Consider the following 62500-nt stretch of genomic DNA (forward strand, 5'->3'; position numbering starts at 1 on the left):
GGTCCTCTTAGTAGCTCAATGGATTCAAGTTGAAGATCAGTTTTTTGTGTTGATTTGAAATGTTCAAATTGACAAGAGGTAATTCGATTATATATGATATGATCGGTATGGTGTATGAGATACATCAAGTAGAGGATTAATGTGAATGAGATTTACATTAAGTGCCATGGAATAGAAAAAAAGTTATGGTTTATATGTTTCATAAGATGAAATATTAAAACTATAGGTTATAAATATATTATGTTAAGTTAGCTATCATTTATATTTATATAATATTAATTATTAGATATTTATTTCTTTTTCTCTAATAACCAATTGAATGGGAGGTTATTGGTGGTTTCACGGTAACCGTGAGATAAAAGAAAAATGTTTTCCTAATTTTTGTAAGAAGTTAATTTGAGAATTTTGTTATCAGAACTATCTCACGGAGAAGTTGTCAAGTAAATAAGATTTACTAAGTGATAGCTTAGAGTTCGCTAAACGATCGTGGAGTGCCAGTATACGATAGCCACTTAGCTAAGCGATAAGCTAAACGATCGCATAGCTTTTGCTAGACGATCGCATACTTTTTCCTAAACGATTGGGCATCGACCTATACGATAGGTTTTTCCATCCCTCACTTGCTCAATCACACATGATTGTAGTTCCTTAGGTTTTCTGTCTCAAACCAAGTCCACACAGAGCCCACCCTTTGGATTCTCACACCAAGAATACCAAGGTAGCCTTCTTGGTGGTATCATACTCAACTCGACACTGTCAAGGTTCTGTGGAGGCCGTTCATGTTATTCGGGGTGTTCGTGAGCTTGGTGATCACTGAGTTCGAGTGCACGGTGTTCATGCAGTGTAGCGGTCATGTTGGACGAGCGTTCGTGTGTTACTATGTTGCTGTGATCGAGCGTTCATGATTAAGGAACTAGAAGATGAGTCTGCAAAGGTTTGTTATTTCTTGTCCTTGATCTTTTGTAAAGCATGTTGTAATTTCTGTATTTCGCATAATCGCATGTTTCTGTTTGTGATTGTAATTATAAAGTTCATATACGATTGAAATTTGGAATGATCCTTCCACTGCTCATGGAAATCCTCGTGTTCGATTTCCTTCAATTTTCTCTCCGCATAACAACAATTTTGAACTAATTTTAAATAATGTGGAGTTGTAATCACTTACTGATTTGAAATCTTGTAGCCTCAAGTGCATCTACTCATAACGAGCTTTAGGAAGAATAACTGTTTTTTTATGATCATACCTCTCTTTCAAATTTTTTCACAAGATACGGAGATCTTTTATTGTAAGATACTCCATTTTCAATTCCTCGTGAAGATCATGACGAAGGAAAACCATAGCTTTTATTTTGTCCTGACTGGATGTCGTATTTCCTTCTTTAATTGTTTCTCCCAAGTTCATAACATCCAGGTGAATTTCGGCATCGAGTACCCATGACAAATAATTATCGTCATTAACATCAAAGGCTGAGATTTCTAATTTTGTAAGATTTGTCATGGCAACACTATCACAAAATATTATATTTATATTAGAAATTTAATATGTACTAAATTTGTAAAATAACATTTAATTAATTAATTATAACGAAGAGGGAAATACTGACATACATTTAGGACCTACCTTTAGCAGAGAAAATGACAGGAGTTTATGCTGATAACGTGTTGTGAATTTGAGAAGTATAACAGGAACACAGATATAAAGAAAATATAATATAATAATATATTTATATAATAATATTTAATATATAAAATAAAATAACTAATATTATAAAATTGGATAACATGAAAATTAGTTGAATTTTGAAGTGGAATTCAAACCATTGTGTGATTTTAAAATCCACGAAATGTCACTATTTATAGGCAAAGTGGCAAGTAAGATATAAACTTACATAGACACCAAACATGAATAATTACAAGGCACATGAATAATTCGAAGGATGGCACGTAGTTTTGAGACACTAAGCAATAAGAATCTATTTATTATTATAATATTCATAATATATATTAATTAATTGATGATGAAAAACATTGAAAGAAAAGGTGTGTAATGTCATTAATGACCTCATGATATCATGAGACAGTGACTAGTGAGAGGGACTTTGTAATTTCATGAAAGCCATTGCTTATTATTTTGGTTGATGAAGTAAGCAATCTTAGATGGATAGCATTGTTTTCGAGACCCACAATGAGGATTCTGTAACATCAACAATAAGGATGTGAATTCATTTAAATTTTAATTTAGTCTACTTTTAGTTTTGTAATAATTTAATCTTTGAATTTTAATAAGTAACAATTTAGTTCTTGTACTTTTAAATTCATAACAATTTAGTCTCTAATGTAAACAAATTTATCAAAATTAGATGTCAATTTTTATTATTTTATGATGTAAACTTTATATTTTATGAAAATATTGAGTCTCTAATTAGTTTAGAATTTATTTATTGCAATAAATCTCATTAATCTTAACACTAATTTCTACCGTAGGGACTAAATTTTTACAAAATTAAAAGTACAATGATTAAATTGTAGTAAAGTTCAGGAACTAAATTATTATAAAGTTGAAAGTTCAGGGACTAGGTCATAATAAAAAGCTTAAATCATATGTTTAGTTCATGAACTTTCACATTTATGTTTGAGAGGTCTCCAAAATTTAAAAATATTTGATAGTTTTTCAAACTATCAACTGTGTCTAGAAATCTCTTATATGTTTAATAGAACCATACCTTTTCAATTTTTGTTTCCTATTTAATAAATACGTGAATTTGAAAAACGTCAAATTTTTCAATAGCCTATTAAATACAAAATCAAACTTTTAATGAGCTCGTTGCCTTGAAAGTAAAAGGTTGAGAATCTATTTAATATTTTTTTAAAGTTTAGAAATCAAATAAATACAAACCAAAAAGTGCATGAACTTAGTAGACATTTAAAAAAAGAAAAAAAATTAAAGACCACAAAAACACAAAAAAGTCCAAGCCCTAACCTTGTGATTTTACCTAATAAAGGTGTAAATGAAAACATATAGATAAAATAACATTTTTTATATATACCATCGATCAAGAGATTAGAAGTTCAAATTCTCCATCTATCTTTGTGTATTGTTAGACTAAAAAAAGTGTTTTTTTTTTTTTCTGCATAGATTAAGTTATAGGAACTTCACTCAAGACTGTTGCAATCCACCCTTATGATTTAAAAATAAACATACAAGAAAATTTTGCACTTTTACTCCATAAGCAAATAAATAACATGAAATATACGAAAACCAACAATTGATCTGTTGGTTTTACTTGGATGATCGAGTTTATTGGTTCTAGTCAGGCTGTAAATTCAATTTTCACCCTCATAGTGGGAGCATTTTACAACTGTAAAAAGGTAAATTTTGTGTATTGAGAAGAAAGATGCTTCAGAATTCCAATCCTTGTTTATACTTTTCAGTTTCACAAACATGATAATGGAGGCTCTTTTTCCCCAAAAGATTAGAATAGTTATGCGTAGAATGCAAATGTCTGCAGCCATAAAGAATAGGCAAGCAATACAAGATAAGAATAACAAAAAAGATATAAAAATCAAAATGAGGGCAGTTCTGAAAAAATACGAGTTAGTCAAGGGAGCTGATTATATCTACAAAACTGAAAACCAGCCAGTCAGCTTTTGCAGCGACATTTTCTCGAAGTTGAACGCCAGCATAGCATATAAACAAGTCAGCGCCTCCTGGTTTACAGGCCTAAACCGAAAGAATAAAGAATGTGCATTAGAAGTACAGTAATGAACAAGCTGCAACTTGCTTGCAAATATAAGGGGTTGTCCGGCCCCTAACTTCAAAATGAGTGGAGTGAGCTATTATAGCCTACTTCATGTTTGGGAATCCAATTATATAATAGTTGGTGTTTTCAATATTTTAACTACGATATTACTATTTCAAATCCCTCTTTGTCACATTGTTTATTATTTCCTTCTCCTCTTTGTTACAATGTTTATTATTTCCCACTTAGACTAAAATAGTCTACATCCCAAACACGTACTATTATAACCTATAGACTATAATTTCATTAAAAGAAACCCATAGCCTATAATAACCACTTACTCTAGTAACCAATTCATCGCTCCAAACTCCCCCAAGTGGTTAACAAAACCAGGCTCAACTTGTTTGCACATTCAGCTCAATTGGCTCTAGGAGTTTTCAAATTAGTTGGAATATAAACATCTCAAATCAATTAAAACCACGAAGAAACAAAATGTAAGCATCAAGCCATAATTATGAAGCTAGGAGTGGAAGTCATTTATTTGCCTATGAAGGTTTAGCTAGGAATAGGTACCACTGTTTAGCATTTTAGGATATTTCAGAAGAAAATTGCCGCAATTTACAGTTCGAGGATCGAATGTCTCCTCTCACCTCAAGATCAGTTGCACCGTCCCCAGTCATGACCAATGTCTTGTATCCACGAGCCTGTAAAATCAACCCGAATTAAAACTTGTATGTGAAAAATCAACAGAATGTCTTACCAAAAGCAATTATTCTACCTTCCTCAATTGTTGTACTGCAATTGCTTTTCCCCCACTCCTTGAAGTAGGCTCATTCTTGTCAAACCCCATAAATTCACCATTGCTTCCAAAAAGCAATTGGTTGGCAAAAATATTCTCATGTGGAATCCCAAGAATTGATGCAACAGGCTTCACATAAAGTAGCTCGTTGATTAATAATAATGAACATCAATGCCTCATTAATTTTCCTATAACTGATATCAGAAATTGATTTAGTCCTTGATGAAATGAATGTAACATAACAAACATGAGGGCCTCACTACAAGTAGCCATAAACTTACATTGATCATTTGACGAAAGCCTCCCGAAATCAGATATACATCAATGTTGTTAGCTTTTAGCTTTTTAACTAGTTCATCAATACCTGGAGAAAGCCTACAGAGTAACAATCAGCACTATGAAAAATAGGACTAGAAAACTTTTAACGGGATAAGCTGGAGGAATAACAAAAAGAGCCAAAAAAACATCTCTCTGCTCTTTAATCCTACCTTTAATGAGTCAGCTGGAAGATTTTGAAGCACAGATGGTCTTATACTGTTTTCAGATATACATTTTACAGCAAATGCAAAGTCTTGTTTGAAGAATTACCACTTAAAATACTTCACATTCAATGAAAAGTTTTCATGTCCATTCTTTTGTGGAGGTTTGGTCAGTCTGGTTGTTATAATAATGCATCTTCCCAGAGTAAGTAATTCAGACATCCTATAAAGTTTGCTCTGAAGACTTATTTACAATCGAAATGGAACAGGCGGCTGTTAAAGTAAAAATATTGAGACAAACAAACTTGCAGCTGTTAATATCAGAAACAATATCTGAGTGCCCTTGGAGTTGAATGGTCCCATATTAATAACATTAGTGGTCTAAAGATTCAGCTATCTACAAGATAGAAAAGTAAAATAACCATCTCGCATTATGTTAAGAACAAGACAGAAAGGAAGATGATAACACCAACATCATTTGATCTAGCCAGACGATCCAAGTATGTGTATCTTTTGCAACCTTTTTAAGTCTTAGAAACAGAAAGCACCAAGTCTCTATCAGAATACACAAATGTTCTGTAGTCATGGACTCATGTATGCCTTGCCCATAATCCCCCCAACCCTTTTTTGGTATACTTCCATGGTTAATGGATAACTTTAATGCACGTGGACATAGCTCCATACCTTGGAGGTCTCTTAGCAAGAAATTCCTCAACTTGTGAAAGAGAAGGGTTAAACAAAGATAGTCTAGCAGCCAAGGCATCCTCAAATGGAACAGAACCACCCATTGCCCTGGACCAGACTTAAAAATTTCAGTTAATGAAAATTCATGGATGCCAATTAAATCATGCAAAAAAACAAGCAAATCAAACCTAGCAGTCCATTCTGCAACCGCCTCTCCGGATCCACAGAAATCTGCTAATTCATCAATGCCCTCGTCTACACAAACTGTGCTATCAACATCGAAGCATACTGCATTTGCACCTCTCCACAGTTCCAACACCTCTGATATTTTGAGAGTAAAATTTAAGACCACTAACCAACAAAGAGATATCAAAGAATATATAACAAGATTGAGTTAAGGAACTCAGTAACAAGAAATTTTGATCATTGGGTAAAATAACTCAGCTGTGGCCACCATTAACTCATTTGAAAATGTCCATAAAGCTCAGGCCCAATTATTTCACTGATTGCCGAAAAAATCACATTTCCATTTTTTCCCCTTCATAGTACAATTAACCTCAAACACCCCCCCCCCCCCCCCCCCCCCCCCCCCCAAAAAAAGAAGCTAGAGATAATCTCCCTTCCACCTGTATTTGCAAACCACCGACTCTACACTATGTAGGGTGCTACCAAAAAGATATTATCATGTTGATGAGATTCCATCCCCACATAGTAGATAGACGGTACAGACACTGAAGAGGACAATATATTCAAGAAATTTGTAGTGACCTTTGGATGGTGATGTGTTGTTGAATTGAGAAAGTTTATCTATTGGCTGAACTGATGCGGCAAATGGATTGAATGACGTACGACATTTCCCCATCTCCATATGACATTTATCCAATCTTCTAGAAAATTGCAAGAACAACTTAGGACGAAATAAGGAATGAATTTTTCTACAATGAGTAGGTAATGGTTTGATTCGTGCACTCAACAAACTTTCCATCAATTATCTGTCATGAACATAAATAAAGTATCCAAATCAGTGAACCTGGTCGACACATACACTCCAACACTAACCCAGTTCATAATTAAATCAAAGAAAATCCATCAAAAGAAGTCTCTAAATCAATAATCAACACGATAATATATGATATTTATGTAATATAGTACAATTTAAGGAATTTAGATCTACATGAACTCAGAAAATACAAAAGAAAACATAAATTTGTCATAAAAATCCAAAACAAAATCACAAATAACAATAAGAAAAGGAGTAGGAAGATAAATTTCAAACCAGCTGCAGAAATTGAACAACACTCAATACTAAGCTTCACTTTCCAGGGGTTTTCACACATCTTCCCCCATAAACAATTTCCAAGAGGAAACTAAAACGTATGTGAGTGAAAAATGAACAAAGAACAAAGGAAAATGGAAGGCCGATTATGGGATATGCAAAGCACGACGGATTAAGATTGATTAGAGAAAGAAAAATGTGGAATACAGAGACAAAGGATCAGAAAATTTACCGTTGTGTGTTCTCTCTTCTCTAGATCTGTGTTCTTTTTGTCCGCGAAACTAATGCTCCACCTTCGACTGTGAAATTCGTACGGATGGCCCTATTTAGGGGAAATTTTAAAAAACCTTTGAAATTTGGCTTTTGCTTATACTAGTAGCATGTGAAAGTACTATTTTGACCCTATAATGCATGTGAGGTCAGACGCAATCCAAATTTTTTACTCCTTCCTCTCATTCCTCTAGCTCCTTCATCTTGTTCCGCAATTCACGTTGCCCTCTTTCATTTTTGTCTTGATTTTCCCTATTCTTTTGAATTCTTTCTCTCATTTCTTCTTCTAGCTTCTTCCTCGTCAATTTTATAGTTTTTTCCTTCATTTGAATTCTCACTCTCGTTTCTTTCTCTCGTTCTGATTAACGCTTCAACTTACATATTTGATTCGAGAAGAAGAAGATGTCGATATAAACAAAAGAAATCACCGGAAAAAGAAGGAAACTAAAAGAAAAGAGGGTGGGAAGAAAATCTCATCGAAAAAGGAAAAAAAAAAGGGGTGACATAAACATAACTTGTAGAAAAAATGGAAAACACAAAAAAAAGGAGAAAAATTCTGCAAAAGAGAGAAGGAAGAAGGAATAATAGTTAAAGTGGTAAATTCATAAGGTGACGACGTTAGTAGAAGGCCAAAAATCAAGTAAATTGAAAAAGAGGCCAAATTTCGAGAGGCTCCAAACATGGCCATCGACACCGGATTCTCTTCGACGTTGCCCTTTGATGAATTTTACCCTCGAGGGAATGGTTGTAACTTGTAACTTGTAAACCACGCCAAAAATGTTAGAAATGGATTTAATGTAATTTTCTTACAGTAATATTGATATTGAATAATTAATTTTGAAGTTATTGTTTAACTTTAAACATTTTAGGCCACGTTTATCGAACAAAAATAAAAATTGAAGAATAATAATATTACTTTTGATCGAATTTACTTAAAATTATGAATTTTGTCACGTTTACCATTACTATTATCATTACTGTTACATCTAAGGATAAACGGTAACGGTAACAGTAATTGTGTCAAACTTCATAATTTTTCTCTAGAAGAGTAATAATAATAGTAATAGTAACAATATGACGTAATTTTCAAGCATAATTGGATTGAGCACGCTTCCCTCGTCTATCTGTTTACGATTTTTTTTACTAAAGATTTGGAAGTGTACAAATGTAGAACACAAATAAACAACACCACAGATAATCAAATGGGACCCACTTTTCACATTATCATTGATATATTACGTTTTCACCGTGGGAAAGGTAGCCTTAATGTAATCTACCAACAAAAAAAAAAGGGTCACGTTTACCAAACCGTAATGAAAATTGATGTAATTGTAATGAAATTTCATTGATGAATCAATTGTAATGAGCTTGAATCGCAAACGTAGTTGGATTGATTTTGATCGCATTTACTCAAAATTATGAATTTTGTCAAATTTACTATTCTTGTTAACTCTACCTCTATATCTGAGAGTCAAGAGGTAACAGTAACGGTAACAGTAACAGTAAATATGACAAAATTGATAATTTTTCAACTGTAATAGTAACAATAATGGTAGCTTAACGGTAACGATTACGACAGAACGTAATTCTCAGGCGCAATTAGATTGAGTATTCTTTATTCATCAATCAAATTGCGTTATTTCATTACAGATTTGGATGTTGGGCTCATGTGTTAGTATAAATGCAGAACACAAGTAAACAATATCGAAAGTAATCATTTTTTTTATTCCTATTGATCTATTACGCTTTCATGGGATAAACGTGATCTTAATTTTTGGAATTATTTTAAATGTGACTACAATAATTTTATCTATTTTAAAAATAATGTGAAACATGAGTCCATGATATTAATAGGATTGCTACGGTTAAAAATATCTTTACCCTTATGTCTATGACATGACATGAGAACTTACTATTATTATTTTTCAAGTTTCACACCTTATGACATAGACATGTCAACCTATGTATAAATCAATTGACATAAGTTTTGTATCATTGACTTTAAAGTTAATTTCATTTTTTTATTCTACATGATGGAAAAAAAAATCTGAATATAACTCAACTGATTAATGCATAAGCTTTTGACTAATAGATTAGAGGTACGAATTTTTTTTTAGAAAAAAAAATAAAAATAATACCATTAACATATGAATGGAGAAATTCAAACATTTAATCTCTTAACCAAAGAGCACATATTTTAACTAATTGAGTTACAAAACATATTATTTTAATTATCAAAGTAATTTTTCAATTAAGCATAGTTTAAAGTATTTTACCAATATGACTAGAAATTTATATGTCGGTAAGTTAGACGCTTATACTATTTTAATTGTATTGTATTTTAGTATCAAATCGCAATTGTTGGAAAAAAAAAATGTAAAATTATTTTGATGAGTATGTACTTTTAAGATGAGTTGGATTTAAATAGATGATTTTTTTTTTCATTGAGTTAGTTGTTTTGTTCGATAGATTCACCAAAAATTAATTGAATTGAATTAAACAACTTTGAACTTATCTTTCACTTTAAATATATACCTTCATTATCGACAAATATACATAGCTATTTTCATTTTATTTTTATCAAATACGTTTTTTTGGATGATTTATTCCCCACAAAATTTTTTAAATAAAATTATGAATATTTCGAGTGCAGAATTTTGTAATATAAATTGAAATAAATTATTAGTATTAATTCAAGGCTTGAATATAAGTAAATAAATATTTAAGAAATTAAAAATTTACCTAATTCTTTGTCTAACAAATTTTTTAATAAATTCGCTACAAAAATAATTCAAACATTTAAATCTCGTTTGATAATCACTTGATTTTTTGTTTTTGTTTTTAAAAATTAAGTCTATAACACTATTTTTCCCTCCAAGTTTCTTCCTTTGTTATATATTTTTTACCAATGGTTTAAAAGTCAAATTTTAAAAATTTAAAAATATAGTTTTAAAAAACTTGTTCTTGTTTTTGGAATTTGACTAATAATTCAACCATTATACCTAAAAAATGTAAACCATTGTAAGAAATGAGGAGTAAATATGCTTAATTTTCAAAAACAAAAAACAAAAAATGAAATGGTTATCAAACGCAGCCTTAATAATTGTGCTCGATATAGTTCGTTATTAATTTTTATATTGTTTAGAATTCAAAATATTGTACCTAATAATCATTTTATCATTGGTTTTCGAGAATTAAGTTTATAAACATATCTTCTATTCATAAACTTATGTTCTGTTGTTTAGATTTTAGGAATGTCTTCAAAAATAAAAAAAACTAAATTTTGAAAACTAAAAAAAAAAAGTACTTTTCAAAAAGTGATTATTAATCTAAAAAAAATACCCGAAATGATTAATATTGAAAATCTTGTGTTGAGGCAAACCAAGTAATTAATAAAGTATGAAAATGACAATCTCATATCGAGTCTAAAAAGTTTCCCACCCGGGTATTGTTAAGCGATAATATGGCAGGTTTAATTAATTTGAGTTTAACTATGTCGAGTCCAGTAGGTGTTGCTCTTATTTTATTTACAAAGTCGTCCCTTACCGATGTCCATACGAAATTTAATTTAATTTCCAAACCATAAACACTTCAATTCTTCTTTTTTAATCAAATCAAGCATTGGTTTAAAAAATTGCAATGTCTAAAGAAATATGCAAATTAAGAAACTGAAATAAAAATAAGTTATATATATAAAAAAATAGTAGGGATAGGAACGATTCAGTTCGGTTCAATTTTTAGAAACGATCTGGTTTGATAGTATGAATACTATGTCAGTTGAGCTACACTCTTGTTGGCAAAACGATCTGGTTTTTGCGATTTGAATGGCCACCCCTAATAAATAGTTATAAAATAGAGTCTAATTTACCTTCGTATGTCAAATTTAAAAAGTTTCTTAATTGATTATAGTTTAGTATTAACGTGTTTGATTTATATTGGGTTGAACTATGTCGAAGGTAGGTGTACATCTCATTTCATCTATAGACTCGAACTTTATTAATGGTTGCACAAAAATTAATTTGGTTTTCAAGCCATTTCTTTTTTCAAATATGTAAGGTAGAGTACCTAACCTCTAACTTTGATCTTAATAGTACAAACGCTATATCATTTGAGTTTTCATTTTGACAATAACTATAATGAAAAATTTACATCAAAATTTTGGTAGGGAAATTTCGTATTCCCCCATTTTGACAAAATTTTGGGGAATTTCGATAATATTTCGAGAATATCTCAAGAAAATTTTGGTTTTCTTAGGAATTGACTCATTTAAGTTTTTTCAATTTTATGGGCCCGATTACATGCAATTATATAGTTTTACAAATCACACGGCAATATATAATTTCATATGCTAATGTCATTCATATTGGTTTTTCATGGTAACCGTGAATTAAAAGAAAAATTGTTTTCCTAATTTTAGTAAGTTTCTTACAAAAGGTTGATTTTTTTTTTTGAGTTTTTCGCTCTCGCAAAAAGAAAAGCTTGTCAAGTAAATATCAATTTACTAAGTGATAACGTGTTTTAGTAAACAATCGAGTAGTGTTTTGTAGGCGACAAACACCGAGCTAAACGATCGCTTAGCTTTTGCTAGACGATTGCATAGGTTCCTGTCATCTCCCACTTGCCCAATCGTATATACGATTGTTCTTTCCTTCTTCGTCTGCCTCATTCCAAGTCCGAACAGAGCCCACCTTCTGGATTCTCACACTGAGAATACCAAGGTAACCTTCTTGGTGGTGTCATACTCAACTCGACACCATCGAGGTTCTGTGGAGGCCGTTCATGTTGCTGAGGAGTTTGTGACCAAGGCGATTGGTGAGGACGAGCGCGAAGTGTTCGTGCAGTGTTGCGGTCGTATTGTTCGAGCGTTTGAGGTTACTGTGTTCGAGCGTTCGTGAGCAAGGAGCGTGGAGACAAGTCTACAAATGTTCGTAGAGTTTTCTCCTTGTTCATTTGTAGTTGTTCATGTTGTTTTCTGTATTGATTGTATAACCGTATGTTTTGTGTACGACTGTAAATATAATGTTCATTCATGATTGTAATTTGGAATGATCTTATTTCCGCTGCTCATGGAAATCTCGAGTTCGATTTCCTTCAATTAGGACGAAGGATGAAACTTTGTCAATGTGCTATTTTTTCTTTTAATTTCCAACTTTTCTCAATTTTCAACTTTACTTTCAATTCAAAACTTCCATTCCGAAAGAAATTGAATTTGGAAAGAAAAAAATCTATATTTATTTTTAACCTCGTTCAAACTGTTTTAATCAATTTTCACACAATCTCACCTCAAAATTGAATTGATATGAGTTTTTGTTTCTCTTACCGTCTAAGATTTTCATTTTCATATCATTGCACCTCAAATTGTTCCTAAACTTTATATATTTTGTAATTATTTTTATTTATTTGTTAATTTATGCTCTCACGTCGATATTTCAATATACATCTAAATATTGTCTTATTTTATATTTTCATGGATATTTTTTTATTTATGTTCTCGCATCGATTCACTAAGTTCATAAATATTTGTTCGACCGACAATCCAGAGTTTGTTTGTGAATTTTCGATTATGTGATTTAAATAATGAAAATTTTAAAAATAATATTTTTTATGTTTTAATTGTATCTAGATTATAAATTTTAAATTTCAACTGAAACTGGAAACATAACCTTAACCCTTCGAGCCAATACTTACCTTTATCTATTTCCACCCTATAGTCGTAGAACACTTTACTCCTTAGACAATTACAAAAGGGTATAGGGTATATCTATATACACATTTCTCAACTACATAAGACATGTCTTCGATTGACAGATTAAAAGTTCAAATCCCCACCCAAAAGTTTGAGTTAAAAAGGAAAAAAATGGACAAGAACATAAAAGTAATAAGTAATCAAAGCTATTGATTTCAAATCCTCTCTCTCATCTTATCTCTTACTTCAAATCATTTTTCAGTTATAATAAAGAGAAAAAAATTTGGTCTCTAGATTTTAGGTTTAGTTTTTATTTGATTCATTGATTTCAAAATATTACACTTTTAGTTTTTAAATTTTCACTCTGATTTCAATTTAGTCCTTAAGTTTCAAAATGTTATAATTTTACTATTGAGGTTCGAGTTTTGTTTCAATTTAGGCCATGTTTACATGGGAGGAATGGATGATGGTGTAATTTAGGTTGACTCCAATTAAACCATCCATTGAAAAGGGTCTCAATTCTAAACCAGTGTGATTGTGATCGTTGGTGTTTACTCATCTAATTTTTCAAAAGAAAATGATTATGATTGAAGTTGTTTGTTTCAAATCATTAATTCAAAGAGAGAATGAAAATGACAAAACTGCCCTCATCGAAATGGGACTCTGACTAGGGTTCTTCTTCTTGTGGTGAGGCTGGAGGTTGNTATATGTATGTATGTATGTATGTATGTATGTATGTATGTATGTATGTATGTATGTATGTATGTATGTATGTATGTATGTATGTATGTATCTATGTATGTATGTATCTATGTATGTATGTATGTATGTATGTATGTATGTATGTATGTATGTTGGGGTTGATGCTTTAAATCTCGTGAGTCCCGTAGTTTGTAATTGTAAAGTATAAACAATTTAGTTAATTAATAAACATGAGGTGTTTTATTTGACATTTAGTAGCATTAACCCACAAAATCAATAAACTAACATCCAAGGTTATCTTTTGTAGCTTAAACATGTATGTAAAGACATACAGGTGAATCACGTTTAAGTGATAATCTAGATGGTCGGTAGTAGATGGATAAGGCTGGGTATCTTATCCTGGTGACACTACGAATACGACTCGCTTGTATAAGACTACATGTGAGTGGGGGTGTTTTATACAAAAGGGTTTGTATAAGACCAGACCACAAAATGAATAGTCTCATTATATAACGTTGTTAATAATAGAGACTTACATTTCACCAGGATGACCATAGGTGACATGACCTGAATCATGAGTGAGTTGTGAACTCTTGCCTATAAAGGCGGTCCTTTAATTTGTATAGGTAAGAGTGGCCAGATCATCGACTTAATATGCCTACCATTTTGGGGATTCTTCTAATTGGGGAGCTGGGAACACAACTACATAAGATGAAATTCACTCATTCCTTAATGTCGGGGTAAGTAGATAAATGGCTCCCTTAAATGCTGATTTCGATGCTTGAACAATGTGGCGCCACACCCTCTCTTAGCCCGAGAGGGGTTTAGTCATAGTTGGACTACGATTCATTGTTTATTAGAGGAATCAGTGGTACTTAAGGAGTTAGATGTAACTATATGGGCAAAACGGTAATTTTAGTTTAGTTGTACTTATGAGTAATTTGTGAAGGTTCATTGCACTGTTGACTGGTTATATCTAATGGACACAGAAATATATCTGTAGTGCAAAAAGTGTAGCTATCGGTCTTTAGTGGAGTGACCGGTAGTTAATGGATGTTGAGTAATTTAATTAAAAGAGTTTAATTAATTATTCAAGTACCATTGAAGCTTCAATCTATAGGTCTATAAGGTCCCTCGGTAGCTTAAATAGGATAGTTGAGAATCAATTTAATTTTGGATTAATTTGAGTTATCCAAAATTAATAGAGAGAATTAATTATATACAATATACCCAAGTTGAAGGAATCGACTATTAGGAGACTTTCTCACTTGTTGTCATGTTGAAGTCTATCCAGATACTCATGTCCATTGCCTCATATTATGACTATGAGATTTGACAAATAGACGCCAAGACTGTTTTTTTTAAATGACAATCTTGAGGAGACTATATATATGGAGCAGTCTGAGGGATTCATAACTCAAGGTCAACAGCAAAAGATTTGCAGACTTAATCTGTCCATATTGAAACAAGCTTCTCGATCTTGGAATATAAGATTTGATATTGCGATCTTATGGGTCCTATGGTTTGTAATTGTAAAGTATAAACAATATATTTATTTAATAAAATCCGAGGTGTTTTATTTGACATTTAGTAGCATTAGCCCACAAAACCAATAAACTAACAACTAAGGTTATCTTCTGTAGCTTAAATATACATGTAGGGACATAAAGGTGAATCATGTTTAAGTGATAACCTAAATGGTCTGTAATTATCCTGGTGACACTATGAATATGACCCGCTTTGAGATGTTACAATTATTGTAAAGTTCTACAAATGATTTGATCCTAATTATTCATGTAGAGACATGAGTGAGGGTGTTCTATACAAAAGGGTTTGTATAAGACCGAACCACAAAATGAATAGTCTCATTATATAACGCCGTTAATAATAGAGACTTACATTTCACCAGGACGACCATAGGTGACATGACCCGAATCCTGAGTGAATCTTGAACAATGTGGCGCCACACCCTCTCTTGCCCCGAGAGAGTTTGATCATAATTGAATGAGGGATCAATGGTACTTAAAAAATTATATGTAACTATAGGGGCCAGTTGTACTTACGATCAATTTGTGAAGGGTCATCACACTATTGACTGGTTATATCCAATGGACACAGAAATATATTTGTAGTGCGAAAAGTGCCTTTAGTGGAGTGACCGAAAGTTAATAGATGTTGATTAATTTAATTAATTATTCAAGTACCATTAGAGCTTCAATCTACAGGTCCATAAGGCCCCCTCGGTAGCTCAACTAGGATAGTTGGGGCAGCTCAACTGGGATAGTTGAGAATCAATTTAATTTTGGATTGATTTGAGTTGTTCAAAATTAATTGAGAGAATTAATTATATATGATATAATTAACATAATGTATTTGATACATTATTATATAAAGTTTATTTGAGAGGAAATAAATATTTGAATATGATTCGAATATTGATTATATGGATTAGATTCACATAATCAAATGTAATATAAATTTGATTTATATTGAGAGAAAATACAAATTATGAGTTACAGTATTTAGTATCATATAAACTATAGATTATGTGTTATATTTTGATATAACATATAATTATATAATAAATTAGTTATTATATTATTATTTAAATTAAAATATAGTTTTAATTTAAAATTAAAGTGAGAGAGCTATTAAATAACTCCTCTCCCCTATTTTCTCTCTAAAATAACGTGTGGTTATGAGAAGTTAGCAGAGATCAAAATTTTCCATCCTTTTCCTTTTGCTTATCATGCAGAGAACTCTGAGATTTTTTCCAGTAGCATATAGAAGATCTCTCCCTAGAAAATTCCTCTCATCTTTATCTTCTCCCTCACTCCCAAAATTAAATATAACAAAACCCACAAAACTCTTGTGATTCTCAAGCCCTAAGGAGAATGCCAAGGTTTCTATTGTGGTGGTGTCTAGTCCTTTTGGTTTTTTATTCCTGTTTTTGTTTGTGATCAAAAGGAGAATTCATGACTAATCAAGAGGAATTCGTGAAGATTCATTTGGCCTCAAGGGTAAGTGTGATTAACCCTAAATTCCTTTTGTATTGTATTTGAAGTATGTTGTAAATTTTGTTAAAATGCATAATGTAGTTCTCTAAAATTTTAGTTCTTTGTGAATTTAAAATTGGGACACGATCTGCTCTTCCGCATCGGATCTCATAGTCCTTCATTATATATATATATATATATATATTTTGTTTGGTGAATAGCAACTTCGACCCCATTAACTCTCTTTTGTATGATCACCCATTTATTTTGTGATAACTTTTTTTTTTACAAATGGAATGAATAGTTCTATTTTGATCTTCTGGTATTTTTTTTTTTTTTGTTCGTCTATATTTGGTTTGTAGGATTGCATGAGTATGAAGGAACAAATAAATTTATATGCATGAGGCTTAATCAGACAACCATATTAAAGATTTCCTATCGATGAAACATTATAGCGGTAGATCGATAATTGTAGCATGAATGTGGTATAACAAAAATTTTAAATTCAACGTTCGGACCGATGAAACAAAATAAAATCGATAAAAGCGTCGAGATCTTAATCGCTATCGACTTTACCATAATAACCGATAGATCGGTAAGACGAAGAAGGGGGTTATAAAATTGTTAAAGCGGCCAAAATCGCTCAAATAATCGGTAGATTAGTAAGACCAAGAAAAAGGGGGTTATAAAACTGTTAAAGCAGTCGAAATTGCAATCGATACTTCCATCTGTAAAGTTATATCGTCTCATTTCAAAAGACAAATGATGGAAATTGATACAAAAATATTCTTACAAAATATGTGGGTCACACTGTATATTCAAACGTAATTGGATTGATCTCCCTAAGCTCAATTAGATTACAAGATTTCATTACAGATGGTACAATGGACCCCACTTTTAATTACGATTATGAATGAACGTGTAAACAAAATCTAAAGTAATCCAATGAGGCCCACAAAACGAATTGTGATTGATTTATACCCATTCCCCCTTATAAACGTGACCTTAGTTCATTGGTTTCAAGATTTCCACTTAACTTCATTTTTTTAACTAATATACTTTTAGTCTCTATTGTTAGTGTTTATTAACTAATTAATTTTTTTTTATGATAATCAATTAAGTTTCACTATTTGTTTCATCATCATCAAAATTAATTTTAAAATTCGAACGAAAAATACTAAATAATTTAGTAAAAATCGAAGTTAAAAATATACATCTCAAATTAAAAGAAACTCAAATTTTAAGAGTAAAATTGTAATATTTTAAAATTTATATAGATTAAATTAAAATCAAATTCAAAACTTAACAACTAAAAGTGTAATATTTTGAAACGTAAACATCAAATAATAATTAAGCTCAAATTTTAGGTAAAGAAACAAGTATTTTTGCCAACAATAGAAGTGGCTTTACCCATTTCCCGCCTAAGAAGTTACCCAGCCATCGTTAATTTAGCCAACTTCTTCCCCACACGACAAGTAAGAAACAAAAGGAGGCATTTGGAAACTACCCTTTTGATGATAGCTCATTAATTCAATTAAATCATTTCTTTTTTTATAAATAGATCACATAGGAAAATTAATATATTTTTGGTCTCCAAATTTTGTGCGTAGTTTCCATTTGGTTTACATATTTTAAAATATTAAAATTTTATTTCTTAAACTTTGAATTTCATTTCAATTTAGTTTCGATATAAAAACAATACAATTCTATTCTTAAGATTTAAGTATTATTTCAATTTGGTTCTTAAGATTTACCCCACTATAAATATATTGACCATTTTTTATGGTCACAAGACTCACAACCTTAAAAAAAACCTTTAACAAATCTTTGATATACTTTTTTTTTTTTTTTTAAGATCATCTCAACCTTTGAAAAATGTCAAAATAACTCTCGTCGAAATTTTTATGTCAAAAATTTACCAACATTAAAAAATTATTAGTTTTCAATGGTACTTTTTTAACATTCGAAAATAAAACACACTACAAGAAAATTGATCTATTTCGACCTTATTTTGTCGGAGATTATAAAAAATCTTTGAATAAGATGTACATTTATCGGAGATATTGAAAAAACTTTTGAGAAAAAAAGCAAGCTTAATTACTTTTAGTCTTTGATTTTTTTTAATTCAACACTCACTTTCAGACTTTGACCTTAGTATTTATTAATTAATTTAAAATAATTAAAAAATTATAAAGTGAAGATTTAAAATTAACCTTAATAAAGTGGAACTTATTTAGTTATAATTCTTTTAAATTAATTAATAAAAATATTATCACTAAAGATAAAAAATCAAGATTAAAAATATAAATATTGAAATCTAGAAACCGCATTGAAACAGAATTCAAATCTCAAACGTAAAATTATAATAATTTGAAGCTTAAAAATCAAATTAAAATAAAAAAATTACAAATATAATATTCTAAAATTTAGGAATCAAATAAAAAGTAGACTCAAAATGTTAGGACGAAAGCAATACTTTTATCAGAAATAAAATCACATCCACCCACTGTTTCAAGTAGAAAACAATTAAAGAAACGTAAGCTGGAGGTAGCTGCCTAGTTCAGTAAATCTAACTGCACACAAACTCATTTCATGGGATGCTGAGTTGTCATGAAAGCCAGTCTACGTGGCAGTTGCATATGCCTACATGCGTGCATATGTGTACCAAGTGTTAAAACAATCACATACTAACCTTCACATTTATTGAAAACCACCAAATCAGATATCATTTTTAAATACTACTTTCTTTCCACCTTTCATCATTTTTATTTTTGTACAATCAAATTACAAAAAGGAAAAAAAAACATCTCCTAAAATGTAGTGATCGATGTAATTATACTTTCTAATTTTCGATTACAAAAATTAAACCCTCAAAGTTATATAATTGTAGAAACTATAATAATTATACAAGTTTGAGGGTTAAATTTATATCATTTGCGGGTCCCATTACTATAACTATAATAAGTTTTGAAGGTCCAATTGTGACCGTTGTATAAGATTGAGTGCTCAATTTTAATTATAAGAAGTTTGAGAGTGTAATTATAAATGTCATCATAGTTTTACAATTTATCATACTTTTAATTTAGTCCCTATATTTTTAAAAAGTGACCCCAATACATTTTGAAAATACAATTACTAAAATAAATCAAAATTAAAAGTATATGTACTAAAATGGACCAAAACTAATAGAGTAGTATTTCATACTAGACCACGTTTATCAATCCGTAATGAATATTGATGTAATCATAATAGAATTCCGTTGATATAGCAATTGTAATGACCCACAATCGCAAACATAATTTGATTTGTTTTAATCATGTTTACTTAGAATTATGAATCCGTTATATTTATTGTAATGATAACTAACTATATCAGCTAATGGGTTATATGTAATTTTAAAACGCAATTGAATTCATCACTCTTTGCACCTCAATTGGATCAATTCTTCGATTACATACTTGAAAATGGACCTCACGTTTCACTATATACGAAATACAAAGCACATGTAAACATCACTAAACATACTCAAATAGGACCTTTTTTATAGGGGATTTTCAAAAATAGAAAAACAAGAAAACTATTTACAAAAGATAGCAAAATTTAATATTATTTTATAAAGACTTATAAAAATCTATCTACATTTATTACTTTTTTTTTTTTTTTACTTTTTTCTTAAATAATTTGACTTATTTTTTATGAGTGAAAATTTTCCAATTTCATATTACTATGAATACGTCTTCCTTGAAATAAATTTGGCCTAAATAAATATACTAATTGTCATGGTTGAGGAGAATGGGATTGTCTGTATAAAATCTACAATTATAAAAGAATTGCATGAGAGAGAAAGAAAATGCACATGCATAAAAGAATAAAATAACCATGATTGAGAGAAAGAAGACAATTTATAAGATAAATAATGATCATTATAAAAATTCATATCTTATATTAAAAAAGATATATAAATAAATAAATAAATGAGGGAGTGGGAGAGAAAGTGAGTAGTCCCCCACGGTACTACATGCAGCCGCCCGGCCGCCATGAAAAAACAGGAAATAAAAAAGAAAAAAAAGAAAAGAAAAAGAAAGCAAAAGAAAAAAAAAGAATAGTCGTCACTTGGCTGCTAATTGCTAAACGTCAATTAATTCATCAAATTTCTGTTTCCTATTGCATACTCACATGATCCTTTTCGTTTGCATCCATCTCATATTCGAAATCTAATGATTAACCTGCCTCTCATATCACTCTCTCCTAATCCACCCTAACTAAACCATCTTTCCTTTCATTATTGACTAATATTCGCTCTAATTTAGGCCACACTTATCTCCATACATCCATTTCGATGAACTTCAAAGAATTATGAAGTTCGAGGACTTGTGAGTTCTTAGAGCCCAACTCTTTAAGCCAAATACTCCGTAAAAAAAAACAATAAAACTGGAAACATAAGAATTAAGAGAAAAAATTACATTAAAGAATTATTACAATTAGAGACAGAAATCTCTCCTAAAACCACAGTTATAAAATTACTCTTTCAAAACATTTATACCACTCACACCAAATTTTCCACTCTCAAATTATAGAATATAAAAAGAAGGAATTTAACTAGAGTTAGCATACTTAAATTCAAAATATTTGACGATTTGTGATTAGACACTTAAATAGACTACATAGGTGGCCGAGGATGAACCAAAGTATTTAGGCTAATTAATCATCTCCAATTATTCACACATTCAATCACTACCAAAAATACACAAATGCCAAACCTTCTTTCCATTGTCCTTTTGTGTATATATATATATTCTCAACCACCACAAACTTGTCAAAGAAGTAGGGAAGCAAACATGGAATACAACTTCAAGGGTTAATCTCAATGTATCACAAAATTTCTCAAGCCAACCTTAAGCCACCATTCATTTTCCTTGTAATTTCCAAGGGTACATTTTGTCATTTTCCCATCATATAAACTGGCCCCAACACCAAAATCTTGCAGAGAAGGAAGAGAATGGATACATTTTTCAGTTTTGAGTGAAAAATACTGAAACTTGGAGAGTCCTATCAATGGAGATTCAGAAAACAGAGGAGAAACTCTCTGTCTCTTTGTCGTCGTCGTCATCAACTTCTTCGTCTTGCAGCTCCTCTTCTTTCCATAATAATGCATATTGTTCTTCAGGATTGAGATTTATTGACTTTCTTCGTGACAATGAAAGGGAATGGAAATTGGCAGAGAAGCGGTTCGATCAGCTGTGTTGGAGTAGTGTTGCCTCTGAACCGGCACTCAAATGGTCTAATTTTCCCTTTTGTATAGGTGAGTTGCTAAGCAACATGATTCTCTCTGTTTCTTTTCTTCTTCTTCTTTCTTCTGTTCTTGTTTCAGATCATTTACTCTTCCTAACAATCAAACATTGGGATGAAAATGAAATACAAAAAACTCAAACACTTGAGCTTAACAATAAATTGTTTTCATCACAATCACATCATTCGTTTAACGTCTCATTTGATAACCATTTAGAGCTTTTTCTAATAACGTCTTTTTTTTTATTTTTCTATTTTTATTTTTACTTTCAATTGCTTACAATGTTTTACACTTTTCTTAAGTAAAAAGTTGAATTATTAGCCGAATTTTAAAAACAAAAACAAGTTTTTTAAAATTATATTTTTCTTAGTTTTCAAAATTTGGCTTGATTTTTTAAAATATTGGTAAAAAATAGATGGCAAAACAAGAAATTTAGAGACAGAATGAGTAGTTATAGGCTTAATTTTCAAAAACTAAAATTCAAAGCTAAATGGTTACTAAATGAGGTCTTATTTTTTGCTTTTCTGTTTTTTAAAATTAAACTTATAAACATCTCATCTATCATTGTAGGTGTGTTTTCAAAATCAAAGCCAACATTTGAAAAGAAAAAAAATTATTATTGTATTTGGAAATTAGTTAAAAAATGAAATGACTACTTTGGAAATACAAAAGTCATCATTAAGAATTTGTGAGAAAATAAATATAATTTTCAAAAACAAAAAATTAAAGGCGCATTTGGCAACATTTTCATTTTTGGGTTTTAGGTTTTTAAAAACTAAGTATATCCTTAGTTAAAAGTTGTATTCTTAGTCAAATTCTAAATTTCAAAAATAAGTTTAATTTTTTTTTTAATTTAAAAAAATTGGCATAATTTTTAAAAATATTAGTAAAAAATAGATAACAAAAAAAAATAACTGAGAGATGGAAATTTTAAAAGTAACTATGCATTAACCATTTATCTCTTCCCACATTATGTTCCAAGTAGGAATGTCAGAGTCTCAGGAGTTTGCTTATCAACTGTTGAGAGCACTGAGAAGAAGAAAGAATTGGAAAATAGAAATCACCAAAAGTGAATTTCATATCCTCTGGTGCCAGTTGATTCATTCCAGTGTTAATTCAAGAACAACAACTCTATTTCACCTGTAATAAAAACTATAATTTCCCTTATTCTTGCCCTTTTCATTATTTAGCAATAAATTTAAAACTCATTATTCCTTTAATGTCCTTCAGTTGCGATAGGAACATGGATGGAAAGGTAACTGAGAAAGATATCAAACAGGTTTGTCTCATCTTTGCAATATTTCTCTTCTTTTTGTGATAAAAATAACCTTGAAAAGTTGCTGTAATACTCTTGACCTTTGTCATTTGTTTAAAAAATACTCCTAAACTTTCGAAAGTAACAATATTATCTCTGATTTTTTTTCTCAAATATTTCAAAGGTACTATTGGAGTAAAAAATCTTTAGAATTTTAGATGAAAATTGATATATGAAATGATGTGGTAGTGATATGAAAAGAATCGTTTTAGGTTATCACCACACAGTTCTAAATCTCGATTTTTGTTCACAATTCTAAGAGTGTGTTTGGACCAAGGAATTGGAAAGCAAAGAATTCTAAACTCTAGTGAATTTGTGGGTACCAATACTAAATAACATCAATTTTATACCTTAAACTCTTTTCACTGTAGGTCACAGTAGTTACATCATAACTCACAACTCCATCCTTGTCCCAAATGCTTCTAAAAAACTTCTATTTCAAGCATAGTTTTGAAACATTTATGAAAGTTCAAGGGTAAAATTGTGCGGGCAAATTTCGAGCATATTTGTTATAATTTAGGCTACTTTTTAGTTGTTTTGGTATTAATAAAATTGAGACTTCCAGATGATAATGTTAAGTGCATCTACCAATAAGTTATCTGTGACCCATGAAGAAGGAGAAGATTACGCTGCTTTAGTCATGGAAGAGCTAGATGAAGAAAAGCAGGGCTACCTTGAGGTATTATTATATACTTCATATTTTTGTTCTTCAAACTTAGGGCATATTTTGATTCTCAAATGATTAAAATCATTTTTGTCATTTTTTAAAACATTATAAAAAAATATTTTTAATCATTTAAAATCAATTTTCATGATATGAAAATTGTATTTAAAAGTATAAATTTTAAAACTAACTTAATTTTGAACGATTAAAGATTGTTTTGAAGTGATTGTAAATATGACAAAAGTGATTAACAATTTCAAAATTATTCTCTGATAAATTTCATGTATTAAGAGCTTTTTTTTCATTTCCATTATCCATATGAAGATCATAAGGTATGCTTGCTGTTGTATGAAATGTGCATTGTCAAACAGATCAAACGAGTTCAAAAGATGCAGAGGAAATGGAGAAAGATTAGTGTTTTGGTTAAATTAATTAAATGCATATGGGTATATTATGCTGATCATTTTACGTGTAACATAAATTTTAAGAGGAGAAGATCATAGGTATATAAGTGAGGATAACTATCTTCATTGGTACGAGGTCTTTTAGGCCAAACCAAAAACAAAATCATGATAGTTCATATCCAAAATGGACAATATTATTCAATTGTGAAGACATTAGAGGTTTATTGGATAGAAAGTGTGCTCCTAAGAAAAGGACTTGGTCTGGTTAAAAGTGATGTGCTCGAGAACAAACACATATGAATGACTATTTGTGGAGAGAGTCAATGATACTTTGTTCGAGGGGAAGATTACTAGAAATGCAACCAAATACCACATTGGCTAGATAAGAGGAACATCATGAGAATATAAATGAAGACAACTGAAAAACATCATGAGAATGTGGTTAAATTAAAAGTGATGTGCTCAAATGAATGACTATTTGTGGAAAGGCTCAATGGTGCTTTATTCGAGGAGAAGAATATTAGGAATGCAACCAAAGTCCCACATTGGTTAGATAAGAGGAATATCACGAGTATATAAGTGCGGACCACTAAAAAAATGAGGTCAACTATTTGCTTTGGTATTTGACATTTTAGGTGAAATAAAAAATAAAACCGTGAGAGCTTATAACTAAAGTGGACACATATCATCTTGGAATATATCTAAGTCAATTGTCTTGAACATTTACAAATTTAGTTATAGTTTTCATGATTAATAATATTCAATGTATTAGTATTACTAATCTGTTACATAAATTGCAGCTACCTCAATTTGAGAAGCTCTTCAAGATAAGCTCACCAAAGACTGTTCCCACTCTAAACAAACAATCATCAAATAAACACATTCGGCATCGCCATGATCCATTTCAAGAGTCAATATGTGAGGCTGAAATGTTGCTTAGATCTCGATGGAGACGAGCATGGATGGTGGCGTTGTGGTTGATCATATGCCTTGCATTGTTCGCCTGGAAATTCATTCAATACCGCCAACGGACGGCATTCCAAGTCATGGGTTACTGCCTCTCAATTGCTAAGGGGGCAGCAGAGACTTTGAAATTTAACATGGCTCTAGTCTTACTTCCTGTTTGTCGAAACACGATTACATGGCTTCGCAGAAATTCGTCTCTGAACTCGATCATTCCTTTCAACGACAATCTAAACTTCCACAAGGTAAACGAAGCTTTAGTATTGCATAACAAAAATGTCTCAAATTTAGCAAGCTCAGACATAGATACGACACGACACGGATATGGTCACATGTCATTTCTTTTAAAATCTAAAATATGGACACGACAAGAACACGTTCGTATCATTTGTAAACAAGAAGGAAATTTAAAGTCAATGTATTTTGCTCTTAAACTTTATTGTTTTTATCTCATATATACTGTCTATTTTGGTATACGCAAACAAGTGTTAAATGCATGTCTAACAAATATTGGTCCTATTTTGACATTATAAAACTAATGTCTAACACATCTATTATACTAACAACTGTCTGATATGTGTCCATGATACGTGTCCAACAACTATAGGAGTGTTCAAGTGATCGGTATGTGTCCGACATAGACACACTAGCCAAACCAAAGTATCTATTAATGTTTTCCACAAACTACACTAATGCATATGTTTTTCTAACCTAGTTAGTTGCAGGAGGCATTGTAGCAGGAGTTATCCTTCATGGAGGAACCCATCTTGTTTGTGATCTCCCAAGAATTAGTGGTTGTGAGAAGTCAATTTTTGAGAAAACAGTTGGTGCTCAGTTCAACTACCATCAGCCATCTTATGGTGAAATGTTGGCGACAACTGAGTCTTTAACAGGCATTATTATGGTCATATTGATGGCCATTGCATTTTTGCTCGCAACGAAATGGCCGCGTCGTAAATCGACCTCGCTTCCTAGGTCTATCCAACAAGTCACAGGATATAATACCTTTTGGTATTCTCACCATTTGTTCATATTTGTCTATGCCTTACTCATTGTTCACTCCATATTCTTATTCCTAACTGACAAAGCAACAGAAAAAACGGTAAGCCAGTTCTCTCACTACCCCAACTTTTGTAACTGTATCATAGATTCTCTTTACGTTGTTTTGCCGTGACCGTGATGCACTTTGAGTATTGGTCTATTTTCATTTATTTAGGTCATTTTTGATAAATTTTTTGTTTTTGTTTTTGAGAATTAAGCCTCTAAACACTCCTTCCACCTCTAAATTTCTTGTTTTGTTATCTACTTTTTACCAATGATTTCAAAAATCAAGCAAAACTTTGATAATTAAGAAAGTAGTTTTTCAAAACTTGTACTTATGAAAGATGCAAATCATGGTGAGAAATCCACCATTTCTTTTCTTTGAAATATTCTCTAGATGCTCAAAGTTTAAAGCTGATTCTGATTAGTGTAATTTTCTTTTCTTTTTGAAGACTTGGATGTATATAGCAATTCCAGTTTCATTATATACTGGAGAGAGGATTTTAAGAGCAATTAGATCTTGTTTATATGAAGTGAATATTTTGAAGGTACTCTCATTTTACTTTCATATTTAATAGGCGATAAGGCCGAGAAGAAAGACGACCTCAAATACGAGTATTTTGACAAGATTTGTATTATTTATCATGTATTATGTGCAGGCAAGGACTTATTCAGGAAAAGTTTTATTTCTAAAATTGAGCAAACCAGAAAGATTCAAATATCAAAGTGGGATGTATGTATTAATTCAATGCCCTCAAATATCCCCATTTGAATGGTAATAAGTCCTAATAAGTTTCGTGCTTCTAAGTTTTGCTCATTTGACATGTTTGGAAATGATTATAAAATTATCAAAATCATTCAGAAAAATATAGTATGAAAAATACGTTTAGAAGTGTAAAATTAAATATTAAATTGATTTTACATGATTAAAAATGTGTTTTGGAGTGATTTTAAACGCGACAAAAGTGATTTTAATCTTTTCAAAATCACTCCCAAACGTGCCTATTAATTCTTCATGTACTGAAGAGCTTATAAGGTTTCTTGATGTTTTAGGCATCCATATTCATTAACTTCAGCACCACAAGATACCCACTTGAGTGTACATATCAGAAATTTGGGAGATTGGAGTTATGAGCTGTACAGCCTTTTTCAAGAGGTAACTAATCTCCAATTGGAGGCTATTTCCTGTAATTCATTTATTGGTATTTCGAGTTTTTCTCCATATTTTATTTATCAAAGAAATTGTTTCACTTTAAAAAAAAAAAAATCACAAAACTTAAAACGTGAAGGAAAGAAGATTGAACTTAAATGATGAGTAGTTTGTGTCACTTTTCATAGTGATAAGTACTAAAAATATTCACGGAGACTAACTTGCGCATTTAGTCTCGAGATTTCTGAAAAGTGGTTCTGAATAATTCTTAGTGTTGAATTGATCGTTAGTTTAAAAAAATGACATGAAATTATTGAGATGTCAATTTTAAATGACTTAAAAACATTTATAGGGAATATCTCCTACATCAAAGGAGTACCCGAAAATATTCATTGATGGGCCCTATGGTGCTGCTTCTCAAGACCATGTCAAGTACAATCGTGTGGTACTAATCGGCCTAGGTATTGGAGCCACACCCTTCATGAGTATCCTAAAAGATGTTCTAATCCGGATTACTGGAAAATCTGATGGTCACGTAAGGCTCTTTTTTCCTATGATTTTGTTTTCTTCCATTTCCCAACATTACTTCACCAATAAAGTTTGACTATGGTTTAAAATTGAGTAGACTGACAATGGAAAAAGCAGCCTAAGTACATCCAAAACCTATCTTTATTGGGTTACAAGAGAGCAAAGCTCCTTTGATTGGTTTAAAGATTTCATGAAGGATTTAACACTTTCAGACCAAACTCAGGTAAAAATAAAAAATAAAAAAAAATCAAAGTTTATATGTTTTGAGATATGCTGATTTGCATCTTGTATGGTTAAAAAAATGTTCTAATATCATAATGTCCTTAGTTAGCTGTGGAGATGCACAATTTCCTCACTAGTGTATATCATGAAGGGGATGTAAGGTCTGTTCCGATAAGAGCAATTAAAACTTTGCATTATACTCGACGGGGCATCGACATCGTCTCGAAGACTCCTGTAAGCTTCCATTTACACCGCCTGAATCTTAAGATATAATTATTCCATTGGCTAGCTAGCTTACCTTGTTTGAAAAGTGAATAATGAGAAAACACTTCAAAACAACAATATTGTTCCACTGTGTTATATTATGAGTTACTAAGGTTTTGTTCAGTAGTAATTTGGTTTTTGGTAAATTAAGTTTATAAATAATATTTCTATTGCTTTGCTTTGTCATTTGCTTTTTACCAATATTTTCAAAAAAGTAAGTCGAGTTTTGAAAAATCAAAGAAATAATTTTTAAAATCATGTTTTCAAAATTTGGAATTTGGTTAAGAATCCAATTCAAGAAGAAAATGGACTTAATTTATAAAAACTAAAAACTAAAATCCTATTTAGTAATCATTTAAAAATTAAGTTTATGAACACAACTTCCACCTCTAAATTTCTTCCGTTGTTATTTTTACTGAACGGTGCCTAAATGGTTATCTAACAAGGTCTAGCTAATTGATCGATATCTCCTCAATTTGAAGGTACAGACTCATTTTGGTCGGCCAAATTGGACAAACATCTTCTCGAGTTTAGCTCATAGGCACAAAGGAGAAAGAATTGGTAAGATCAAAGCAAAATCATACTTCCCTTAATCTTTGAACTAAAACTTTGTTGATTGTAGATAAGAATTACTTACAAATGCTTTGTTCTAAACAGGGGTTTTCTATTGTGGTCCTTTAGCATTGGCAAGAGAACTAGAGGGACTGTGCACCAAATTCTCTACCAAAACCTCAACTAGATTTGTATTTCATAAGGAGAACTACTAGACTAACATTGTTTTTCAAGTATACAAAATTGCAGGTGAAAATGGCAAAATAGCCAAATAAAAAGTTATATCATTACAAGTGTATTACTTCACTTCAGCCTCGTCTCTTTTAGTAACAAATGTGGCTTAGGCGAGTGCAGTAATACATTAGTAATTTGGAACATATTTTAAGGCTCTGAATAAACGGGAAATAAATCGGAATCAAATATCATTACACGTATATACATATACACACGTATGTATGTATTTCTATGTCTATATATATTATATGTATATGTTTATGGTAAATCAAGTTTAATCAATTTTAAATGTGGCCTGCACCATTGTCAATTTGTAAATATAACAAAAAGGTTTCATAGGAATATCTAAGTCTAAGTTACATGATAATCATTTTCTAATTGGTCAAAAGAGATAAAGATTGTGAAGGATAATGAGAATTCATAAGAAATAATATTCAGAGGGGTCACATGATGAGTTTATGATCTTTTTAGAAAGACCTTTATGATTGATGACATTTGGTTACGTCAGTCATAACGCACTATCGCATTTCATTTTTATACCTTATCACGTTAAGGATGGTCATGTAGTCTTAACACGATGACATCTCTATTGCGATCTTCATTTTCTAGGAGGAAAAAAAAACAATAAGAAAAATACGACAGAAAAATAAAAATCACGATAAGGATGGTCATCACGTTAACACTACAATAGACAAATAAGTTGTAAAATATGATAGTGTCTTCTAATGTAAGCAAAAGGATAGATTTCATATAATTGTGGGGAAGGAGTCCATGCATGGATCATCCGTACAAAAAAAAAAAAACTCTTGTTTGACCCACTAACTTTTTAGATTGGTGTAAACAACCCAACTTTAATAGTAAATCCAATTTACTATTTTTTTAATATACTTTTTTACATTTACCAAGAATTCAATCTTCTTCTCTATTTCTACTTTTTCACATTTATAAATAACTTCATCTTTATCTCTTGATCTACTTTTCATAATTACTGAAAAATTCTAACTTACAACTCTCCAAACAAAACTTACTAACTCCAATATATTAACTATCAACATCAATACCAAAACAAAATTAACTTCTTTCAATGACACATTCAAACTATCAACGAACACCAGAACTAAATGAGTGATCTTCCTCCAATATTACAAAATCTTTCCATACATCATTCTGAATTTGGACCATGAATTGATAAAATTAAAATTTAATAAAACAAAATAGTTGATATTCAAATAGGGAAATAGAAAAGAATCCATGACAAAGACAAATTAGATATTGAATTACGAATAGTAAATTTGAAATTTACATACAAAATATTTGAAAATATAAGTAAGATTTGAGAAAAATTACATACAAATTACAAAATAATAGCCTGTTATTTCACCAGAAAAAAAAAACTAAAGGAAAATGTTAACTTTAACAATTTCTCCAAAGATAATATGTTCAAAAAATGTTGTAAGAAAATAGTGTTTTCTAACATTGATTCATTGTTTCAATCCTTCCAAGTGATAAATAAAACCAAATAAAAAATCTATTTCTTTTTATCTTTCATACTCAACTACTAAAAAATTTAAACAAACATAATTAAATCTATTCCTTAATACTAAGTTAAGAAATGAAAAATAAGGATCCGTTTGATAACGTTCCCATTTCTTGTTTATTGCTTCCCATTCCCTGTTTCTTATTTTTCATTTTCTTTTTTAGAATAAAAAACATGAATTTGATAATTATTCATGTTTTCTGTTTCTTGAAAAAAAAAAAAAAAGAAAAAAAAAACTTGTTTGATAATTAGTCCTTATTTCCTGTATTTTTTCACCCTTACCTTTTTTTTTTTTTTTCTTTCATATTTTATAGTTTAAATATAATCTAATAAGATAAAATAAAAAGATATATAACATACATTAAAATATAAAAAATAACTATCATATTTAAACCGTTGAATACATAAGTCCCGATGTAAAATTAATATCGATAATACAATTATTTCTATCATTCATATGTTGCTAAAATTTGATTCATAATATTATTTTACTCAAGTCATTTGTTTTAAATTTTAAATGATATATACTCAAATCTAACTCAATTATATTATCATGTAAATCTCTCGGTTGTAAAAATATTAAAATCAATCTAATTGAATATCTTAGTAAACAAAATTTATATTATTGTAAAACTATAATTGCTTTCGTAGGTAAGAAAAATTAAAAAATATATAAAAACGCATATTACAAAATTTAAATTCAAAATCATAAAAATATTTATATATACATATTGAAAAGGAAAATTATTTTAAATGAAAATATTATTAAAAATATTTACAAGTAATAGCAAAATATTACAATTTATTTGTGATAAACCATTATAGACAATAAAATTTCATTATATTTATAAATATTTTAGTTCATTTTCTTATATTTAAAAACAACCTTAGTGAAAATTTAAAATTTGAAAATCAAAATAATATATAAATCTAAATATTTGAAAATTCAAAATTAAATTTACTATATTTGTAAATATTTTGATTCATTTTCCTATATTTAAAAACAATCTTATTGAAAATTTGAAATTTGAAAATCAAAATAATACATAAAATCAAAATATTTGAAAATTCAAAATTCAAATTATATTTGTATATATTTGTATATATTTTGGTTCAATTTCCTATATTTGAAAATCACCCTATTGAAAATTTAAAATTTAAAAATCTAAATAATATATAAACCTAAATATTTGAAAATTCAAAATTTAAAATTAAATTAGCACATAGATATTAAAAAATAATAAAAAATAAATATAAAGAAAGAAAAATAATTATAAAAAATATTAAAAAAAAATATAGAGAGAAAGAAAATCTAAAAGAAAGAAACAAAAAAAAAAAAAAAAAAAAAAGAAAGAAAAAAAGAAATAGAAAAATCTCGAGTGAAATTTGATTCCGACCATGGAGTTAGAAGTGATCTAGGCATATTTCCTCGCCAATTAGTCAAATCCCTACTTAAACAATTTAAATAAAATAGAAATGGAACAAGAAAAACTACTTTTTGTAGTTTTTCAATTTTGATCCATTTTTATGACGGTTCTCAAATTTTAGGAATAAATATCAAAGAGGTTAGTTTCTTATAAAAATGAAAAATAAAAACAGGAAAACAAAAATAGGAAACTTTATCAAACTAGCCTTAAATTTTATTGTACACGGCAAAATCTTATCTTCAATTCTCAGAAATCTTCATCCATCTTAAACACATGGATTCTCGCATCACCATACAAATTTGACATCACAGATGCCTTTTGATATTCCCCAACTCTCTTCTCAAAGAAATTGGTCTTCCCCTGTAATGAAATCAACTCCATCCAATCAAATGGATTCTGAACATTATAAATTTTCCCATAACCTAAAGCTCCAACCAACCTATCTGCCACAAATTCAATGTATTGGCTCATCAAATCGCCATTCATTCCAACCAGAGCAACAGGCAAGGCATCACACACGAATTCCCTCTCTATATCCACGGCCTCGGTAACAATCTCCTTCACTCGATCCTCGCTCAGTTTCTTCTTTAACAATGAATACAACAAACAAGCAAAATCACAATGAAGACCCTCATCTCGCGAAATCAACTCATTTGAAAATGTGAGCCCAGGCATTAATCCACGTTTTTTCAACCAGAAAATGGAGCAGAAGCTACCTGAGAAGAAGATTCCTTCAACACAAGCAAATGCCAAAATACGTTCGGCGAACGATTCCGTGCTGTCGATCCATTTCAACGCCCAATCCGCCTTCTTCTTGACGCAGGGGACGGTGTCAATAGCGCGAAATAACTTAATCTTCTCGTTTGGATCTTTGATATAGGTTTCCAGAAGAAGACTGTACATCTCGGAGTGGATATTCTCCATAGCTATTTGAAATCCATAAAAAGCTCTTGCTTCAGAGACTTGAACTTCTTTCATGAAACGTGCAGCAAGATTCTCCAGAACAATGCCATCAGAGGCAGCAAAGAAGGCAAGAACGTGAGTGATGAAGTGCTTCTCGTCGGCAGTTAAAGATTCCCAATGGCGAAGATCCTGTGAGAGATCGACTTCTTCGGCGGTCCAGAAGGAAGCTTCGGCTTTCTTGTACATCTCCCAGATTTGAGGGTACTGAATTGGTAACATGCAGAAGCGATCGGGGTTGGGGGCGAGGAGAGGCTCGCCGTTGTCGGTAATTAAAGGCATGGTCGTCGGAAAATCAGAAATTGGAAGAAGGGAGGTTTAGGGTTCAGGCGGGATTTGGGGAATTTTGATTTGAGTGATGTGGAAGAAGGATCAACTAGGGCTTTTATAAGATGAAATTAATTTTTTTTGGAAAATATTAAATTCTTTTTTTTCCCCTTTTGAGATAGCCAAACTGGTTTCCTCTCTCTTATTTCTTATATTTATCGATTAAAGATTTTATCCAGCCGAGAAAAGTATATATTATTTCTTAAAAAAGTAAATATTTTTGGAAAAAATACTTTTTAACCCTTAGATGCATTTTCTATTTAATTCTTAAGTTTCGAAATGTTACACAGTTTTGAGTTTGGTTTCAATTTAGTTCATAAGTTTCAAAATATTACAATTTTACCATTGAGATTTGAGTTGTTTCGAGTTAGATCCCTAAAATTTTACAATTTTAACATCAATTTTTCATTTAATAATCATTTCAATTATTGACGTCAACATTTCTTAATTAATTTTAAATAACTATGAAGTGAAATTTTAAATTAATTTTAATGGAGATGAAAAATAATGATACTTAATGAATTTTAATTAATATAATTATTTTGAATTTCTTAACATGCATTAGCACTAATGCCGAAAATGAGTATTTAGTGAAAATCGAGGTAAAAAGTGTAAATCTTAAAATCTAGAAATCAAATTGAAATAAAACTCAAATGACAAGGGTAAAATTGTGATCTTGAAACTTATAGATTAAATTGAAACCAAACTAAAAAATTAAGGACTAAATTTGTTACATTATGAAATATAAGGACTAAACAGAAACTAGACCCAAAACCTAGGGACTAAAAAGATATTTTTTCCTATATTATTCCTATTGTGATCGCAAATATTGATTTATGGTTATGAATAAATATTTGGGATTTAAATGTTTGATATAATTAATGTCTGTATTCGAATATACATGATAATTAATATTTAAAAGTTAAATATATGTTTCGATTTATCACCTAGGTACATAGAAATCAAAACTTAATAATTGTTTAATTAAATGTAAAATAATAAGCAAATCATAAATTAAATTTAGCATTATTTAATATGTTGTTATGTAAATTAATCATTTGATCACTTAAAATGTAAATTAATTAATATTTTTATATTAAGCATTAATTAAATTATTCATTTCAGATACTAGAAATAATTAAATTAATTAAAATATAAAAAATTAATAATAAAGCTTTATATAAAAAAGTTAAGATAACATAACATCTTTATATTTAATAATTAATCAAAATTAAGAGTAATAATTAATTGATATTAATTTATTAATTAATCAAGACTGTTCGTCTCCAGGTATAAAAATCTCACAAAAGGTGATCTCGAGAGAAATTACTCCACCGCCCATCCATGACACCACCGACAACCTTGACATACATTTGATAGAAGCAAGACATTGCCCATCTGGCCCTTCATATCTCTTTTATCTCTTTGTTGTATTTAATTGTGGCTTAAGAGATTAATACATATTGTGAACAATACATTTCTCTATTTCCTTCGATTCCATCTTCATTTACTTCTTCTTATCATCCTTTACATTCATTGCAATGACTAAGTAAGATTGTTAGAGTATCGCATACTTAATCATGCGACATAGACATATGAAGCATGTAGCAAATCACCGAGAGGTGTGCGTTGCACGGGTATTGTGAGAAAATCCTATTTGCTTAGTGTGAGGCTGTAGCAATGCTTGTCTATAAGCTGATCAGCTGCGACTAACTGCCTGAGAGGGTAAGTAGTGGAACGCATTAAGTAAAGTAAGCAGTGTTCCTAGAGATAGGAATAATCTTATGCCAACCATGCTTTATGTGATTACCTTGTCTTACGAGTGCATCATTCATCATTTGAGCATACTTGGGAAAGTAGTCTAAAAACCAAATCTAGGCTTAAGAGAGTCAGATTGGAACGCATAAGCAAGAATAAAAGCTTAGGAATAAGTTTTATCTACTATTACACAGCGTATGCACCCTATAGATAGGATATGAAAGTATGCGGTCACATTGCATGCGTCCAGAAGTAGGATACGGTGGTATGTGGGTCACCTTGTTTATGTGTGGGAGCACGTAAGCAAGAATAGAGACTTAGACATAAGTCCTATTGACACTATCGCATATGCATCTCATGCGTCTTAGTCAATTGTGTATAGCATAATTGCATAACTTGTGTTGGCTGGGGTTACCCTTGCGATCAAGCTTATTGATGTGGTGAAATCATCCCCTCCACCATTTTATCTATTTTTCCATGCACCTTATTACGCGTTAACAGTTGCCATGTCTTTAACTCTCATAGTCATACTTCCATTACTTAATCTGTTAGTTAGGAGTAGGAGTAGTGCATAGCCCTTAAACTTCAATATTTTTTTATTCTTCGCCGTAAACACACCACTTCTTAACATTTAGCTACAAGTACCTGAGTTCAACCTTGGATCACACCGAGAAACTTGTGATCTCGTTATACTTGGCAAGAGGGCAAGAAAACTTGTGGCAGGAACGCATGGTCATCAGACACATATTGCATATCTCTTAGTCCAACGCATGACCAGCGACGCATGGAGAACGAACAATGAATGCATATTTATTTACTCCATTTTCCAAGCATCACATATACGCCTCAATATCTTCATATCAAATACAACCTCAGTGAATCAAGTATCATCTCTTACTAGCATGCAAGTATCTACGTGCACAAATAAATCTTTCAGATTCTCATACAAGAACATATATCGGTCATACTATACTATATGTTTATCATGCTATTGTTCTGTCCTGATATTCATCTATTATGCTGGCATATATCTAGTATCTGGTCCGTGGAAAGTTCCAATAGTAAGATTACTTACTTGAGAGTTCGAGCTCAATCTCAACAAATTTATTCTTCTCCTTACCTAAAAAGAACCTTGAATTGAACCTAAAGCAAACATCAGAATTTAATTCCAACCCTAAAATGTAGCCCAAATCACAAATTCATACCAATACATCCAAATACTTACCTGACACTTCACTCGAGCCACGAACACAAAATTTAATGCAGAAACAAGCCAATTCAAGGGGTCTCAATCCAAATTTAAAACCCAACCAAACATTAAACCCACACTAAACCAAAAGGCAACCCAAAAAAATTAACAAAACTCTTGCTAAACTTACCAATTGATCACAAATCTTGATGGACGGCGATTCACAAGGCCCAAGTCTTTTGAATCTGAAATTCGAAATCCAGCGGGTGTTAACAATTTGGAGACAATCGAAAGTGGGTATACAAGATACCTCTAAGATACCTTTACAAACACCACAACTCACCCAACCAGAGACGAACAATGGAGACTGACGGCGAAACGACTGACAACGTGGCTAGCAGCAGCGGAGATGAGATCCGACGATGCAAACGGACGAAGATGCCTTCAGAACTGGGCGAACGGCTCTCGGGGGAACAGAACGGACGAAGACGCCTTCAGATCTGGGCTCTCGACTCTCAGCATAACAGAACGGACGCTACTCTGACCGGCTGGCAAGATCGGCACGCTGAGGGGCGAGCGATGCTGGACGAGCGGCTGACCGGCTGGTCGAGATCGGTGGCGAGCAGCGATGGAGACGGTCTGGACGATGGGCTGAGGAGGGCGGGCGGCTGGGCGAGTAGGGAAAATTCCGGGGGGTGGGGGTGGGGCAGATGCTGGGAGAAGAGGGGAGAATTTGTTTTTTTTTTTAAAAAAAAAAATAATAATAGCAATAATTATTTTATTATTATTAAAAGGAAAATAAAATAAACTTTATTTTATTCTTTTCCTTATTCCACTCTATTTTATTAACTTCATTTCTTTCCCAAAAATGAAATTAATTCCAGGCATTAATTTTTTCAAATTGAATACTTTCAACGTCAAATCCATTAATTTACCACAATTACATTTGAAGTCCAAAATTCCAAAAAACATGTCCTCAAATAATAAAAATTACTGAAATTACATTAATACTAAAAAAAATGTGGGGTATTACAATTCATCTAAGAAATAGTAAAATTATTTGCCAGCTAGTCGATCAAGCATTTGATCAATGAAGAGTAGAGGAAAGTGGTCTTTCTTGGTCGACGCATTGAGTTTCCTATAATCCATGCATATGCGCCACTCTGTGATAGTTCTTGAAGGAATGAGTTCATTGTTTCTATGGACTATCATGGTGGTGCCTCTTTTCTTGGGACGCATTGTATCGGGCTTACTAATAGCTTGTAGAAATACAAGCTATTGCAACCTTTTACTTAGAATTATGAGGGATAATGAGCAGAACATTCGTTAATATTGCTAAGAATTCATGTGCAATAATGAACTTTCATTTATCAGCACTAAAAATCCCCGCTAACCCTATATCATGCACTACATCAAAATGTCTATTTTTATAGTTATTGAAGGAAATCGAATACGAGGATTTCCATGAGCAACGGAAAGATCATTCCAAATTACAATCATATATGAACTTTACAAATTACAGTCGTAAAAACAAACATACGGTTATGCATTCATTACAAAAATTACATCATGATAATACAAAAAATCAAGGAGAAATCTACACACATTTGTAGACTCATCGCCAAGCTCCTTACTCACGAACGCTCGAACATAGAAACCTCGAATGGTCGTCCAACACGACCGCTACATTGCACAAACACTGCACACTCGAACTCAGCGATCGCCTCGGTCATGAACACCCCAACAGCACGAACGGCCTCCACAAAACTTCGACGGCGTCGAGTTGAGTATGACACTACCAAGAAGGTTACCTTGGTATTCTCGATGTGAGAATCCAGAGGGTGGGCTCTGTGTGGACTTGGTTTGAGGCAGAAGATGGAGGAAACAACAATCGTGTAAACAATTGAGCAAGTAGGAGATGGTTGAACCTATCGTATAGGTCGATGCTCAATCATTTAGCAAAAGCTAAGCGATCGTCTAGCAAAAGCTAAGCGATCATTTAGCTCATCGCTTAGCTGTGTGTCTGTCACCTACAAAACACTACATGATCGTTTAGCTCACTCCAAGTTGTTGCTTAGTAAATCCTATTTACTTCATAAATTTCGTGAGATTCTTTTTGGAGAGAGAAAATCTCAAAACAATTTTGTCAAAAACTTACTAAAATTAAGAAAACAATTTTTCTTTTATCTCAAGGTTACCATGAAACAATAAATAACTCTTATTGATCTGTCGGCCTGTTCAACAACTCTTGTTGAACCCTCAGCAGTCTCAGTCTCACTAGAGATCTCACGCAAAACGAGCTTACTTCGTGGCTTATGATCCCTTATGTGGTCTTCTTCCAAGAAGATAGCATTTGTAGAAACAAACACTTTGTTCTCACTTGGATCATAGAAGTATCCGCCTCTCATTTCCTTGGGGTAGCCTACAAAGAGGCAAAACTTCTAACGCGGTTTCAACTTCTTTGGGTTAGTCACTAACACATGTGCCAGATAACCCCAAATCCTAAAGTGGCGTAAACTACCTTTACGACCTCTCCATAACTCAAAAGGTGTTTTAGAAACACTTTTTGGGGAATGTTGTTCAGGATATAACATGTAGTCTCCACTGCAAAACCCCAAAACGAGTCTGGAAGATGAGCATAACTCATCATAGATCGAAACCATGTCTAACAAGGTTCTGTTTCTCCTTTCAGATACACCATTCTGCTGAGGTGTACCAGGGGCCGAGAGTGGGACACAATCCCATGTTCTATCATATAGTTCTAGAATTGGAGGTTCATGTACTCTCCACCACGATCAGATCGTAGTGTTTTTATCTTCTTACCTAACAAGTTTTCAACTTCAGCCTTTTACTCCTTGAACTTGTCAAGAGCTTCAGACTTACGTTGCATTAGGTAGAGATACCTGAACCTTGAATAATCATTTATGAAAGAGATGAAATATTCGTACCCACCTCGAGCTCTAACATTCATCGAACCACAAAGGTCTGAATGTATAAGCTCCAAGGCTTCCTTGGCTCTGTAACCTTTTCCAGAAAAAGGTTGTTTGGTTATCTTGCCTTCGAGGCATGATTTCCATACCGGCAAGGAGTTTTCTTCTAAACTCTTTAGAAGTCCACTTTTCACCAACTTCTCAATCCTATTGAGGTTGATGTGACCTAACCTAAGATGCCAAAGATGAGCGTTTTCCTTAGGAGAAACCTTTGGTCTTTTAGTTGTTGTTGTACTGAACATTTCAGTGTTAAACAAAGCTTTTATGACTAATGGCCTTAGTACATATGAGTTACTTTCCATTGAATCATAACCAATCTCCATTCCATTCTTGAAAATAAACACTTTATTCTCAGAAAAGAGACGGTATAGCCTTGTTCAATGAGACAAAAAACCAAGATTAAGTTCCTCTTTATATGAGAAACTACAAAAACATTATCTAGTAACAGATAACGTTTCTTTGTCAGCAGATAACTTTAGCCTGCCTACAGCAATAGCTGAAACAATCTCACCAGTATCGACTCGAAGAGTCATCTCTCCCCGTGGCAACGTTTTCCAGGAACTGAATCCTTGGTAAGAGGAACCGACAATATTGGTAGCACCCGAATCTAGGATCCAGGCAGAATCATCATTCTCTACCAAACACGTCTCCAAGACCAATAAATCAAATTTACTATCTTGTCTCCTCTTTTGGAGAGTAGTGGGATCAGTGTCAAAACAACTGACACTACTGGTTTTGTCATCCATTCCTTTATGCTCTAAAAGTAAGAACTAACGTTCAAACAAATCTTGCAACGAGTCCATGATCTCATATGCAATGACCATGTTCTCAACCATTTTGGCCAAAACATCAGGTATATTAGCCAAAATGTGAAGTCGAGCCAACGATTAGCCTTCATCCACACCTCATATGCATTGCGAACACTTCGCGGTGCATCAAGGGTCGGGACTTGAGGACACTCCTCAACCATGACAAATACGAGGTTGTTTGCCACGAAATATTTTTCACACGATTCTTTCCACTATATATAGTCGGTCATATAAAAAGCAATAAACGAAAATACTAACATGTTGCTGAAAAGAAAAACACATTGACCTATGTTAGGTTTTAAGCAAATACCTGTTGTAAAACAAAACAACATCCAATAAGGTTTTAGCAAAACTAATATGAACCCCGTGTGACATCTAGTTTCGCAATGATGCTTCAAAGGTTTAGAATAAAAGCCACCGAATGGAGGTCAATTATCCTTCCTCTGAATTGAGAAGTTCTCAACCAGTCATTAATACCAGAATAACTCTTGCTCCTATAATGACTAGCCATCATTGATTTGGCCAAGAGATCATTAACTTACTTAAAAATCTCCTGTAAGTGTGACCTGCCATTTTAGGCCCTACAGATCCGCCCCAAAAAGCCAATCCAAAGGAGAAAAATCCGATTAGGGCAAAACCTAAAGTGACCCTACCTATTTCTGGAGTTCACTTTGATCTTGACCAACTGCACAAAACCCATCCGAAGGGGGACGCTCCCAGGACGCTACGAGGGAGTACAAAATGATCTCACGGTGTAAACCAATGACAGAGACCATAGGACGTGTTGACACACACCCTTCACCCACTTACTATAAACACTCTCTCCGTTCACCTTGATATTGACTCATGCAAATACCATCCGAAAGGGGATGCTCCCAAGGCACCAAGAAGCCAAGTATGAATCTCACGATGTGAACATACAAGGAGAAACGTGAGTAGAATCATAGATATATCAGATACATCTCTTCCTCCCACTGAGTATTTTATAACCTAGCGTTTAGCTTACTTAGAAAAAACACGGCTAAGGATTTTAACTGAGTGACTTTTAGGTTTGCCTAAGAGTAATTTTTACCTTGGATAGTTAAACAACTTTTGATCATCATCCATTAAACTCTTTAACGGAGTCTGTGACCAAATTGTTGTATGCTTGTTGAAAATCTATCTAATTCACATTTCCAGGTAGGTTCTCAGGTAGGAGTGTTATGTTTCTGTCAACTTAAGAACCCCAGCCTAGCTAGAACCTGTCTTAGATAAAAGTTCCCTTATAGATAGATTTAAAACAAATTTAATCTTTTATTCCATTCAATTTAATCATATTAAGCTGATTTTAAAAGATTAAACTATGTTACTAAACTCTTTAGAACCAGCTGAACTTAGGTCTATCTCAATCCAATTTTAAAACCCTTTTAAAAAACTTGAGTTCACCCTAAGTTCGCTTGCAACTCTTTCTTATTGATTTTAGGTCTAATTTCCTTTATAACACTTATAAACGAAAACCATAACCACAATGCTAAGCTAACACACGCAAGACATTCATAACGATTATAAACAGCCTAAATGTCATGCTCAATGCATTGTTCATTCATTGCTACTTCTTTTATATAACACTTATACAAAACAACAATGAAACATGCAAAACATACTTCCATTCACCCTTAGACTATAACACTTATAATAAAAGGATGATGCATGATAATGCTCACTGCATGCAAAATATAACTCTTTTATTTCATGATGCATGCACATGCTTTCAAGTAATTTCTTCATGCTAGATTATAACATTTATAATACATGATGCATGAATAATTGCACAACCTAAGGTGGGTTTTAAACTATATGTCAAACACTTTGGCATATAAGCACCATACATCACATGTATAAACAATAAATGTTGATGAACCGGGTGAAATTGCCTTAAAAACACAAAAATAAAGCTAACTATTACAAAGACAAGGAGTCTTCAGTTCAAATAAGCGGACCAGGTCTTGAATCGCTCGAGCGAAGCATCGTGTCTCCAACTATCGTGTACTAAACTCCCCGCGATCGTCTACATGATAAAACAAACGCTTCGTTCTATCGCTTACTAATGCTCTCAGAGCTAAATGATCGTTTACCAAATACTACACGATCGTGTACCTTTTACTAAGCGATGAAGCTTGAGGTACGCGATCGCTTAGCACGCTCCGCACAATGCACGCCTTCTGCGATCGCCTAAACAATTACGATGCAGCAAAAATGATCGCTTAGCTAGCCCCTCCGTATCGTATACGCATGATCGTGTAGGTAGTAACTAAGTGATGAGGATTGCTAACTACATGATCGTCTAGTGCGTGCCTTTTACTAAACGATGAGCATCACATGCTCCCACTACGATCTTCTATCTCCAGCGCCTACGCGATTGGGCAACCAATGCTACATGATAGAGTAAATGACTTACCCTATTGTTTAGCATTAGCTAAACGATCGTTTATTAAATACTACACGATCGTATAGAAAAATCTACACGATCACTTAGATAAATCCCAACGATCGTTTACCTTAGGCTACACGATACGACCAATACTTGGTCTTCTTCTTCATTGAGAACTGCATCTCCTTGCTTCAAAAATTCATCATGAACGACTCGACTAACTCAAACACTTTGAATTACATACTCGATTGCAAGTTAATTATGCCTAAAAACATAGGGACCCTTACAAATTAACACTTTGTAATTGAAGAAAGCTTTAACTAAAGGCAATTAAACCCGAAACATTCATCAACTCCATCCATCAATGCACTTAACAATTAAACACAAATGTAGAAACCCACCTCGACTGTAAAATGAAGTTTAAAACAGACTTGTAATTTGGAATATCAGAACAACCTGGCTTTAATACCAATTGAAGGAAATCGAACACAAGGATTTCCATGAGCAGCGAAAAGATCATTCCAAATTACAATCATGTATGAACTTTACAAATTACAGTCATAAACACAAACATACGGTTATGCATTCATTACAGAAATTACATCATGATAATACAAAAAACCAAGGAGAAACCTACACACATTTGTAGACTCGTCGCCAAGCTCCTTGCTCATGAACACTCGAACATAGCAACCTCGAACGCTCGTCCAACACGACCGCTACACTACACGAACACCACGTACTCGAACTCAGCAATCGCCTTGGTCACGAACACCCCAACAGCACAAATGGCCTCCATAAAACCTCGATGGCGTCAAGTTGAGTATGACACCACCAAGAAGGCTACCTTGGTATTCTCAGTGTGAGAATCTAGAGGGTGGGGTCTATGTAGACTTGGTTTGAGGCAGAAGACAGAGAATGATTGAGCAAGGGAGAGATCGTTGCATCTATCGTATAGGTCGAAACCCAATCGTTTAGCAAAAGCTAAGCGATTGTCTAGCAAAAGCTAAGCGATCGTTTAACAAAAGCTAAGCGATCATTTAGCTCATTGCTTAGCTTCGTGTCTGTCGCCTACAAAAACTACACGATGGTTTAGCTCGCTCCAAGTTGTTGCTTAGTAAATCCTATTTACTTGACAACTTTCGTGAGATTCTTTTCGGAGAGAGAAAAACTCAAAAAAAATTTGAAAAAAATTTACTAAAATTAGGAAAACAATTTTCCTTTTATCTCACGGTTACCATGAAACCACCAATAACCTCTCACTCAATTGATTATTAGAGAAAAAGATTTAATTATCCAATAATTAATATTATTATAAATATAAATGATAACCAACTTATCATACTATATTTATAACCTATAGTTTTAATATTTCATCTCATGAAACACATAAACCATAGCTTTTTTTCTATTTCATGGTACTTAATGTAAATCTCATTTACATTAATCCTCCACTAGATGTATTTCATACATCATACCGATCATATCATATATAATCGAATTACCTCTTGTCAATTTGAACTTTCAAATCAATACCAAAATTTGATCCTCAATTGAATCCATTGAGCTACCAAGGGGACCTTATGGACCTGTAGCTCGAAGCTCCAACAGTACGTGAATAACTGACTAAACTCTTTAGTCACGGGATCCACCATCCGTTAACTGCCAAGCACTCCACTAAAGACCGATAGCTGAACTCTCATTACCACAGATATATTATGTGTCCATCTTAACCAATCAACAATGCGACAACCCTTCACAGATCGCTCGTAAGTACAGCTCGGCCAATAATCGTTATGCCCTTGTAGTTACATCTAACTTCTTAAGTACCATTGATCCCTCTAATGAACATAAGTCATAGTCCTACTATGACTGAGTCTTCTCTTCCAAAGAGAAGATGTGGCCAATATATTCAAGCCTCGAAATCAACCCTTAAGGGAGCAATCTCTCTATTTATCCCTGCTTCGGGAAAGAAGTGAATTCCATCTTATGTAGTGAGTTCCCAGCTCCCTGATCAGGCAAGTCTCCAAAAAGGTCGACATATTTAGTTGGCAATCTGGTCACTCTCACCCATACTAATCAAAGGAATGCCCTCAAAGGCAGGAGTTCCCAAAACACTTGAGGTTGTGTCACATATGGTCATTTAGGTGAGATGTAAGTCTCTAGTATCAACGGCGTTATATACAAAGTCTAGTCATCTCGTGGTTCGGTTTTATACAAACTTATTGTATAGGACACCCCCGCTCACATGTCTCCACGTGAATGGTCAGGATCTACCATCTATAGTAGTTTACAACACTTATAAACGTCTACAAAGCAGGTCGTATCCGTAGTGTCACCAGGATCAGATATCCTACCTTAATCCTTATACTTCAGACCTATTTAGGTTATCACTTAAGGCACGATCCACTTGTATATCACATATACATGCTTAAGTTCACATAAGATAACTAAGGAGCTTTGTTTATTGGATATGAGTAAATGCCATAATGAAATAACAATTATTTATTCATCAAACAATGTGTAATTCCAGAGCTGGTCGCATGAAATGCTATAATTACAGATTGATAGCCATGATAGAAGGTATGATCGTGAAGAGTAGGTGGGATGCATTGATCTTGCAGAAGAAGAGAGTATGAACGCATACCTTGAAAGCATCAAAGAGATAAGAGCATGATGACATTCTCACCTACCGCATGAGTAATGGCAGTGATTCAGAGTAGGATTATCAAAGCTGTCAATGTTTGAGCTCTATAAATAGAGCCTTGGAGTCCAAATTCAAGCATTCGAGACTTCTACCTTGGGAAGATTCTTGTGATCATAGACGAGAGCATGATCAAGAAAGTCTTTGAGAGTTCTTCACTTCCACAACTTCCTCCAATTGACGACTGGAGCTACGTTGAAGATAGATCTCAAGAGGGACTATTCCATCGCCCATCCATTGCACCACTGGTAGCCTTGACACACAACTGATGGAAGCAAAATATTGCCTACATCTAGCCATCTATATCCATTGTTCCCTGTCGACATCTTCCATTGCCTTTTTAAAGGTTAATGGATCCTCTAAACCATCATCTTGTATGATCTTTTGTGTTTCTGTTAAACCCATGTAACGTTCAGGTTGTTGAATAAACCTCCCACTACGACAAGGCATCCCCAACTCTTGGGATGGACGTGACGGGACAACAACCGTTGTTGATGTGCCAGCTTGATAAAAAACTCTTGTTGATCTTTTTGAAATATCTTTAGACAGTTCTTGCAATATTAGTTTACTGCGAGGTAGGTGATTTTTAATATGATTCTCTTCCAAGAACGTTGCATTTGTCGATACAAAAACTTTGTCTTCTTAGGGATCATAAAAGTATCCTCCCTTTGTTTTTATGGGGTATCCTACAAATAGGCATAATTTCGAACTTGTTTCTAATTTCTTAGGATTTTGTACCAACACATGTGCTGGAAAACCCCAGATACGAAAATGACGTAAACTTGTTTTTTGTCCTTTCCAAAATTCATACGGTGTTTCTGAAACACTTTTGAATGGAACAACATTCTGAATATAAACTGCAGTCTGCACTGCATACCCCTAAAAGGATTTAGGTAACTAAGCATAACTCATCATAGACTGAACCATGTCCAACAAGATTCGATTTCTTCTTTCTGCAACACTGTTTTGTTGTGGTGTTCCAAGTGTTGTGAGTTGGGATTGAATTTCATGATCTACTAGATAGTTTTAGAATTGCAAATCCATATACTCAGCACCTCGATCAGATCGAAGTGTTTTAATTCTTTTACTTAACTGATTTTCAGTCTCAACCTTAAATTCTTTGAACTTTTCAAGAGTTTCAGACTTGTGACTGATTAAGTAAATATAGCCATATCGAGAGTAATCGTCAATAAAATTGACGAAGTACGATATCCTCTTTGAGCTTTAACATTCATCGGACCACATAGGTCTGAATGTATAAGTTCAAGAGGTTCTTTGGCACGAAGACCTTTTTCAGAAAAAGATCTTGTTCTCATTTTTTCCTCAAGACATGATTCACATGGAGGTAGGGAATTATCTTCTAACTGATTTAGATGACCGTTTTTTACCAATCTCTCAATCCTGTTGAGATTAATGTGACAAAGCCTGAGGTGCCAAAGATAGGCATTAGGAGAAATTTTCCGCTTTTTATTATGAGTCTCAACTGTTTTAAACATCTCTATATTTAAAATGGCTCTTGATTCAATTGGTTATAATATTTGTAAGTTATTTACCTGTTCCCATTACATTCAAAAGATACACTATACATATTCTCTAATAGACAGGAAATGGAGATCAGATTTCTTTTCATCTATGGTACAAAGAACACATTCTTGAGCAAGATAAAAGAATCTCCAAAAAACAACTTCACATCTCCCACTGCTTCAACTGAAATGACTTCACCTGTTCCCATCTTGAAAGTCATCTCATATTAAGAAAGTCTTCTCCAAGAACTAGTTTCCTATAGAAAAGTGCAAACATAATTAGCAACACCTGAATCCAATATCCAGGTAAGGTGAGAATTTTACACTATACATGTTTCAACAACCAGTAAATCAGATTTACCTTGTTTAGTCTTTTCTGCTTTCTTTTCAGCCAGATATTTTGGGTAGTTTCGTTTCCAAGGCCCAACTTCTCCACAATGGAAACATTTTCCTTTGGGAGTTTTGTTTTTATTTTCTTTGCCGTGGCTTTCTTTTTCCCTTTTCCTTTCTTTGTCATTTGTATGGTTTTATCCTTAGAAGAAGAAGGACCAACTCTCTTATCATCAATGGGTTTCATACCTGACGTTGACCCCTTATAAAAATTTTGGTTTGGAAATAACGTTTATTTCTTTTTCCTTCAGTTTCATCATTGATTGATAAGTTTGCAACTCATTCAACAGCGTCGTCAAATTATAAATGATTTTGTTCATGACAGCGTTTGTCCTGAATGACAGATAACTCTCTGGGAGAGATTCCAGTATCATGCTCACTTGACTCGTCTCGTCTATCATCGCCCCATGAGCCTCCAAAATTTTAAAATGAACCATCATGTCGAGAACGTGTTCTCTTACATTGGTTCCATCTTTCATGCGTGTTACATAAACATATTTAATGTCTTCATGTCTAACAGAAGATGACGGTTGTCCGAACATCTCCTGTAATGATGCCATAATCTCACGGGTTGTGGGCATGACCTCATGCTTCTTGTTGAGTACATCAGATATAGTTGCCAAGATATAGCCCGTGCTTTCTCATTCGCCCTCACCTACCTATCATAGACGTCCCAAACATTTCGGGTGGACGTTGAACTGGGAACTGGAGGACACTCCTCCGTCAACACAAACCTTAGATCGTCTACTACTAATATCGTATTGATGTTTGACTTCTAGTTTGAATAACCCTCTCTATTAAATTTATCAGAATCAAGCAATTGTATGATGGAGTTCGGCATTGCTTAAACATTTTAAACAAATTCTATTAAATATGCATCTAAATCCCTTTTTAGCAAAACTAATAAAGTACCCAATAAATCTTTATTTACTTGTAACGATATTTAAGTGATTTAGAACAATTGCTACCATGAGGTAGTCAAGAATTCCTTCACAGAAGCAAGACAGTTCTTGACCAAATACTATTTCCAGAATAACTCATATTCCAATAGTTCTTTTGGTTATCGTTTTCGGTCAAGATCTTTACTAACAATTAGTAATTCTTGTAAGTGTGACCCGCCATTTTCAGATCTTATAGGACGATATGAATATGCCTCCGAGATAGAAGACAATATCCAAGACAGAACTATAAGACTCTATTTATTTTACTAAAGCCTGGGTTGTTCTGAATACTATGTTACAACCCTCCATAGGGATCATCGTGGTTAACGACTAGCTAGTGCCGCATAAAAATGATAGCAGGTGCAACATATGAATCTCACGGTTCAAACTAATAGAGAAGACCGTAGGACAATGTTGACACATTTCCTTCACCCACTTATTATGAACTACCTCCCTCATTCACCTTGTTATTGACCCATGCAAACACTTTTCTTCTAGAGCAGTCGAGGTAAAATCGACATGAAGTCGAGCATGGATCTCACGGTGTGAACTCCTAAGGACGTCAGAGCTAATAACTATATATCAAATATATTGTTAATCTCCCACTGAAGTGTTCTAAATGTTTGGGTATTTTACTTAGGCATGAAGACTAATTTCATACAACCTAAGTCTAGGTGATTTATCCAAGTATAACTCTTATAATTGGATTTAACCTACAATGTCTAGGTGATAAACCATTTTATTACCTCACATCGCTCACCCAAGCTCATGAAATCAGTTAACAACTCTCAATAGTTCGGTCATAATCCCTAGGTAAGAGGTGTTCCGTAAACTATCAACTTAAATACCCCAGCCTTAGACAGGTTTATGAACTGATATGAGTTTGTAACCGTATTTTATAAGGTAACAATCTATTTTAATGTTTAAAATTAGTTGTTAACCTAAGTGAGCATGCAACTGTTATTTATTATGGATTTTAAACGTCTAACTAATTTTATAACAACTTACAAAATTTTAGACATGCTTAACATCCACAACATTCAACAAAGGCATATAATATAATCATTATATTAAACATAACCCTAACATGCATACTATATATTATAACAATTATAACATACTTTCAATACTTCCTACGGTGGGGTTTTAAATCTACATGGCATACTGTACGTATTGTAACGATATTTTTATCGCTTTAAGCATGTGGACAAATATGAATATGAATGAATGAACAAGTCCATGTCCCCGACAACGGCGCCATAAACTTGATACGCTAAAAATGGAATGTTGTGTTGTGTTATCGCTTATGCACACTACGTCTAAATATATGCGTTGCTAATGATATGCTTGTAGTATGCGATGGAGTAATACGTGTCACAAGTTTCCTTGCACTGAAACCAAGTATAATTCCAATGCAAGTTTCTCAGAATAATTTGAGGTAAAAAACAGGGATTATTTTCGTTAATGCGTTACTTTTGTGATACATGCGACCGATTTAACAAAATAAAGAATGGTGATTTATACAGAATTATAAATTGCGATGAAAGTAAAAATGTGTTGATAAAATAAATCCTAAACTAATATGATACAAGATACAAGATACATGATACATGATACTGAGGTCGAGAACTGACTGTGAAGTCGTACAAAAAATTGATGTATGTGATGGCAAGTCTTTATGAATGAAGCAGAAGGAGAAAGAGTAAATAGTAAAAACATCGCAAGTTTGTTAATTGCGTTAAAGATGCAACTAAGGTTTCGCTTTCCCTTGGCGTACACCTCTCGGTGATCGGCCGCGTTCCCATATCTCTATGGTGAAACAGGGATGAACATGATGAACGCAAGGTTGTTTCCATTTCTGGAAATACTTCTCGCTTTAGTTAATGCATTTTTCCAACTTTCTCTCGATAGGCGGAATAACATCTTCACTTCTGCTCTCATAGGTGAAGATGCCATCGAGCATGCTTTAGCTAAACTTGATTATTTCCTTACACAAATTAATTCACTCGCTTAATTCTTGCTAATTACCCAAGGAATTAGGAAAACATCATGGAGAAAATGGATTATGGATGAACGGAAAGAGACAGAGAGATGGCAATGGTAATTATCATAACATTTAATTCTAAGATTAAGCGTTCAATACATGGTGTGAGTGAAAGATTAGAGAAGATGAATACAGATGATGAAATAGAGATTAGAAACAAATACAGAAAGAGTGTCAACGTCTTGACATAGGTCCTGAACGGAGATTGTGTTTGTCGGCATGTGGAAGTAGGAGAGGAAAGCTTCCGTCTCAGGCTTGCTTTCCCGATAGAAGTGACCTTCGCACAGAGCTTCAGCTACGGGGATTGGAAGGATTCTCTACTCGGAGACTCACCTCTCGGCCTTGTCTCGTGGTTCTCCCGGATCTACTCTGGACAGTCGCTTCAGACTAGTCTCTCTCCTAGAATCAGTATATGCATGTCTCTATATATACATGTATATTTTTCAGTGAATTTGTAGAAGCTATTTATAGGCGAAGCTTGACTCTTTGCATTGTGGTCCCCACTTTATAGTTAAGGTAATTCTTGAAATGGCGGAGTGAATATTCCTTCTGTTACGCAATCAACCCGTCAGAAATGCACAACTGAAAGCTGTACACTTGTCAGAGTTTTTCGCAAATGCGTTGCTCTTTACATCTTCGATCTATCGCTGCATGCGGTGTTGTTTTTGATTACCGCATGCGATTGACATTGCGTTGATCGCTCAGCTCTTAATCGATTGTCGCATACGCCATCATTGCGTTGATCATTTTGGGCGCAATGAGACATAGATGCGTTGTCGTCTTTGAGCCATGAACGCATGTGGTGACTGATTTCCTACAAAATAGAAACTGGAACACTCTATTCTACCATCGCAATGGTGTTAGTGGTTGTATTGACGACATTTTATAATTTTTGCATTTCTTAGCGAATTTCTATACTATCGACACAACTTTTCTTTCTTTTAGCCGCAATATCTAAATCAAACAGTATAAATAACTTGTATTTCTACAAGTTATCATGCATATACATGAATTATTTAATTATTACATATATCTCATGCATAAATAATTAAATACTAACTAATATGGTTTTTGTTTTGGCATAAACAAGTACACGGATGCCTAACTATTACAAACAGCTTCAAAATCGTCTTTGAACCGCTCCAAACCGAATCCAAGCATCTTGAATCGGACTAGATGAGTCTGAACCAGACCAACAAAATCTAGCTTTTCTTCACATCGTATAACGCCTGGAACTAGACGATCGCTTAGCAACTGAATCTCAACAACGATTTTGAGCAGAAGTTGAAAAACTGGAACAACAGCTCAGCCTTCTTCACTTGTTTCTTCAATTACATCTTAATTTCAACTCTAATGACTCCAAATAAATTATGGACTCTTGCTAACATATATAAGCTCATGAAACAAGAGCCAATTACAAATTTAATTGAGAAATTAAAGAGAATTAAAATGCCAAAACACAAAAAACTATATCAATGCATCAGTTTTATATATCTCATGAAAAACACCCACCACACAAAAATTAAACAGAATTGAATGCTTAAATGATACTCTGATACCAATTGTTAGAGTTAGAAAACATGCAGCGAAAGTATCAAGGATCCATAAGCATTCAAATTCACTAATTTTGGAAGAAACTAAAGCATGCTCATCTAAATAAGAGGGTTTTAGATCATACATTTGAAGAACTCTTCAAGAACCTGATCAATCAGCAGCAGTCTTCACCAAAGATCATTGTGAACTATCTCAAGATCTTTCCCACTATCCTCTTGGAGCTTTAAACCGAGTTGTGGGACTCAAGAATAGCTTGAAATGATGAAGAACAGAGAAATACTCATAGCAGCTCACTTTAAAGAACCCTTTCTTCTCACTGAAATTTTCTTTCAAAATTTATGTGTTATCCATCCCTTCAACTCACTCCAATCTTCTTTATTTATTGAAGATGAGTATGAAAAGAAGAGATGTGCATGGCTTGCAGCTCATGCGAGTATTAATGAAGAAGAAGAAATGGACTTTCTATGAGCATGAAGAAGATGATATTGGAAAATCAAGTTTTTCCATTTTTGTGCATGCGAATCGATTTTTCCATTTTTATTTTAAAATCAAAATCTTGATTTAAAAATTCAATTTTGATTTTAAATAACTGAAAAATCATTTTCTAAAATTAATTTCATAAATTAATTTAATTTAATATAAAATATTAAATTAATTTTTGCACAATAATCATCTTCATATATTTAAATCATATTTAAATATATATTCTCCTATTTCATTTAATTTGAACGCTTCAAATTAATTTCTCAAGCTACTCTAAAGCTTAACCATTTATGAGCTAGTAGGGGGACCTCGCGGACCTACAAATCATGGGCTCCAACGATTCGAGATTAAGTGGTTAAACTCATTAATCTGATCTAACTCTCATTCGTTAACTAATGGAACACTCCACTATAGCCCATAGTTGAACTCATCTCACTATATATATATTTTGTCCACTTTATAATCATAATTAGTAAGTCGATCCTTCGCAGGTTATTCGTAATCACAGCTAGGTCAAAATTACCGTTTTACCCCTGTGAATACATCTTGTTCCTTAAGTTCTCTCTGACCCTCTAATGAACGATTCTGATTCATAATCTCTATGAATCAAATTTTTTTTCTATCATGAGAAGCCGGGGCTCTGATTGTTCAAGACCTGGAATCAGTATTTTAGAGAACAACATATCTTCTAATCCTTAATCGGGTAGGAGTGAATTCCATCTTGCAAAGCTATGTCCCCAACTATTCATCCGGTCTTATCCCCAAAATGGGAAGCTTATTGAGCAGTGTTATTGGACTACTCTCACCGTTTGCAGATCAAAGGATAATCCCGTACAAACAGGAATTCATAGCTAGCTCAGGATTAAGATCGAGTTAACTGAGGTTATTTGATAAATGAAATAGTCAGTTTTAACAGTAAACGATCGTTATAAAGAAAAGTGACTATTTTCGTGGTCTAGTCTATATGCAAACTCATTGCATAGGATGCCTCCACTCACATGCCTCAACATGAACGATTTGTGGATCACATCATTTGTAGCACTTTACAACTTCTTGTAACAACTACAGGATGGACTGCATCCAATAGTGTTACCAGGATGAGATTTCTAATTTCATCCATATACTTATTAGACCATTTAGGCTATATACTGTCAACTTGATCTTGTTTATGTCATTACATAAAGTTACAGTATTCAGACTATAGTCAAGGATACGTTTATTGGATTTCCATAATAAGATGAAAAATCAACAAGTCATTATTATTGATAAATAGAATGTTTACCGTGAACTGCAAGTTCTAGGACATTCCCAACATTATGTCCATTCGATATAACCATGATTAGTAAGTTAATCCTTTACAGGTTGTTCGTAATAACGGCTGGGTCAAATGACTGTTTTACCCCTGAGATTACCTTTTGTTTCTAAGTCCCACTGATTCTCTAATATACAATTGGTTTGTGATCCGATCAACAAACCGAGTCCTTCTCGGGCCAATGAGAGGTCGGGGCCCTTGTTCAAGACCCAGAGTCAGCACTTAAGGGAACAACCTCTCTACTATCCTTGAAAGCAGGTAGGAGCGAATTCCATCTTGCACCCTATGTCCCCAGCTATCTACCTGGTCTTACCCCTAAAGTGGAGGTTTATTGAATCGGCACTGTTGAGCCAACCCTCACCCATGCAAATTTAAGGATAATCTCGAATAAATAGGAGTTCATAGTTAGCTCAGAATTAAGGTCAAGTTACCTAGGTCATCGCTTTGAAATAATCAGTCTTAGACAGTAAACAACATTATAAAGTAAGAGTGACTAATTTCGTGGTCTGATCTTGTACAAACCCATTGCACAGGACGCCCCCACTCCTCTTGTCATGACATGTACGAATTAAGACTAGTTTGTCTGTAGCACTTTACAACTCCTTGTAACAACTATAGAGTGGGCCGCATCCGATAGTGTTACCAGAATAAGACCCAACCTTATTCATATACTATAGATCATTTTGACTATTTACTCAAACCTGATCCACTTTTATGTCTCCACATAAAGTTCAAGTATACATATAATAGTCATGGATCTTTTAGTTTATTGGATTTCTAAAACGAAATAAGCGATTCATAGATTCAATAACAACTTATTGAATTTTCAGAATAAGTTTTATTGTTTACAAACCACGAGTTTTAGGACATAAAACCCAACAAATAGTCAGCCTCGACTCTTTCCTTTGATCACTGTAATTCCAATATTCCTTTTAGAGGCTAGGTAATTTTCTTAGGATAGTTTGTGTGTCCTAATTCTTGAAATTACTACTTAATTTATTCAATTGTTGTGAACCCTTTGGGTGGATTTGATTTATTAATAATAGAAATTTGGTGAATTTTTCTAACAAACTAATTTATTGAATTTCTTTTATGCAAAATCATTCTAGCCTGTGCAGAATTTATTGATTAAGTTGCACGTATTAGGATCGCATGTTTAGGGTCTAGACTTTTTCTGGCCGGATTCATGTATGCCCTAGTATAATCCTTCCCAAATAAATCATGCTATAAGATGTGGTTGTCTGGCTTGTAGTGTGTCTCGACAATTGAACCCTTTAAATTAATGCTTTTCAGTTTTAACTCGTATGTCGCTGAGAAGGAAAAGTTTAAAATTGAATTAGGGTTAATTTAGATTGTTATCTAAATTGGCTAATTGGGCTATTATAATTTATAATAGGTTGAGAGGTTCACATAATTGAAGAAATTAACTAGTATCTAATGATAGAAAATAAAAAGCATACAAACTAATCCCAAGATTTTTCACTAATTTGATTCAATCCTCTTTTCTGTGCTAACTCTTATTTATTCTTTTATGTTTGGTTTTTAATTTATTTTGTAAAGAAAATCAAGAATCATCAAAACTCCCTTTTTACTTGGAATTCATTAATTGGTCTAAGTTAATTCAATAGTCTCCCTGTAGATTCGACCCCGATCTTACCACTCTGCTATGTTTGTAGTATAAGTCTTGGATCGGTAAAAATAAATTATCTTTTCTTGGGTCGGGTGCGGTCATGACACGCTAGTCTCGGAGTTCGAACAATGTCCATGTGTATTTATAAAGAAATCACAGTCAAGATTTACTATGATAACTGTATATGTTGATGATTTAAATATAACTGGAACTCCTTAAAAGCTTTCAAAGGCAATAGAATATCTTAAGAAAGAATTTGAGATGAATGATCTCAAAAGAACAAAATTTTGTCTTAGCTTGCAAATTGAGCATTTAGCATATGAGATATTTATTCATCAGTCAACTTATACAAGAAATTTTTTGAAAAGGTTCTATTGCACAAAGCACATCCATTGAACATTCCAATGGAAGTTCGTTCAATAGATGTGAAGAAAGATATATTTTCAACTCAAGATGATAATAAAGAGCTTCTTTGTGTTGAATTACCATATCTTAGTGCTAGTGGTGCAGTTATGTATCTTGCTAATAATACAAGATCAGATATTGCATTTCAATAAATTTATTAGCAAGATATAATTCTTCTCTAACAAAAAGACATTGAAACAAAATTGAGCATATACTCCGCTATCTCAAAGGAACGATTGATGTGGGTTTGTTTTATTCAAATAAGTCAAATTTTGTTCTGGTTGATTATGTAGATTCTAAATATTTTATCTGATTCACACGAAGCTAGATCTCAACCAAGTTATCTATTCACATGTGGAGGAATTTTTGCATTGTCACGATCAATGAAATAGACCATAACGACTACTTCCTCAAATCATGCTGAAATTTTTGCAATTAACGAGGCTAGTCAATAGTTTGTATGACTAAGATCAATAACTCAGCACATTCGTGTAATATGTGGTTTGTCTTCTAGTAAAATTATTCAAACGATATTATACAAAGACAACACATCATGCATATCCCAAATCAAAGGAAGATATATTAAAGGAGATAGAACAAAGTATATTTCACCAAAGCTTTTCTACCCTCATGATCTTAAAGAAAATGGTGACATCACCATACAACAAATTTGTTCAAATGATAACCAAGCAGACTTATTTACAAAATCATTACCAACTATAACCTTTAAGAGATTGGTGCACAATATTGGAATACGACAATTCATTTTAAGAGTATTAGATTATATGAAATATGTACTATTTTTTCTTCACTAGTATATTTTTCCCAATACGTTTTTTTCCTAGTAAAGTTTTGACAATATAAGGGGAGTATTATAAATAACACAAATTATGTGTAAAATAAATACCCATTCTTAATTTTAAAAAGACAAATGTCATTCTTACTTTGTAAATACTCATTCTTGATGTCCATATAATCCACCCAAATTGTCCATAAATAATGACATTTGGTGGGTTTTGAAAGACACCCATTAGACAAAATCCATGAAAATTGGAGAAAGTAAGGATTTTAGAAAAATTCCTTATTTCATATTTTGTTAATTTATTTTAATTAATTTATTTATACATTATGCTTTATTTATTTTAATATCTATTTATTTTATTATATATTATTTTAAATTATATTTTCTTGATATCCATGTTCTCATTGTCGTACGTCGTTGTGCTCCTCAAATTCACGTGGAGAATTTTGAACTTTTGATTTTGCCTTCAACTTTTTCAATAAATGCCCATTTTACCCTTCAAACTTATGCCTGCAAGTGTTTGTTAATAGAAATGGTGTGCTTGTTTTCCATATTTACATTACATTTTTGTAAGAAAAAATACAATAAATAATTCTACCAACGATCACCACAGGAACACATGCCACCTTCAAATTGATGAAACCGGATTCGATCCCTCACTACTATAGCTCTGCAGAGCACTCTTGAAACTAGTTTTATCCATGTATGGCAATCATCACAGATCCGCAGATTCTTTGATATACTGATCTTTGCCCCAGGACTAGTTTTCAGGATCGCATAAGCCAATGCCACCTTTTCGCTGTGAAATGATAAGTTCTCTTCCTTCTCCTCTTCAGAGATATCCATGAAAACCAACTCTGTCACAGGCATATATCCCTCTGACCGAGTTCTCTTCATCAAACTGCACAGCACTCTGTATACTGCATCACTTTCCGGATGCGATCGATCACCCGACTTGAAGTTTTGAATGGTACCTCCCAACTCAATCCAGCTTTTTCCACATTTCTTACGAACTCCATTGATTTTCATCATCTTTCTAACTGTTGCTGCATGCTCCCATTTGTTGAGAGAACAATAGATATTTGATAATAACACGTAATCTCCACTCTTACGATGAGACATATTTGTAATAGCAACTTCTGCGAGTTCTTGATTTCTGTAAATTCTACAACCACTCAGAAGCGTCCTCCATGTGACAACATCTGGCTCTATTGGCATTGCCACGATTAGGGAGTAGGCCTCTTCCAGAAACCCAGCTCGGCTATAGAGATCAACCAGGACTCCGTAATGCTCAAGCTGTGGCTGAATTGAATAACGGCTTCTCATCCATTCAAAATACCTGCGGCCCTGGTCAATTAAACCACCATGGTTGCAGGCTGTTAAAATACCCAAAAAGGTGACAGCATCAGGCAGAACATTCTCACGCTCCATCATCAAGAATAACGATAATGCATCCGTTGCAAGACCATGAATAGCAAGCCCTTTGATCATCGCATTCCAAACTGAGACGTCACTGTGAGGGACGCAACTAAACATTTCCTTTGCAATTTGGATGCTACCACACTTTGAGTACGCGTCTATGAGTGCACAACTTAATATAGAATTAAGCTCAATTTTTTTCTGAGTCATCAGAGCATGAACCCACTGCGTGTTACTTGGCGTTCCGAGCTGAGCACATGCATTCAATACGGAAGCAAATGTAAATCCGTCCGGCTGAATATTTGAGTTCAGCATCTGTCTAAAGAATCTAAACGCCTCATCATAATGTGCATTCTTCACACAACCTCCAATGATTGAGTTCCATGTTACCACATCACGGTAAGGCATTTTATAAAATACCTCATTAGCAAATTTGCACTCCCCGACTTTCGTAAAATTTTCAATGAGCAAGTTCATTTCAACTAAATCAAGATGCTTAGAGCAGAGTAGATCAAGAAGTTGATGGACCCGATTAAGGCAACCGGCACGTTGATAAGTCGATACTAGAGAGGTGATGAGAGCTGGGTAGCTTCCATATCCAAATTTAATAATCCGTGCATGGGTTTCAATAACAGTTTTGGAACTCAAGGGGACGAGTCTGCAGGCTTCAAGAACACGAAAAAGGGTTTGATAATCTGAAATAGAGTTCATGAGGTGATAAGTTAATATGCCAGTGAAAGGGCATTCAAATTCAATAGCAACCAAGGGTAGCATCTATGTCACTAATTACGGAGATGGAAGAGGAAAAATCATATCCGGATCATAGAGGCAACAGAGGATAGGTGCAAAGGGGATACTGAATTAACTTACCCTAACTTGCTTCTAATCCAAAGTAGAATTTGAGTCATTAATTTCGTTATAATTCCAGGGTACAGTAGGGGAGCGAGGCGGAGGCAGGAAAGAAATGCAGCGAACTCACATGAAATTGAGGAGTGATTGCCGATTAGCAAGATAAATGCAAACAAATGGAATCGTGTATTGAGATTAGAGAAGTGCAAGAAGTATACTATCTATCTATATATATATATATAGAGAGAGAGAGAGAGAGAGAAGAAGAGGTGAAAAGAAGTACGAGTGAAGAAAGTGGAACCTTTGGAATTCCAAGCGGGCACTGATAAAGCAGGGGGGTAGTTAGCAAGAAGGGCGGAAGTAATCCTTCTGCGGTCCAAGTATCTTTGCTTCAGCAACATCTTCACTTCTGACCGTGTATTTTTCCTATAGCCCTCCTCGGTCACCGATGCAGTAACCTAACACGACCCAACGCCAGAAAGAAGATCCTAACCAAAATCTTCAAGAAAATTCTAAAAGACTCATATCTTACCCAAAACTTCACCACAAGCCAAAATCCGACAAACGGCGGCGAACGAAGGCAGTGACTGGCGGAGATCGGCGACGGGGCTCGGGCGGCGGAGAAGATCTAAACGAGCGGCTTGACTGGGGAGTCGGGCTAGAAATAGCGCTGGTGGCTTCGGAACGCAGACGGAGAGCGGCACGCGGGCACTGAGGCGCGACTGACTCAGATCTGGCGTTCGACTTCAGCTCCGGACAGATCCAGACGATGGCGAACAGCGAGCGGGGCGAGGTTTCAGCGGCTGGGGGGGGTTCGGCGTGCGTGAGGGAGAAGAAAAGGTTTCTTTTGTTTTATATAAATAATAATAATCATAATCATAATCATAATAACTTAAAATGGAAATTTTTATTTTATTCTTTTCTACTTTACTTTATTAATTTTCTTTTCTTCTTACAATAAAATTAATTCTTACTATTAATTTTCAAATTAAATAATCTCCAACGTCAATAATTAAATTCCCGCAATTACACAAGTCCAAAATTTCGAAATTGCCATCAATTAATAAAAATTACTGAAATTACATTAATAATAAAAATTCGGGGTGTTAAATTTCTTGCTAGGTGTAACGGTCATGCTTGTCCAGGGCCTGTTGCCTATGGCCGCATGCCCAATCCAACCCCCTTCTAGCATACTTTCATATCCTGTATTGTATTAGTTTAGTTAGCTTGCTTTCTTTACATTTTTCATTGTAAGTGACCACTCGCCCTTTTGCATATGCAAGGGCGCCAGTTGGCTTTTTGTTCAGAATGCACTATATGGGGATAAGACTAACCATCACTTCCTCATACCCGGAGTAGTACTCTATAAAGCCGTTGTTGCTTATTGCTTTCTAGTCTACTACAATCTTTCTTTCTTTATTCACACTCACAAATCTTCTTACGAAAACCTTTTCTCTAAACCCGTTTTCTAAAACCGTTTTCCCTAAAACGGGGGTGAGGTTGCAAGAGGCACTCGGTGTGCCATCGGCAGTCCGTATTCGATTGGCTGGCTTGTTCGTGAGCGGGAACAAGTGCCGCACAATCGCTAAGAGAAGCTTCCGAAAGAGCGATTGTGACAGTTGGTATCAGAGCCAGGTTGCTTATAGAGGAAGATCAGTGATCATGTCGGCGACGAAGAACCTGAACAAGTCCCATGTGGACAGATTGGTAGAGATGGAAGAACAAATGCTCTACGAGAGAGGTCCCAGATAATGTTCGTTTCCTTGAGACTCGCTCAAGAAGTTGCGAGAAAGCCGATGGAATTGATGCGGTGGTAGGCGCCTAGACGGATTACCCGTCAGAGAATTGATGATGAGGGTAGAGACCCTCGAGACCAAGACAGTACGGTCCGACAGCTTTGAACGAGGCGATAGCTCCTCGGGCTCTGTTGCCCACATAGAGGAGCATGTCGAAGAGCTGGACAGCTCCCAAAAGCAATACTTCAGATGGTAACCGATTTATCTGAAGACTTTCGATCGGCCCTGGATGTCGTCAGAGCCGAGATAGCGGATGTGAGTGCTAGGGTGAATCTCACCATCCGAGCGGTAGGGAACCAAGCCCACCTGGGGGGCAATGGCAGTGAGCCGAATAAAAATCCCAGAACCGAAACCCTTCTGTGGGTGCGAGAAGCGAAAGCCCTGGAAAATTTTATCTTTGACCTTGAGCAATACTTCAAGGCGACGAACAACAGTGACTGAAGAGTCGAAAGTCACAATAGCAACGATGCATCTAGTTGAAGATGCGAAACTGTGGTGGAGATCACGATTTACAGACATACAGGAAGGACGCTGCACTATTGATACTTGGGATAGATTGAAACAAGAACTTCGTTCGCAGTTCTTCCCTAAAATGTCGAGATCTTGGCTCGACGAAAACTCCGAGAGCTAAAGCAAACAGGTAACATCAGGGACTATGTAAAACAGTTTGCAGGACTCATGTTGGACATACGAGATATGTCTGAAAAAGACAAGGTCTTTTGCTTTGTGGAAGGGCTGAAACCGTGGCGAAATCAAAACTATATGAACAGAGAGTACAGATCTCCCCTCTGCCTATGCGGCAGCTGAACGGCTGTACGACCTTAGCACTGACTCACAAGATGTGAGGAAGCAATCAACTTCCTCCAATGGAAGAAACAGAAACAGCCGTTCCAGTCCTCCCAGACCTGGGGGAGAGACAAGAACACAGGGGGGACCGTAAATCATCCAACCGAGATCAGGAAACAACTGGCGGGGGCCGCACAACAGCATAAATTACAATCGCCCCCTATCTTGTTTCATATGTAAAGGGCCACACAGGGCGGGCGAATGTCCAAATCGAACTGCGTTCAATGCTTTCAAGCCACATTAGCCTCTACCTCCGAAGTCAAGGCTGAACTGGAGAGACGGTAACCGAGCCAGCGGCAGAAATTGAGAATCCCAGGATGGGGGCATTGAAATTCCTATCTGCACTCCAGAAGAATATGGGAAAGGCGACGGAGCACTAGAGAAAGGTCTCATGTATGTGGACGCTTGGGTCAACCAAAAGATCGGCCAAAACCACTATGGTTACTCTGGGGCTACCCATAACTTCATGGCTGAAACGGAAGCTCGCCGCCTGAACTTGAATTGGGAAAGAGATGCAGGGAAGATGAAAGTTGTGAATTCCGCAGCCTACCAATTACGGGGATAGCGAAGAGAACTCCGGTGAAGTTAGGAGACTGGAAGGGCTTCGTTGACTTCGTAATTGTCAAGATGGATGATTTCGACGTGGTACTGGATGGAATTTCTACTTGAACATAAAGTCATACCAATGCCCCTCGCCAAATGCTTAGTAATTACTGATCTACACCGACGTAGTCCAAGCCAGTATCAAGCAGCCAAATAGGGTGAGAATGATCTCAGCCCTCCAATTGAAGAGGGCCTGGCCCACGACGAACCCACGTCATGGCCATCCCGATAGAATCAGTTGAGTGCACTGAGAGAAATCCCCAACGTTCTATTTGTCTTGGAAGAGTATCGGACATTCATGCCGAAAAGCTTGCCCAAGTTTTACCCCCACGAAGGGGGATGACCATGAGATGGAGTTGTTGCCAGGGCAAAGCCCGCCCTGCCAAAATGCATATCGGATGGCCCGCAGAATTGGCTGAGCTTCGGAAAACAGTTAGACGATTGTTAGAGGCGGATTTATCAGACGGCGAAGGCTCTTATGGAGCCCCAGTATGTTCCAGAAAAGAAGATGGAGACCTCGGTTGTGCATCGAC

The 62500-nt window shown here is 33.7% G+C and overlaps 4 protein-coding genes and 1 long non-coding RNA gene across 11 annotated transcripts; 1 reads left to right on the forward strand and 4 right to left on the reverse strand.

The window, feature by feature from the left end:
* Window positions 1-3356: 3356 nt before the first annotated feature.
* On the reverse strand, window positions 3357-7320 carry LOC120070630 (phosphoserine phosphatase, chloroplastic). 2 transcript variants are annotated; one of them, XM_039022450.1, is made up of 8 exons: window positions 7211-7320; window positions 6471-6694; window positions 5891-6023; window positions 5703-5810; window positions 4821-4914; window positions 4519-4668; window positions 4391-4444; window positions 3357-3721 (listed from the first exon to the last, which is right to left on the reverse strand). In XM_039022450.1, exons 2-8 carry the CDS (start codon window positions 6685-6687, stop codon window positions 3596-3598), a joined length of 882 nt encoding a protein of 293 aa, XP_038878378.1. In that variant the 5' UTR covers window positions 6688-6694; window positions 7211-7320; the 3' UTR covers window positions 3357-3595. The 2 variants fall into 2 exon arrangements, with proteins under 2 accessions (XP_038878378.1, XP_038878379.1); XM_039022451.1 differs by lacking the exon at window positions 7211-7320 and adding an exon at window positions 6979-7199.
* A 14171-nt stretch (window positions 7321-21491) lies between these two features.
* On the forward strand, window positions 21492-29445 carry LOC120071336 (respiratory burst oxidase homolog protein A-like). Of its 5 annotated transcripts, none has more exons than XM_039023547.1 (14): window positions 21508-21934; window positions 22908-23064; window positions 23153-23201; window positions 23803-23916; window positions 25106-25513; window positions 25984-26370; window positions 26762-26857; window positions 26969-27084; window positions 27363-27465; window positions 27812-27994; window positions 28085-28210; window positions 28315-28443; window positions 28962-29034; window positions 29131-29445. In XM_039023547.1, exons 1-14 carry the CDS (start codon window positions 21688-21690, stop codon window positions 29238-29240), a joined length of 2298 nt encoding a protein of 765 aa, XP_038879475.1. In that variant the 5' UTR covers window positions 21508-21687; the 3' UTR covers window positions 29241-29445. The 5 variants fall into 5 exon arrangements, 3 of the variants coding, with proteins under 3 accessions (XP_038879475.1, XP_038879476.1, XP_038879474.1); XM_039023548.1 differs by having other exon boundaries at window positions 26969-27042; window positions 28956-29034; XM_039023546.1 differs by having other exon boundaries at window positions 21510-21934; window positions 28956-29034.
* A 2969-nt stretch (window positions 29446-32414) lies between these two features.
* Window positions 32415-33971, reverse strand: LOC120071338 (ribonucleoside-diphosphate reductase small chain-like). The gene has a single exon (XM_039023549.1). It carries the CDS (start codon window positions 33463-33465, stop codon window positions 32470-32472), a length of 996 nt encoding a protein of 331 aa, XP_038879477.1. The 5' UTR covers window positions 33466-33971; the 3' UTR covers window positions 32415-32469.
* A 2336-nt stretch (window positions 33972-36307) lies between these two features.
* On the reverse strand, window positions 36308-37177 carry LOC120071339. The gene is made up of 2 exons (XR_005480212.1): window positions 36801-37177; window positions 36308-36702 (listed from the first exon to the last, which is right to left on the reverse strand). It is a non-coding gene; the product is annotated as an uncharacterized LOC120071339 (long non-coding RNA).
* A 19735-nt stretch (window positions 37178-56912) lies between these two features.
* Window positions 56913-59380, reverse strand: LOC120071309 (pentatricopeptide repeat-containing protein At5g50990). Of its 2 annotated transcripts, XM_039023504.1 has the most exons (3): window positions 59255-59380; window positions 59024-59180; window positions 56913-58568 (listed from the first exon to the last, which is right to left on the reverse strand). In XM_039023504.1, the coding sequence occupies exons 2-3, from the start codon at window positions 59121-59123 to the stop codon at window positions 57049-57051; spliced, it is 1620 nt and encodes a 539-aa protein (XP_038879432.1). In that variant the 5' UTR covers window positions 59124-59180; window positions 59255-59380; the 3' UTR covers window positions 56913-57048. The 2 variants fall into 2 exon arrangements, with proteins under 2 accessions (XP_038879432.1, XP_038879433.1); XM_039023505.1 differs by having other exon boundaries at window positions 58744-59380.
* Window positions 59381-62500: the final 3120 nt, after the last annotated feature.

This window comes from Benincasa hispida, chromosome 2 (assembly GCF_009727055.1).
Source record: "Benincasa hispida cultivar B227 chromosome 2, ASM972705v1, whole genome shotgun sequence".
Classification (NCBI taxonomy): Eukaryota; Viridiplantae; Streptophyta; class Magnoliopsida; order Cucurbitales; family Cucurbitaceae; genus Benincasa; species Benincasa hispida.

What these genes read in the sequence shown, in the direction of transcription:
- LOC120070630 (XM_039022450.1), bottom strand. Translation starts at nt 6,687, where the DNA reads ATGGAAAGTTTGTTGAGTGCACGAATCAAACCATTACCTACTCATTGT. An exon ending in CAACACATCACCATCCAAAG is followed by an intron (nt 6,024 to 6,470) that starts GTCACTACAAAT and finishes TCAAAATATCAG; the next exon opens with AGGTGTTGGAACTGTGGAGA. An exon ending in GCTTTCGTCAAATGATCAAT is followed by an intron (nt 4,669 to 4,820) that starts GTAAGTTTATGG and finishes CTTTATGTGAAG; the next exon opens with CCTGTTGCATCAATTCTTGG.
- LOC120071336 (XM_039023546.1), top strand. Translation starts at nt 21,688, where the DNA reads ATGGAGATTCAGAAAACAGAGGAGAAACTCTCTGTCTCTTTGTCGTCG. An exon ending in ACAAAGCAACAGAAAAAACG is followed by an intron (nt 26,371 to 26,761) that starts GTAAGCCAGTTC and finishes TTCTTTTTGAAG; the next exon opens with ACTTGGATGTATATAGCAAT. An exon ending in TGTACAGCCTTTTTCAAGAG is followed by an intron (nt 27,466 to 27,811) that starts GTAACTAATCTC and finishes AAACATTTATAG; the next exon opens with GGAATATCTCCTACATCAAA.
- LOC120071338 (XM_039023549.1), bottom strand. Translation starts at nt 33,465, where the DNA reads ATGCCTTTAATTACCGACAACGGCGAGCCTCTCCTCGCCCCCAACCCC.
- LOC120071309 (XM_039023504.1), bottom strand. Translation starts at nt 59,123, where the DNA reads ATGTTGCTGAAGCAAAGATACTTGGACCGCAGAAGGATTACTTCCGCC. An exon ending in GCCCGCTTGGAATTCCAAAG is followed by an intron (nt 58,569 to 59,023) that starts GTTCCACTTTCT and finishes ACTCTATTTCAG; the next exon opens with ATTATCAAACCCTTTTTCGT.